General features: G+C 36.7%; 1 protein-coding gene, 1 long non-coding RNA gene, 1 other non-coding gene and 1 pseudogene across 3 annotated transcripts; 2 read left to right on the forward strand and 2 right to left on the reverse strand.

The window, feature by feature from the left end:
- Positions 1–23001: 23001 nt before the first annotated feature.
- On the reverse strand, positions 23002–54148 carry LOC128160033 (uncharacterized). The gene is made up of 7 exons (XR_008240227.1): positions 53703–54148; positions 53042–53076; positions 33500–33571; positions 29823–29963; positions 23618–23703; positions 23307–23410; positions 23002–23088 (listed from the first exon to the last, which is right to left on the reverse strand). It is a non-coding gene; the product is annotated as an uncharacterized LOC128160033 (long non-coding RNA).
- Trnat-ggu (transfer RNA threonine (anticodon GGU)) lies at positions 33697–33769 on the reverse strand. Its single transcript has one exon. It is a non-coding gene; the product is annotated as a tRNA-Thr (tRNA).
- LOC128160032 (uncharacterized metal-dependent hydrolase YcfH-like) lies at positions 48489–50552 on the forward strand (annotated as a pseudogene).
- Positions 54149–64454: 10306 nt separating the features above from the next.
- On the forward strand, positions 64455–68338 carry LOC128160946 (uncharacterized). Its single transcript, XM_052824230.1, has 3 exons — positions 64455–64484; positions 64758–64976; positions 67615–68338. The coding sequence occupies exons 1-3, from the start codon at positions 64455–64457 to the stop codon at positions 67849–67851; spliced, it is 486 nt and encodes a 161-aa protein (XP_052680190.1). The 3' UTR covers positions 67852–68338.
- The last annotated feature ends 3079 nt before the right edge of the window (positions 68339–71417 follow it).

Consider the following 71417-nt stretch of genomic DNA (forward strand, 5'->3'; position numbering starts at 1 on the left):
CTGCGCATGTCTCCAGACTTTTCAGTTTACATTCATCTAACTGCAAAATCGATTGATTTATATCAGTGTCCGCTAGAGGGATTCGAACTCCAAGACATGGCTAAACATAAAGCTAGCGCTCATTATGGAGTCAACAGAAACATCTTCTTGACGTGTTTTTTGTGTCCAACTTCATGCAACGTCTGTTTCTATTTTTATTTTTTTTAGCTTTTTTTTATCGCTATTGAATATATAATGGAATCATATTTGAAATAGTTTGACGGCAACAGTTATCGAGAAAACACCGTCTCTCCTGTGAACAACTTTATTACAAATAACTATCACTCTGGATAAAGCTTAAAGAGACTACTACGGCCCTCACACTTGAATTGAAATTTTCTATAATAAGGTCGACAACATACATTCTTGGAGTAAAAGTGTGTCGAAAATGAAGCCTGATCTAGTTCTTACCTTTGCGCAATTTCATCCTTTATGTGTTGCACGTTTTATTGTAATTGGCGAATTTTCATGAAGGTGTATCCTTTATGTTCTACTTTGTATGAGGTTTGTGTGATTGTGTTATTTCGATAACGAAATAGTGATAACCAAATAAACAGCCTACAAGTCCATGAATGTTTCTACTTCAGATGCCTGAGAAAACAGTGAAAAATAACACTTGATAACATACTATTCAAAAATGTTAAAATCGTATCGAATCAACGTTGCCCGACTCTCAGCTAACATTTTGTTCCCATTGTGTTCACAATGTTTGGTACAAGTACATACTTTTCACGTCTAATCTCGACCAGTAAAAGAGATTTTTAGCGTGTATGAGGTTTCGATTGATTTATATCAGTGTCCGCAAGCGGGATACGAACTCGAAGACATGGCTAAACAAAAAGCTAGTGCTCGTTACTGAGTCAACAGAAACATCTTCTGGACGTGTTTTAGTGTCCAACCTCATGCGCCTTTTGTTTTTTTTTTTTTATCGCTATTGAATATATAATGGAATCATATTTGAAATAGTTTGATGGCAACAGTTATTGTGAAAACACTGTCTTACCTGTTAACAACCTTATTACAAATAACGATCTAGATAAAGCTTAAAGAGACTACTGGGGCCCTCACACTTGAATTGAAATTTTCTAAAATAAGGTCGACAATATACAATCTTGGAGTAATAGTGTGTCGAAAATGAAGCCTGATCTAGTTCTTACCTTTGCGCAATTTCATCCTTTATGTGTTGCACATTTTATTCTAATTGGCGAATTTTCATGAAGGTGTATCCTTTATGTTCTACTGTGTATGAGGTTTGTGTGCTTGTGTTATTTCGATAACAAAATAGTGACAACCAAATAAACAGCCTGCAAGTCCGTGAATGTTTCTACTTCAGATGCCTGCAAAACAGTGAAAAATCACACTTGATAAAATACTATTCAAAAAAGTTAAAATCGTATCGAATCAACGTTGCCCGACTCACAGCTAACATTTTGTTCCCATTGTGTTCACAATTTTTGGTACAATACATACTTTTCACGTCTAATCTCGACCAGTAAAAGAAAGTTTTAGCGACACAAATTAAACAACAGTTTGGGCTACATTAAAACTGCTTATGGCTTCAGACTTTTCAGTTTTCATTCATCGAACGGCAAAATCGATTGATTTATATCAGTGTCTGTTAGAAGGATTCGAACTCCAAGACATGGCTAAAAATTAAGGTAGCACTCGTTATGGAGTCAACAGTAACATCTTCTGGGCGTGTTTTTAGTGTCCAACCTCTTGCACTTTTTGATTTTTTATCGTTATTGAATATATAACGGAATCATATTTGAAATATTTTGATGGCAACAGTTATCGAGTAAACACCGTCTTACATGTGAACAACTTTATTTCAAATAACTATCGCTCTAGATAAAGCTTTAATGTGTTGCAAATTTTTATCTAATTGGATAATTTTTATAAAGGTGTATCCTTTATGATCTACTGTGCATGAGGTTTGTGTGCTTGTGGTATTTTGATAACGAAATAGTGATAACCAAATAAACAGCCTGCAAGTCCGTGAATGTTAATACATGTACTTTAGATGCCTGCAAGACAGTGAAAAATCACACTTGATAACATACTATTCAAAAGTGTTAAAATCGTATCGAATCAACGTTGCCCGACTCTCAGCTAACATTTTGTTCCCATTGTGTTCACAATGTTTGGTACAATACATACTTTTCACGTCTAATCTCGACCAGTAAAAGGAATTTTAGCGACACAAATGTAACAACAGTTTGCGCTACATTGAAACTGCGCATGTCTCCAGACTTTTCAGTTTACATTCATCTAACTGCAAAATCGATTGATTTATATCAGTGTCCGCTAGAGGGATTCGAACTCCAAGACATGGCTAAACATAAAGCTAGCGCTCATTATGGAGTCAACAGAAACATCTTCTTGACGTGTTTTTGGCGTCCAAACTCTTCTTCCTTTTGTTTTTATAGCTATTGAATATATAACGGATTCATTTTTGAAATACTTTGATGGTAAACACCGTCAAACATGTACCTGTTAACAACCTTATTTCAAATAACTATCACTCTGGATAAAGCTTAAGGTGACTCCACTTGCCCTCACACTTAAATTGAAATTAACTATAATAATGTCGACGAATACATTCTTGGAATAATAGATTGTCGAAAATGAAGCCTGATCTATGTCTTACCTTTCCAAAATTTCATGCTTTAAGTGTTGCACTTTTAATTCTAATTGTAGAATTTTCATAAAGGTGTATCCTTTATGTTGTACTGTGTATGAGGTTTGTGTGCTTGTGGTATTTTGATAACAAAATAGTCACAAGAAAGTAAACAGCCTCAAAGTCCGTGAATGTTTCTACTTCAGATGCTTGCAAGACAATGAAAAATCACACTTGATAACATACTATTCAAAAGTGTTAAAATTGTATTGAATCAACGTTGCCCGACTCTCAGCTAACATTTCGTTCCGATTGTGTTAACAGTTTTTAGTACGAGTATACAAGTATAAAAGCCTATTTTCAAACAGAAAAGCTCTTAGCGACACAGTTGAAACAACAATTTGCGACACAATGAAACTGCGCACAGTTTCAAACTATTTAGTTTTCATTTATCTAACTGCAATATCGATTGATTTATATCAGTGTCCGCAACAGGGATCCGAGTCCAACACATGGTAAAACATATAGCTAGCGCTGGTTATTCAGTGAACAGCTATATCTATGGAACGTGTTTTTAGTGTCCAACTTCTTGCGGCTTTTGCTTTTGTTTTTTATCGCTATTGAATATATAACGGAATCATATTCAAAATAATTCGATCAAATTTGAAATATTTTGATGACAACAGTTATTGAGTAAACACCATCTTACCTGTAAACAAGTTAACTATCACCTGAGAACAGGCTTTCACTAACTATCTTTGACCTCAAGGTTAAATTGAAATTAACTATAAGGTCGGCGAATGTCTGTGTGCTTGTGGTATCATAAGTTCCACTGTAGGTAGCTAACACAGTTTCATATAAAATCCAGGGGGGGGGGGGGGGTTCTGGGAAAAAGCAATACTGCTATTTTTATGCGGTATACATGATATTTAATTTTTTTTTCAATTGCATGCTATAGAGGTTTTTCTTTCGAATACCTGTAGAAAAGTATGTAGAAAAATAAAGGGAGAACCCACTCCAAAAACATCCAAATTTAACGAGTGCAGAATTTCATGAATTTTTAGCAGATAATATAGCTCTTTAAAAAGCTGGTAAATGTACACTGAAAATACTATAAACGATGCCTACAGACTTGCTCTTGAAAATGCACAGACAACTAAAATGGCCGATTTATTTCAATTCTGCTGTTAGGGGAGCCTAAAATGAGTGAGTGTACTGCATTTAGAGGCATCCTTTTGACTACTTTCCTCATGCTTTGAGTGCCAAATAAATTCTAGCATTAACTTACATGTTGAAAAAAATTCATAATTTTATCTTTCTATTGATATATACTAGTAGATATATATGTAACATGTTTTACAATCAAATTTTATACGGGTCAGTTTTGCTTGTGTCTCATCTTAAAACGTCCTTATATCGTTACATATAAAACATATAAAACTGTGTATTTGCACTCTTATAAAGAAGTGCAAGGGACAGGCGATTTTGCTTCGTTGTAAGGGTAATTCGTTATATCTCTTGAGTTTACAACATGTTATAAAGTAATGAGGAATGAAAATCAGTTCATGGTAAGTGTCAATTCAGTATAAGCGTGTTCGCTATAACCATGTTTTACTGTATTTTGATAACAAAATAGTCACAACAATTGATAAAATTGAGTAAATAATCATAATTAACAATACAAGGGAGTATATTCTGGTCTAATGATGATGCATGTCCTCTGCTAGTAGTAAACAAACAAAATGGATGAGATTTCAAGCAAGGATACAATTTTGAGCAACACTTGGAAAATAAGGGTCCACCTGAAAATGATAGAGAGATTCTTGAATCTCATTTTGTAGATGAAATGACTGTAGAGGAGGTTACACAGGTAGGTCTGCAAGATGCACGTGTATCTGTCTTCCAGAAAAGCTGATAGATGCAGCAATCTTTTGCAAGAGAAAGGGATGAGAGTTTCTGTGCTCCAAAACTTAAAATGTTTGGATTAGTTTCTGATGAAGAATAAAGGGGAGAAAACATGTTCTACTACAAAGTGGAAAGTGGAGACTTTAATTTGGACTTCATTTTAACAGTTTTGAAAATTATGAAAATGTAAACTAAAAAAGCATCATTTTTTAATGTCTGAAAAAATCAACTCAACATAAATGATAGACCCCAATCAGGAATTGCACCTGAATCCCTCATTCGTAAGTATGAGTGCTTTACTGATTAAGCTATTGAGGTATTCAAACAGAATATCACTATTGATTGTTGAGTTTTCATCCCCCTGAAACCTTTTTCCTAAACTACTGATTTTTTTTTTACAGAATGGTCCCTGGAAACCTATGAGGAAATGCTAGACTTTGATAACATTAATTCTGAGGAACTTGTTCTAAAGCTTGGCAAATTCTATACTGAGGCAACCCCAAATCTTGACCAAAAACGTTTTAAAACACGAAGCGAATGGGCCAAATCGCTCACCTGAGCAAGAATAGACATAACTAGACAACATTGAGATGGCAACCATCTCAAAGGGCCCTGCTTAAATAATGGACTACAGGTGAAAAACATTTCAGAGAAGTTTACTTTGACCTTGTCCTACAACTTAGAAATTTTCCAGCTGGCATAAAACTTTTAATTTAATCTCATTATGCCTTACAAACATACATTTTTTTTTAACCTGAGCAAGATCAAGCTAATGGGAAATAATCTACGGTCTTAAACTGATTATAAAAAGATTCGTTATGACCTTCACATTGACTTTGTTCAAATTATTAAGTCGTTGCACACCATTAACCCAAAAGTCCTGTTAATGTGAAGAAGAAGGCAAATATGGCCAAGTGGAGAGTGTTATTAAAGTATGAGCCAGATCGGACCAAGGGAGAAAAGATATGCTCCAGGCAATGATTTTTCATATCATTCTGCTATGACCTTCATATTTGACCTTAAAATTTGGTTCTTGGCCAGTTGCACACCCTTTACTCAGAAGCTCTGTTGATGTGCAGTATGAGCCAAATAAGGTTAAGTGAATGACCTTGAACCTTGACCTGCAAACTGAACTTAAAGAACTGTTTATACAGTTTATGAATTATAAACATGATAAACCTACATTAAACTTTGAACCCTTTGTGAGGCCCAAGAATTGTCTGAAGGGCCAGAGTCTAAACAATTCTAAAAGAACCAAAAATATGTCAACATGCTTGAATAAAGTAAAACTGAATATAATAACATCTAAGTTTTTGTAAATAATTTAAATTGTTTTCCTTTGTAAAATTGGACCCCCCCCCCCCCCATTGTGGCCCCTTCCTTCCCCTTGGGATCATGATTTGAACAAACTTAAAGGTTCCCTACCTGAGGATGCTTCAACACAAGTTTCAGCTTTTCGGGCTGATCTGTTTCATAGAAGAAGGTTACTGAAAAGATTTTTAAAGATTATTCTCTATATATTCTTATGTAAAAATTTGATTCTCCACTATGGCCCCACCCTATCCCTGGGGATCATGATTTTAATAAACTTGAATCTACTGTAACTGAGGATGCTTTTACATCAGCTTCAGCTTTTCTGGCTGATTGGTTTCTGAGAAGATATTTAAAGATTTTTCTCTATATATTCCTATGTAAAAGTTTGACCCCCCCCCCCCCCATTGTTTTCTTTTGTAAAATTGGACCCCCCCCCCCCCATTGTGGTCCCACCCTACCCCTGGGGATAATGATTTAAACAAATTTGAATCAACCCCACCTGAGAATGCTTTCACACAAGTAACAGCTTTTCTGGCTACTCAGTTTCAGAAAAGAAGATTTTAAAACATTTACTCTATATATTACTATGTAAAAGTTCGACCGACCCCCCCCCCCCCCCCCCAAAAAATTGTGGCTGCACCCTACCCCTGGGGATCATGATTTGAACAAACTTGAATCTACACTACCTACACAGTAGTTGAAATCAGATTGGGAATAAGTGTGTAAAAGGTTATCACCACAGTGTCATCTTAATTTAGCAATGACGTCATGAAAATTGTCTTATTTTGATGAATTGATGTTTTGTAGCAAAATATCATAATGGGTGTTTTCAGATGGTTTTTCGACTGGGAAACATTGAGTGCAGGCTTGCTCAAGTACCACTTTTTAGTATGATGTGTATAGTTATAGGAAGAAAGACATTCGTTAAAATCGTACTTGAGCAGACCTGCGCTCTATACTTCCGAGTGCAAAAAATAAAGAAAAAAAAAACGATAACATTTTCATTTTTTTGCAAAAATGCTGAAATTTGGTCATTTACATGTAGGTGACGTCATAGATAATATCTATATATATATTTGCATATTATGCAACGAATGAGTAACAATGACAAAAATCAAGATAAAAGTGATAGACATCCTCTGTACACTGATTTATGGAGATTTGATTTTTTGCAACACTATTTAAACAAGAATAGAATTCCAGGGTCCCCCGCCGGTCAAGCAGTATACTAGTATACTGTATATTGGAATATTTCAAACATTCAGGGCTGTTCCAGAATTAAATGTGTGGGGAGGTTGGAAGGAACATTTTTTTACCCCCACCACCCATTTTTTTTTCTATTTTTCCTGTCGCAAATATATCCAAAATACTACAATCTAAAAGAACTTGACCAAAGTATTAGCGGTATAAACATTTGGTATAAATTTAATAAAAATCCGTCAAAAATTTATAGGCATGAGAGCGCTTACAAGGTCACAAAGTCCCATACCTCCAACAAAAAGTATCGACCAATGCTAATTTTCGAACTTGACCAAGATAATAGTGGTATAAACATTTGGTATAAATTTAATGAAAATCCGTCAAAATTTGTAGGTATGAGAGCGCTTACAAGGTCAATTTTTTTTATAAAACGGAGTCGTTATTGTGGTCAAAGTCCCATAACTCCAACAAAAAGTATCGACCAATGCTGATTTTCGAACTTGACCAAGGTAATAGTAGTATAAACATTTGGTATAAATTTAATGAAAATCCGTCAAAATTTGTAGGTATGAGAGCGCTTACAAGGTCAAATTTTGGATAAAACAGAGACATTATTGTGATCAAAGTCCTATAACTTCAACAAAAAGTATCGACCAATGCTGATTTTCGAACTTGACCAAAGTATTAGTGGTATAAACATTTGGTATAAATTTAATGAAAATTGGTCAAAATTTGTAGGCATGACAGCGCTTACAAAAAAGTGTGACGGACGGACACCCGGACGCACGGACGGATGCCCTGCATTTCTATGTCCCCGCACCGCGTTGCGGCGGGGGACAAAAATTGTTAAAATTGGGGGCAGATATTAAACCATACCAAATATAGTCCTTTTAAATTTCTTTGTACAAAAAATTATTTTTGTTGCATTTTTCCTAGCTACACCTTTGTCCATATCTGAGCCTTTTTTACAGAAGGAAAAAAAGGAGTATCAGGATAAAATTTCGAACAGAAAAATATAATCAGTTTATAACTTTGTACTCAATATTACTAATCACTTCGACAGCAGGCTTACATTTCTTTCAAATAAAACAAATGAATACTTGCTTTGATATCAGGTGGGATGAGTGTTCTGATGAAGTAAGTTAGGCCAGCATCTTTCTACGTTTAGGTTTACGAACAACAAAATAATAAAATTCCGTAGGAGGAGGAAATAAAATTCACTTATGACCAGAATTTTTTTTTTTTAGGTTTACAAACTACAAAATTGTAAAGTTCTGTGGGAGGAAAAAACATGTTTTTGACATCATCTTTATTGTAATAATATGAATGGCAACTTCATGATAGTGGTGTGTAACTGCATGAAATGTAGCATGGAGTGTAGCATGTAAAAAGTACCATATGTAATCTGTGAAATGTATCACTGAAATAGTGCAATAGAATATATATGACAAACATCTTTGATATCACAAGTAGCAATGTTCGTTTGTCATTTTATAGGGATCGAGTCATTACCATTATTTACCATTACCATTATAAGAAACTTTAGTTACAGTTTTTATCTAGGTACAAAAGTATTTCAATTTAATCTTCGTTTATACCAATGAAACAAAATTTCATATAAAATGGTTGAAATAAGGAATGCTATATATAAATGTATACTGTCAGAAAACCAAGGACATCATCATTAGACAATGTTGCTTTAGGATGTGTTAGCTTTCTTTAAATGAATTAGAATTTTATTCTATTCTGCGTTTTGGATGCTCGAGTGACTGGTTTCTTTCAACTTGCAACACATCAACATGTATTAATTACGTGTCGGTCTGACAAAACAGTTTGATCTTTTTAAGTTGTTGATCTCGGCATTTTCCACCCACGCAAACAAATTTCAAACTAAACCAGGCCATAAACATGAACCTCAGTTCAATGTAAACATGTTCTCGCACCATATTAGACAGGAAGTTGTTGCCTTTGATAGGACACAGACCACAATTATTTTTCCCTCTTATTCCTTTTTAAAACAAAAATTCATATAAAAAATTCCACCACCTAAAATCTATTTAAATTTGGCATAATAATAGACAATCATTAGTCCAACAACATTTCCAAAGTACAGGAAAATCAATCAAGAGGGGGCTGAGATATGGCCCCTACAGTAACCTCTACCCTGCAATATCCACTTTCACTTTGGAATATTTGTAAACATTGGCCTCTTTACACCCTTCCTTTTGCGCCTTAAAAGATCAATTTTCCCAATTATTTTTAGCTAGTATTTTTTTTTCAAACCTTCTTCTTTCCATCCATGCCCTAAAAGGCACAAAATTCGCCCATTTAGCACCCCTGGGAATTTTTGTAAAAAAAACATACATTTTTAGAATAGAACTACTTGTGTGGTCAATGAGCACGGGCAAAAAGTAGTGGTATGTGACCTAATAATTTCACATACCTTTATTGATTTTGATGAAACTTGATAGGTTGGCACCTGTGGGTATTTCCAATGTCTCCCAGAAGTTTTGGTGAAATCCTTCTCCTTACACCAGAGTAATGGGCTCCTGGAAAAAGGTACAAGAACAGCTGAAATTGCATGCCAACACTAGCATCTCACACAAAATTCACTTCACTAAAATAATCATAATGACCTTACTTTATAATCAATTTCCTTCAAATTTTAATATGTCATATTTCAACTCTTTGCCCACACACATCTAACATTTTTTCTCATCAAAATTAATATTATGCAATTTTATTATTGTTTTTGAAATAATACGCCAAATAAGGCTATAAATCCCCAGAAAAGCCCCTGGCCAAAATAAAATATTTAGACACAGATATTTCAGTAGAAAAAAATATGTTAAATTTGAAATTTCTACATTTAATATACTATAGAAATCAGACATGCTAGTAAATAAACAGCCAGTAATCCCTTTGTTGTAAGCATATAATCAAACATGGCCACTGCAATCAACTTGATGAAGTGGCACTTACAGGTCAAAATGGATTAGCTCTGTGTACAGTAGAGATGACATGGATAGGTATAACATGCCATTTGAAGTACTGTCAAACATAGAAGACTATAAATATGATGGAAATAAAGAATCCATCACACCATCTTTGATACAGCAAGCAGGAAGTACTTACAGAAGTTGTCAAAATGTTTCAGAGGAACCAAAGGCCATGAAACAAAGGGAGGAAACTCCATCAAAGTAAGCTGCCCAGCAGCAGGTTTTTTTATCAAGGTAATACTAACAGATCCAAGGCTTCATCAGAGGACCAACAGACAACTCGTAAACGCTCCTTTGTCCAGCTATCTGTTGGGGACCATGCCCTTGTAACACGACCAAGTTTAGACTGCCAATACTACATAACTCCTGACTGAGATGGGGAGAGTGGATCCTCGTGTATTCTTCGGCCACAGTCAGAAAGCTGCAGATACCTACAAAATACCAACAGCAATGAATATGAAGGGGGACAATGTGTACTGGCACTGTACCAGTTATCGGCTAAAATTTAACGTTTTCTTTTCGTAATTCCTTATTTCTAGATATTTTTGGATAAAACTTGACATACTTTAAAAAGTGAACTCCTTATTTATCAATCTGTTAGTTTATATCATTATTTAGAACCCAAAACATCTTGTTTTGTGCTTTTAACCACGCCTCGAATTTGCCGAGTTTTTACGATTAACTGTACCAGTTATCGGCTTCGTGATAATAACATAGTATAAATCCGTGTTCATGTTGATTTTATACTCTGCTAAATGTAGTTTGAATTATGCCCCTTGTGAGGTCAGACTAAAGTATTCAGGGTCATGATACATTATAAACAAAACTCATAAAATAATTCGTTTATTATCATACTGTAAAACACCAAATCGTATACTATTCAATACATAATTGTGCAATCAGGCGTTCAATTGCACTACGAATCTCTGGGAAATTCGTGAATTCCTTTTCTTTATACATGTTAAATGTATTGATTTTATATGTCAAATCAAAGAAGGGATATAATAACGTATCACAAAGAGGTAATATTCTATTTTTAACTTATGAAGTCCCTTCCCCCACTGCCGAAAGTGCAAAAATGTAAAATCAGCGGTAAACAATGATCGTTTAAGCTCATGTATAAAGCATATTCAAGAAAGTTTTCAAGCAAACTTACTTTTCTTTATTCGAAAAAGACGACTGAATTAAAAAATCTTGGATTGTTGCATGCTATAAACCCGAACTCTCATTTTAGCAGATAACTGGTCTTAGCCGATAACTGGTACAGTACCAGTAGTGAGTGAAGAAAAATTGATTGATATGATGACCAGCACAGCCCATCTTCATCAGACTACTTCAAGCACCTGCCCAATGCCAAATTTTGCTGTACTCCAGGCAAGAAAGTTAGGCATCTCCTGGAAGTACAAGATAAAATGCGCAAATTGTCCGTTTACCTTTCCGACATTCAACATGTATCATGAGATTCATCAAGAGGGACCAGGCCATAATCCATCAGCAACCAACATCACTCTCGCATATGCCATTCAAGACACTGCCATCAGGGCCGAGAAGATGATTGAACTCCTCACCTGTCTGGACATACCTGCTCCCAGCAAATTATTCATGGAGACACTCCTGTGCAAAACAAGCAGAAAAATGACAGAACTGAACAAACTGGACATGAATGACAAGATACAAAAAGTCAAAGAGGTTAATGTTACTCGAGGACACCCTGAAAATATCATCAACATTTCAACAGATGCAAGGTACAACAGCAGCGTCATGTTTAGTCGGAAGACCCTAGGCCAGAATGCCAGTCAAGCATTTTCTCTGGCAGTAGAAACAAATACAGATAGAAAGTACATATTTGCCTGTGCTGTACAGAACAAACTCTGCTGGACTGGTGCATGGCTGCGTGGCAAAGGAATGGAAGTGGACTGTCCTGGCGGTCATGCTGAATGTACTGCAAACCTGTCTCCGGCTGCTCTGTTCTCGGAATACGAGATGGCGAAGGATATCGTCATTCAGCTAGGCCTGCAAGATGTTCTAGTTCGGTACGTTACCGAAGACAACGTTGCCCAAGGTGCTAAAGGAGTGGACGATGCGGGCTCTTCATCCCTTGTGGAAGGTAGAGCGCCTAGCAGACGCTGTCCATCTTGGGCAATCACAGTTCCATGCCAGCAACCGAGCAGTATACAGCGATGAAATGTTCCATTCTAAGACAAAAGAAGAAAAGAAAGAGTTACAAATGGTGTTTGGCAATGATTTAAAATCCAGATGTTCCATGATAGTGAAAAAGATATTCACCAAGTATGACAGAGACCTGGAGAAAATGAGCAGTTTCTTACCCAAAGTCCTGGAGGCAACTGTTGCATGTTATGACGGACACTGTTTTATGTGTGCCGTCTATTCCTTGGTCTGTGACAGGGGAGTGGTCTCCAACTGGTGAAACTATAGCCGCAACTTGGCCATCTATAGTATCACCGCCCTGCAAATAAATGACAACGACCTAAGAATTGTGGCAGAAGTTCTGAAAATGAAGTTGAGCCTGGAAGCTATCTCAGCCATGAAACTTCTGACTGACACCAATGCCAAGGAGTCCTACCATAGATCTGCAACTGCTAACATGCCCAAGAATGTGAAATTCTCAAGAACAATGGAAGGCCGTCTGCAATCCATGATTCACAGGAGGAATAACTTACCAGGAACCTCAAACAGACTCAAGTGTGAATCTGCCGGTGTCCAATACTCAGACTACGGCAAGCGACGACTAGCCAGGATTGATCAGCAGTTCCTCTACAGACAAGAATACCATAAAAAGGAAAAGATTAAGACCAGAAGAAACAAACAGCACGGTAGGAAAATGGACGGACACCATCTATATCGTCACGAACATCAAACAAAGTCTGACTACCGGAAGGGACAATTGGATATGAACCTACCTGCAGCACGTGATCATCCCTACCACAGGAGAGGAGCATGCCAATATCATCTGAGGCCTCGCCCAGGATGTGACTGAATGACACTATACCCATTTCATAAATGATACTGACTATTACTAACCTTAAAGCTTGAACTGAATCCATCAGCATGTACCATCAGGCATATACTAAAACCATTACTGTGAGGAGATATGCATGACTCTCCAATGTTTAGCGGTGTAACATTCTAATAAATATGATAAACTTACCTATTCCTTGTTTTCTCAATTCATGTCAATAGTAAGGTCAAGTCTGCACGGCAGGTAGGGAAAGTGACCCAGGCAGGTACCCCTAGCTCGGCAGGTCTGTCGCTGGTTGTTTATACCATGTGGTTAAAGAGTGATGTGCTCCGAAACAACACACAGTGTGTTGTGGCACAAGTGTGATGCAACAATGGATGCAACCAACTCATGATAACCATGATGTACGGTACCCACAACGTTATTCTTTACAATCCAATCCTATCGTATCGTGTATCAACCCTATTGTAATGTGCTTGTATACTGTTCTATCATGCATTAATCCTATCCTATCATGCGTTAATCCTATCAGGATTATCGTTTAATTTTAACAGTTTTTCCGTTTATCCTATCGTGTTAATCGTTTTATGCCTTTTTATAAGCAAGTACTGACATTTATTTCAAAGTTACGAGTCAATCAATGTGCCGTATACAGACATTTATCAAACAAAAAATGTAAATTCCTATCCAGCATTCTATCCTGATACTAAATTCTCAATTCTTTAGATCAAATTAACCAGTAGTACATGTAAATCATATCTGTAAGCAGTGGAAGTGAAAAATGATTGTAAACTATCCAAGTTCTAAGGAACATGGTAACATGTTTACCTGTATATCGAATATATTAAATCATACGCGGACTGTATACATTAACTTGTATGTAATATAATTCGTTTTGCATGCATCATTATTTATAGGAACAACAGTAATTATTATATAATTAATATTTACTTAAAACAAAAGTATTATTTTAATTGAACCCACTATATTTTCTGTGTGATATTTGATCTCGGGCTAAAATGTTCCCGGCGATCGGCTTGGGTGTGCGGTAATAAAAACAATGTCAACAAATCGTACGCGGAATGTGCATCTGTGTTAATATTTTTTAACGTGTGTGCAATATAATTTATTTTAATGATTTTTTTATTTAGAAATAAATGTATTTATGATAGATTTTATATTTATTTAGAGCAAAAGTTGTATTTTCATTGAGTCCGTGTTATTTGCTCTCAGGCTGAAATGTTCGCGGCGATCTGCTGGGTTATTGAAAACAATGTTAACAATACAAATAATTGATCATTTCAGCTCATAATATTTGTTAAGAAAATTTAACTGGTCATTTTAATACATTATAATATTGATGCAGCGATTACAACAACTGGGCATTTGCTAATAACAAGAATTGCATGTATATCTTGATTTGTACGTGTTCTTTCTCAAATTCTGCCATATTCAGGTTTATCGTGAAGATCGTTTAACGCGGTTATACATTTATCATGAAAATCGTTTATCCTTTCCTATCGTGTATCAATCTTATCATATCGTGCGTGTATACTGAGTGTTCTATCGTGCGTGAATCCTATCCTATCATGCATGAATCCTATCCTATCGTTTATCTTGTAAAAATTAACATTGCAGGTACTGTAGCATGACATTGATTCTATGTACATGCACGGTAACCCACTTGTTCTGTACTGGATGCTTGTAGCATACAACACCATATTTGTTGTTGCTGCTTCTAGCACCAGTCCAGATGTACCTGACACTTACCATTCAAACCAGGAGCAGAGCCCGAGCGCACTTTTTTTCTGTATTTTGCATGAAATTCGTCCATAGCCACGAAATATAAGTTGCAGATGACAGAAATAGTGCCAACGCATGATTACATAGAAATACGACTTACCTCATTTGCATATGCGGGTCATACTAATCACCCAACAAAAAAAAATAAATCCACCCCCCACCCCCAATTTTCCTCTATTTTGATGAAATGAAAGTTTCATAATTGAACAAAAAGCCCAATTTCTCCATAAATTACCTTAAACAATTGATATTTATTAAAAAATGGGAGATAGAACCCCAAATAAGCAATTTCACTTTTGACCTGATAGGACACAGACTACAATTATTTTTCCCTCTTATTCCTTTTTAAAACAAAAATTCATATAAAAAATTCCACCAGCTCAAATCTTTTCAAATTTGGCATAATAACAGACAGACATTAGTCCAACAACATTTCTGAAGTACAGGAAAATCAATCAAGAGGGGGCTGAGATATGGCCCCTACAGTAACCTCTACCCTGCAATATCCACTTTCACTTTGGAATATTTGTAAACATTGGCCTCTTTACACCCTTCCTTTTGCGCCTTTAAAGATCAACTTTCCCAATTATTTTTAGCAAGTATTATTTTTCAAACCTTCTTGTTTCCATCCATGCCCTTAAGGCACCAAATTCGCCCATTTAGCACCCCTGGGAATTTTTGTAAAAAAAACATACATTTTTAGAATAGAACTACTTGTGTGGTCAATGAGCACGTGGTAAAAATAGTGGTATGTAACCTAATAATATAGAACCAGATGAAATCTTGATCCCGAACCAAAAATTAGCTATCTGGGAAAAAAAAGATTACCTCTTTCATAATTCAATTTTTTTTTTTACTAAAAACTAAAAAAACCGAGCGGCTGGTTTGTAAACCTAAAAATAAATATGCTGTCCTTATTATCATTTTTAAATTGCGGTTACCAAGCATTTATATATACTGTCTATTGGATTAGATTCTATGACAAATGCAACATGTATCATATCATTCAATTGAATTACTACCTGATTCATTTTCAGATAGATCTGATATTTCACAATTGTCTGTGTCCAAAGACGCTAGATCTACATGTACATTCAAATATCATTAACATACAGTACAGCTCACGAGTATCCCGACAAAAACACCGACCACCGTGTTTGAAAGTCCACGCTGAGCGTGGAAGTGTCGGTACCTTTGATCTATTGTTCTCTGTTACGGCCACGGAACGAGAAAAAACACGGTGCGACACGGTGCATCGCGATGCAACACGGACAGTAACACGGTGTAACACGCGGTATTTACCTGTGAAAAAAGGAGGATTTAGGAATAAAACTTATAAAGAATAAAATATTTATTGATGCACGTAAGAGAATTAAAGAAAAAGACAAAAAAAAATAGAAATAAATAAATAAAATTTTTAGGCACGCAATTTTCAGACGTAAGCGATTGTTACGGTTGATTTTTGTTGATATTAAGAACAAAAAAAATCGATATCGCCCACATAAAGGTTTGATCAATTAAAACACTAACACTTTCTTTTCCATTTTAAAATTCAAATACACGGTTCTATAAGTTTTTGTTTCAGTCCGTTTTTAAACGTAGTAGTAATCGTAGTTACTGTAGTTAGGTAGTTTCAATAGTGCATAGAATCATAACTGTGATCTTCTCTCACTTATACTCTATTCAACGATAACAAATCTAACGGGTTGTTGAAAACAAGTGTACTTTCTCTAAATATATAATTATACAGCTTTATATTTCATATATTTTCAAATTTTCTTTCTTTTAGACATGTGTGATGTACTTGTCCATGTAGTACCGCACATTATATATTCATCGCGCTTAGAGTCCGTGGATCGGTACTTGATAATTTTTTATTTCATCTTTATAAGCAACTTGGGTTTAGAAATTATTTGTGTTCCAAGAAACTACTCAGTATTGCAATAATTACTGTTTGATTGTTTAATGATCGTCTTATGAGAGAGAGAGAGAGAGAGAGAGAGAGAGAGAGAGAGAGAGAGAGAGAATACCGGTGTGAGTTTAATTTTAAGTACATTTTACTTGTAATTCAGTTTAATAAGTTAGATTTATAGTTTCCATTATATTGAATCTTTTTCCCTAAAATTGCGATAGAATCTATGCAGGCAGAGTTCACGTGCTATCCCTGTCAATCAAATAAGCCCGCGAGATAGACCACGTGCTCCTTCCATGATAAGGAAAAAATGTCGTTCTATTGTTTTTTTAAGTCCGCAAAATAGAAAAATGTTTAGCAATGAAGTATTTAGTGTTTGAAATGTTTAGTTTCTTCCTTCTTTTACTGCATGTATGAGGGTTGGAATATTACGTTGTAGAATCTCTCTCTCTCTCTCTCTCTCTCTCTCTCTCTCTCTCTCTCTCTCTCTCTCTCTCTCTCTCTCTCTCTCTCTCTCTCAGTGTGTACTTTTGTGCAGTCATTTTTGAATTATTAGAGTTCTATTTGTATAAATTTAATTCATTTATTTTAGATCCATAATTTTGATAACGATTTTAACACAATGACTAAAAGTTTGTAAAGTACACGATGTAATAAGATTTTTCGTTAACATTTCGACGCTATTTCACATCACACATATTAGATTGGTTATAAAGTAAATAAAGTTGTGTTTGTTTAAAATGCTTGCGAAAAGTTATCTGTATTATCTCATTTATCTTTTTAATCAATCAAGTTTTTTCGTACATACATTTATGTATACCCGGTAAATAATTTCTTATCGCAAGTTAATACTTTGTGAAATTTCCGCATTTATAGAGTTGCTGAATTGTTCTCCGGATCCACGCGCCGATAGTCTTATGTGTAGTTGTTTGTGTACATATCTACAAACAATTTGTTTGTTTGTTAGAGATTAGAAAAAATCATGGAACTAACAAGGTAGAAGTAAGATATATTCAGACCATACACACGACGGGTTGTGATGAGTTACCAAACAGGTGTCCGTGGAAAGGTGTGAATAACGGCATCTCGAGTACACCTGTTCAGACGTCCAAATATACACACAGTTAGTTGTAAATTACAATGACACCTAACAAGACAGACAATAACACCTGTTGTGTATAGAACCCAAGATGAAGGACAATGTTGTGTATCTGATCAGCTTCCGTACAGGTGTACCGCACGAGTGATTTTTCATGTGAAATCACGAGGCCATTACCAGCTAAACGGAAATAAAGTTGAAAGTTATTTTATGAAATGCGGGTATATTTTTAGTACCTGTACAATGCTTGAATATAATTTAACAAGAGTTTGTACAGGTATTTAACTATAAACTATAATATAAAAGTGATTTTTTGTTATTTATTGCTACATAAATAGCTGAAGTCCAAATTATTCGAGTCACCGGTAATATGGGGTTGTTATTTACTACAGCACATCAACGTGTTTTTAAAAAAACATGATCTGAAATGTTTTCATTTTTCATTTTTAATTGGTTTATATTAAGACTGTAAATGAATTAATAAATCAGAAAGTGTTTTCACAGAACAGAAAATAAGACGTTTAAGCTCCCGACATTTTAATCGAATCGTCAGTTACAACATCACGTGTGTTTAGAAAAAAAACACGATTAAATTGATTTGAATTTTGATTATATATCAACTGATTATTAAATATATTTGGTGAATTTATTTCAATTTATTTAAGAACAAATGAATTAAAAGGCACCCTTTTACGTCGAGTTTTCAGATCACAAAAAATTAACTTCACGTTGACAGCCCCGACAATTTTCTAGGTCCATGCAACTTAAGTCGATATATTTTTTTTACATATGAAAAGGATCTATATGTTTCAAACCTTGTTTAGCCATAATTTATTTATTTCTAAACATACGCTATTTCTATCAAAGTCTCAGGTAACGATATCCACGGAGTAACTCAGTGGCCACGGAGTTACACGGTGCGACACGGTGCTTTTTCTTGAATTTTCCAATACACATACACGGTGTCACACCGTGTACACGGTGCGACACAGACCGTTTTCCACCGTGTTTTTTACACGGTGGGTGTCGGGATACTCGTGAGCTGTACTGTACAATCCTTAAAGCGCCTTTCACAATTGGCGCATGTGCAGAAGCGACTGAATATTCGTTCGACTGATAAAATTAGATATGAATCAAAAACTGTTGCCGAAATAATCGCATTTGAAAACATAGGTAATCACAGATTACAAAGCTCACCGAGACGAGACATCACCCTTATGAGACTTCACCTTTATGAGACCACCTTTATCATATAAAATGAAAATCATACTTTATGATCTTGGATATTCATGGATTCTGTTTTGACACAATATCGTATATCATCTGTTAAAAAATTGTATAATAATCATGTGTTCATCTGTTAATCAATACAATAATATAAAATTAAATATTGCATCCTATCATATTTACAACATATATCATATAATACAATAAAATACCATCATAAACAATAATGAGATATGATAATGTAACGTATGGTATGACATTGTATTGTGTTTTAAGTTATTGTATCTGATCACATAATACAAAATTATATAAATAGTGCCTGTTTGGGAGGGTAACAGTTGAAATTGACACCCCGAGAAAACCATTGTCAACCGACGCAAAGCGGAGGTTGACAATGGTTTTCGAGGGGTGTCAATTTCAACTGTTATCCTCCCAAACAGGCACTATTTATTTTGTTATACTGAATGTCTTAATTTTTAAGAAAATTTTACTGCTTTTATATAGGAATAACGTGAATTCTACAGCGAACCGTACGCGCATAATTTTCGCGCATGTAACATTTTTTAATGTTACCCGTTGCTAAGTGCGTTGCTAACGCTGAGGGTAATAGAAAATATTATTAACTGCGTCTTAACCAATCAGATTTAAGTATCTAACATGAAAGTATAACAATATAAAATTTTACAGTATCATATTTATAATGGGAAAAGTTTACATCTTTTCTCCATTCGGAAGTACTCGGGATAACTCGCGCAATTTTTCAACATTATCATGCCGGCTTCTTAATGGCTGAAACAATGCAAAATTCTAATAGACTTTCAAATTTTGGATGTGTATTGAAACCTAAAGCGGTAGAGGGGGCGTTTCAAAACAGATAATTTGGACATTTTTCATATTAGTGGATGAAAGTAGTTTGAGCACAAAGGTATTTATGATTATCCAAATATCAAGCAAAAAGTGCTGGAAGCAAAAACTCGGGACAGAGTATAGCTGTTGAATTGTGGTCTGAAACAGAGATGCTTATACAGGGTATAAATACTAGTGGCAAAGCATGGCATATTACTGATAAGTCGAGCAATGATAGTAAAACGTTGCAAGATAACATGAGACATGCTAAGCAACAGACTCATGGTCACACAATACGCGCATTAACAACTGCGATTCATCTTACGATGGTTACCAAGTGATTACCAAGTTTGGTTGAAATCGGCCCAGTGATTCTGGAGAAAAAGATGAAAATGTGAAAAGTCTTCAATGACGACGCCAACAGACAAATTTTAAGCAGAAAATCTCACTTGAGCTTTCAGCTCAGGTGAGCTAAAAACTAATATTTTTAGAACGAAATGAGAATTGTTACATACCTGAATTCAGCCATTCACATAATGCCTACCCATTCATTTCTTATTACAATGTTTCTCTTCAAGTCTTGGTGTCTGGAATCAATAAAATAGTCTGTTTACTACTTGTTTCTGAGTATTAGTATCATGTAAATGATAATGAGTCAAAAATTATATTGATTTCCTTATAAGGGTAGATTCTACCCGGGTTTTAAGAAAACCTCCTAAAATTGATGAAATACTAGTAAATTAATTAAAATATACATGCTTTGTACTGACAAATTTGTAAAAAATGTTCATGTCATAAACATTTATTCATTATTGATTCTGATAAGCCAAACAAGATATCTGTGAGCCAATGCTCAAAAATCTGTTTACAATACTTAAAAAATTTGCTCCACACACAACATCATATTCTTAGAAAATGTCTACAAGTGTACAGTTCAATATAAATCATGGCAAAGAAAGGACCAAATGGCTAATTCGACATCTACAAAAAAGGAAACATTCCTCACAACAAGGGCCAGAAGAGTACAGGGACCACCAGTCCAGTCAAGTGTCTATGTCTTATCAGTAGGCTGAGTAAAGAAGAGTTCAGGACATTGTACAGAAGCAGAAGGATGGAATATTTCATACAGTTAGCGATGCTGATCACAGAAACAGTCAATTAAATGAAGATTTTGCGACCCGGGTCAAGTGAAGTGAAGTCGGGAGACTCGTACATGGATGCAGAGTCACCGAACCCCAATGCCAAACTTTACAAAGTACTCCATCATGAAACAAGAGAAAAGCTGTCAATGTGACAGCAAACCAGGTTTTCTTTTGTGTGAACATTACATGTATCTATAATCCATTTGTCAACCCTGAATTGATGAACATTACCTATCCAGGGAAATGGGGTGCTCTATATGCATAATTTTGTTTCAACAGCTCATACTGTTTTCATAAATTGTCAGAAATCAAAATCCTAGCAAAATGCACACCTCTGATATATATGTCCAATTGATCTGACTAAGTTCAACAGCTGGTATTTTTTCATAAATAATCAAAAATCAAAACACTCAAAATATGCACACCTCTAATATATGTCCAATTGATCTGCAAAAGAACAAATTCCTATCTTGAAAACTATAGGAGGAGTTAACTGTACAATAGGGGTACCCTACATGCAATGTTTTGCCGAAAAATGACCAAGTTTAACAGCTTGTATTTTTTTCATAAATTATCATAAATCAAAATCCTAGCAATATGCACACCTCTGATATATGTCCAAATAATCTGCAAAAGAACAATTTCCTATCTTGAAAACTGTAGGAGGAATTTTCTGTACAATAAGGGTAACCTTTTGGCAACTGCCCGCCTGTCATTATCACCATATCAATAACCAGATTTTTCCTTTAGAAAACCCAGTTAAAAACTGCAAGCTATGGAACAATCCTTTTAAAGAGCACTCACAGAAATTCCTGAACTGTGACGAATCAATGGACTGGAACCAGCATGGGGAGGAAAAGCAATGTCTGGCATGGATCCTTTCCATTTGATGTAAGAAGTGCCATTACACCAGTCACCATGAAAAGCTTTACGAGGAAGTCAGTCAATCAGGAAAGGGACGGAGAGCCGCACAGCTTAATGTTGCCATGGCTGTTGGCCACTTGGCTACCAGCCTTACAACAAAGGATATGCATGGTATACTTCTAGGCACAAACATTGACCCAGCATCAGCCACCAACATTCATCAGACCTGCAACACAGTAGGCCAAATCATCACTGATTTGAACAAAAACAGCATAAAGAAAATAAATCAGGACATTTAAGAGCTTAATGAGATATGTGGATTTGCCAATACACCTATAAGAGCGGATGAAGATGCCTCGTTTTACAATGCCACCTTCAGTGCGATCGGGAAACTGCCACACAAGTGACATACACTTTAAGGTCAGACAACATGTTCCTCGAGAATCTTTTTTGTATCTCCTCGTTATAAAGAGTTCCAATAAAAAATATTAATTTTATAATTACTTTAAAAATGATCACAATTTACTTAGATGTGGTTATATGTCTAGATGGTCGAGTGGTTAGAACCGTGGCAGCTCACTGTCAGAAGCGTTTATAGGTTATAGAGGTCGTGAGTTCAAAGCCCCGCCCCGGCAGAGATGTAGTTCTAATATAGTGAATATCGCTGTGGTGTAGATGAATTTATTTTTATATCAGCAATTCAAGTGTATTTTCAAGAAGATTATATAGGAAATTGCATACTCTAGTATTTTGAAGAAATGCTTGGGAAGGTACCCTAATTTTTTGCAAGAAGGCTTGTCAAAGTAGTAGTAAACCATTAACAATTTCCTGGAAAAAGTTATCTAAAATTGAGGAACGTGTCGTCTGACCTTAAGTGAAAATGTTACCAAGAAGAATGGTGTGGCTGTGTTTTGTGGCAATAAACTATGCAAGAAAGGCACCTATTTTAGAACCAAGGAAAAGGAAGTTACATGCCTAGGACATGAAGACTGCATTGCAACCATTCCTCCTGAGAACACCATAGAAGATGAAAAGAGATGGGCTGCAGAATGCATCGTTGAGCTGCAAAGTGATGACCGTCCACTTGTCATTTCCCATTTCACCAGTGATGGAGATAGTGCTGCTGCTTCTGGTGCATCTGAAAAGCAAGGGCATATGATTGAAAAACTCAAAGACCTGCGCCACTTCTTTGACTCTCAAAGAAAACAGACTGCTAAGTCTCCATTCAGGAGTGACATGTTTCCTGGAAGAACAAAAGCTATGAGAGAATCCATGCAGAGAAGTTTTGTTCTGGACCTAAAGCTTAGATGCAGGACGGAGTATGAAAACTCTAAAATCACTACTCCGGAGACTTACCTTTGAAGAAACAGGCCATGTCAACTGCTGTCAGTTCCATCATCAGCTGCTACCAAAGACAGTGCGGAAATTCCTGCCAACTTTATTCCTTTTCCTGTCGCGGACTGAAAAACAACAAGTGGTACCCTTCAGTGTTGCCTCATGACTTTGAATTGAGCATGACAGAAGAAGACAGATGCTTGTTAAATATCACACTTGCACACAAAAATCAGAATCTCTAAACAGGGCATACGTATAATTAAAATCAAATCCAAAATGTATTCCTAGTAGTAGAAATTTTGAAAGTAGAATACATAAAGTTGTGCACTCACTCAACCAGGGTCATGGACATTCAACATTGGAACTTTGTGAATCTGTAGGGGCACCTGTTGTCAAAAGAAGTAGAGTGGTCCATCATCTAAAACAACAGAAAATTGGGCAAAATTACTTTAAATGAAACAAAACTATAATTAAAATATAAATTCTACAGATCTAAAAGATATCAGCTCTACAACAAGAGGCCCAGGGGCCACATCGCTCACCTGAGCAACAATTGCCTTAATTCTGATCAAATTAGCATTACAGTATCAAAATATCTTGACAACTAAGTACAGTAGATCTTGCTAAAAAAAAAATAGAAAATCTGCCAATTTTTATCCACCTCTTTTTTGGGGTAAATACCAAGCCCCTTTTGTTGTTGTACCTGTAAGAAGATTTTTCTCTATTCCAATTTACCCCCCCCCCCCCCCATTTCGTGGCCCCCCTTTTCTCTAGGGAATCATGGTTTCATCAAACTTAAATCTGCATAACCTGTGCTTTCACACTAAGTACTGAGTTTTGGACCGAAAACTTTCCCAGAATATTTTTTAAGATTTTTCTCTATATATTCCTATGTAAAAATTCAAACCACCATCACGGCCCAGCCCCATCACTAGGGACTGTGATTTTGCAAACTTGAATTTACACTATCTGAGGATGCCTCTACACAAGTTTAGGCTTTTCTGGCCAAATAGTCTTTAAAAAGAAGATATTAAAGATTTTCTCTATATATTCCTATGTAAAAAGTCATCCCCCATTGTGGTCTCACCATACCCCATGACTATTATTTAAACAAACTTGAATCTTTACGATCTTGGGGTGCTTCCACTTAAATTTGGGCTTTCCTGGCCTTATAGTTTTGAGAAGAAGATTTTTAAAGATTTTTTCTATATATAAAAATTTATCCCCCATTGTGGCCCCGCCCTACCCCCAGGGACCATGATTTGAACAAACTTGAATCTACATTATCTGAGGATGGTTACAATTTGAGCTTTCTTGGCCATAAAGTTTTGAAAAGAAATTTTTTTAAAGATTTTCTCTATATATTCCTGTATAAAAATTTATCCCCTAATTGTGGCCCCACCCTGGCCTGATAGTTTTTAGAAGAAGATTTTTAAAGATTTTGTCTATATATTTCTATGTAAAACTTGATCCCCTAATTGTGGCCCCACCCTACTCCTGGGGACCATGATTTGAACAAACTTGAATCTACACTATCTGAGGATGCTTCCACTCAAATTTAAGCTTTTCTGACCTTATAGTTTTTGAGAAGATTTTTAAAAAAAAATTCTGTATATTCCTATGTAAAACATGACCCCCCTCTTGTGGCCCCACCCTACCCCCGGGGACCATAATTTGAACAAACTTGAATCTACACTACCTGAGAATGCTTCCATTTTAATTTGAGCTTTTCTGGCCTGATAGTTTTTTAGAAGAAGATTTTTAAAGATTTTGTCTATATATTTCTATGTAAAACTTGATCCCCTAATTGTGGCCCCACCCTAGCCCCAGAGACCATGATTTGAACAAACTTGAATCTACACTACCTGAGGAAGCTTCCACTTTTATTTGAGCTTTTCTGGCCTAATGATTTTTTTGAAGAAGATTTTTAAAGATTTTCTCTATATATTCCTATTTAAAACTTGATCCCCCCGTTGTGGCCCCACCCTACCCCTGGGGACCATGATTTGAACAAACTTGAATCTACACTACCTGAGGAAGCTTCCACTTTGATTTGAGCTTCTCTGGCCTAATAATTTTTTAGAAGAAGATTTTTAAAGATTTTCTCTATATATTCCTATGTAAAACTTGATCCCCCCATTGTGGCCCCACCCTACCCCCGGGGACCATGATTTGAACAAACTTGAATCTACACTATCTGAGGAGGCTCCCACTTTAATTTGAGCTTTTCTGGCCTGATAGTTTTTTAGAAGAAGATTTTTAAAGATTTTCTCTATATATTCCTATTTAAAACTTGATCCCCCCGTTGTGGCCCCACCCTACCCCTGGGGACCATGATTTGAACAAACTTGAATCTACACTACCTGAGGAAGCTTCCACTTTGATTTGAGCTTCTCTGGCCTAATAATTTTTTAGAAGAAGATTTTTAAAGATTTTCTCTATATATTCCTATGTAAAACTTGATCCCCCCATTGTGGCCCCACCCTACCCCCGGGGACCATGATTTGAACAAACTTGAATCTACACTATCTGAGGAGGCTCCCACTTTAATTTGAGCTTTTCTGGCCTGATAGTTTTTTAGAAGAAGATTTTTAAGGATTTTGTCTATATATTTCTATGTAAAACTTGATTCCCCCATTGTGGCCCCTTACTACCCCTGAGGACCATGATTTGAACAAACTTGAATCTACACTACCTGAGGATGCCTCCACACAAGTTTGAGCTTTTCAGGCCGAATAGTTTTTGAGAAGAAGATTTTTGAAAAATACCAACAAATTTTCAATAATTCTCAATTATCTCCCCTTTAAAGAGGGCGTGGCCCTTCATTTGAACAAACTTGAATCCCCTTCACCTAGTGGTGCTTTGTGCCAAATTTGGTTGAAATCTGCCCAGTAGTTCTTGAGAAGAAGATGAAAATGTGAAAAGTTTACAACGCCAACGCCGACAACGACAACGACAACGACGACAGACAACGGACAAATTGTGATCAGAAAAGCTCACTTGAACCTTTGGCTCAGGTGAGCTAATAAAAAGTCTAAAGACACTTAACGTAAATCCCCAACAGATCCAAAATTAAACAGGAAGTAGCAAAGTGTGGAAAGGGGGGGAAGATCATCATGGGTAGGTGGGTAGGGGGTGTATGTACAAGGGTTTTTCGGAAATTATTGAGACAGCTGGAATATTTCCCCTTCTAAATGATGAATTTTGGTGAAAATTGGCATAAACATTGAAGAACCCTCAACAAGTAATATTAAAAGAATATTTAATAGTTTGTTTAGTTAAACAAGTCAGTGGTCGGGGTATCCGGCGCAGTATGAACTTGGAGATTAAAAAAACCTGAACATCTTCTTTCTAAGTTTCCGCAGACTTACAGCTAATGATAAAAGAAGTCAAATTAAATAAGTTCATTTTGCTATTTTCTGCAACTATTTTTTGATCGTTTCACTTAATATGTTTGGGTTGAAATACAGATATACAGTGGGGCCTCAGATATCCGGATGCCAGATAACCGGACGCTTCAGTTTACGGACGATTTTATTTGGGAACAGATTTTTTATATGTTATTTTGTCTCATTTATCCAGAATTCCGCGTTCTGGATCCGGTGGTCTGTTTTTACCACAAAACACTGATTTACTACTAATCTTGCTTCATTTAACCGGACGGTAAAATTTGATGATACCATACTCAGTACAAAAGATTTCCCCTGTCAATTAAGTTTCACACCTTTTTTACGTGCAAGACCCTCATGAGTAGCTTGTATAAACACACTGACTTCCCAAATCACTTTCAAAATTTGGAAAATTGCGAACAACAGTGTATCTTACACATATCACACTTGGACACAAATAATTTAGCTAGATTCGGTTATCATTAATGTCCGGTTAATATTTCATGACAAAATAATAAAATAAAGCAGAGTTCTTTATATCTATAAAAACGTTCATATCAACAGACAACTCTAGCATGTGTTGCTATATGGTATGAAAGGCAAAAAAAACTAGTATCAACACTGGGAGCCATTGTACATACAAATACATTATCATTCAAGACAACAATAGACACATTTCAGATATCCGGACGCTTCACTTATCTGGACGATTGGACTTGAGAACGAAAGTGTCCGGATAACTGAGGCTCCGTTGTATTACAAATAATTTAGAGAACAATAGAAATTTAACAACGACTTTACCTTAAATTTTGACGTCAAAACGACGCAGCGAATATACATCAAACTCGTGGAAATCTCAGAAGAAGACCTTTTAAGGCCACGTAATTGCTCAGACAAAAACTAAACAATGACAAGAGATGAAGAGCTTCAGTTCAACATAATATTTTCACTGATTGCCTGTCTAGAATTAAGAAAAAGGAACTATATATTATCAAAACAACTTTGGTTGGATTTTTCTATAGCGTCACAATCATTTCTGTCAGCAATGTCATGCATGAATAATTATAGACGCCGCCGTTGTGAAAACTTTATGATTGGTCAATTCCTTTTCTAAGGCGGAGTTATCAGTACATGCTTATGCAATGCCATTGCTGAAGGATTTCTCAGAACAGTTCATTTTCCCCCAATATGGAGTCATTATCGACTATCCCCTATGTTTAAATTCTGTGCAAAACTCTCTCTCTCTGTAAACGGGCCTTAAACCATAGCCTCAAGCTACAGTCCAGAGTACGGCGTTATTTTTTATAATATTTAAAAATTGCATGTGCTAAGCGTTCATTTCATGTAAATACCATTAATGTATAATGCACATGTATTACCTACTAACTTGCCAGTCGAAGTGAAGTGATAGATCGATTCCTACACTTTTCGATCGGCAATCGACAGTCAATAAAAGAATTGAACGATGGTGTGACAGAACAAGAAGGAAGTGGAGAGTGCAAGGGGGTTTGTATATGTGCGTCTTCATAAGGCAAGTGTCCGATTCGTTTCTCTTCTGTTGCCCTATCACTTTCGGTGTAAATATATATACTAAAATATCCCCAAACAATTTACTACAGATTTCTTTATTTTACCTGTCTTTGAACCACCGGTCACCAGCTCCATACATGTACACTGGTTTGTTTACTTACATAAAAAATAAAGCTCTTGATCCGCTTTCCAAGTTAAAGGTTGTTTAATCATTAATGGGAGAAAGTTTGGGCCAAGTAAAGTTACAATTATTAACAGTTGTAAACTAAATGATTTAAATGGATTATTTGCACAAAATGTGGTATGGTATGATGTAAATCTTTTTTTAAAAAGCGTATTTTTTATGCTCAGTAAATTGCCGTAAAGTTTTTTGTACATGTAAGTATTGTATGCACTATAGCTTTATATTTACTAACCCAAAATTTTTACACAGAGCTACAGCTATATATGTATGTACCGTATGTATGTTTTATCACAAGTGTACACATACAAAAAATAGCCCAATTTCGACAGTCACGAGTACCCATGTAAATTTTTCATTCTCTGATATGTTGTTGTTCTGTCCGTGCATAATTTAGTCTGAGTTAACCAGCAACCAATCAGCGGTAAGCTGAATCCACCAATTAAAAAAATTGTTTATGTATGATGTAGTTGATAGAATTAAACATGACGCATCGGAAAAGTCCAACCAAATCGGTTATAGTAATGACAAGTACTTTTTACACACTAACTGTTGTGATCAGTTCTAATATACTTCCAAACTGACTACAGTAGACATTCCCAGTAAATTGACTTTCGGGTAGAAATAACTCAAATTTTTTTCCACAAAAAATCAAGAATTAGAGAAAATGTATATTAATGTAAATGACAACATTTTAAAATTAAAACAAAAGATGAGAAATAAAGAATTCTTATTTCTGTTTGTTTGTAATGCTTTTAAACACAAGAGCAATGAGAAGCGTTAAAATGATGTTGCCAAGAGTTTGCGATTGCGCCAAGTCACAGGACTAGGGCATGTTGATCCACTTACCAGGAATGATCTAATTATGCCATGAACAAGAAACTTTTCACATTGATATACCAGGGATGCGTTTTACAAAAGAACTTACAACTTATGACCAACTAAATAAATGATAATTAATCACGAACTAATCAATATTTTATTCTAATGGCTGTAAAATATGATTAAAATCAAAATAGTTGTAAATAAATGGTTTTATATAAAAATTTTTCATTAAATTGAATCCATGAAACTGAAAATATTTACGACTTTGTCATTAGTTGTTTTGTAAAATGCATTCCTGATTAACGTTTTGATGAAGTTTCAAGGATTTTTTGTTTTCCCCAAAAGAATAAGAGAAAATGTCTCAATAATTTCTAAACAAACCTCGTAGTTAACATGTATGAAATGTTCGTTATACCTATCATGTGAATTTTGTATTACATTTAATGATTGCTATGTTTTAATAATGTGCACTGAATGTATGGTAATGTGTGAATGATGAGTGTGTGTAAAATGTGACATGTCCTTTCATGAGGTACTCTCACATGTAAATGTTATATTTTTTATTGTTCATCTTATTAAAATGATTTCAAACAATTATCTTGATTTTCTTACCTGTCTGATGTACACAACAAAGAAGACTGAGACAATTGGTAGAAATACGGGTATACAGGTGTCAAATTTCACTGTTGTTGACAAGACAGCATCCCACATTGTTTATCCGCCATTGTTGAACTTTATCAAGGGAGACTTCTCCTGAAATTAGAAACATAGGTAATCACAGATTACAAAGCTCACCGCGACGAGACATCACCCTTATGAGACATCACCTTTATGAGACCACCTTTATCATATTAAATGAAAATCATACTTTATGATCTTGGATATTCATGGATTCTGTTTTGACACAAAATCATATATCATCTGTTAAAAAATTATATGATAATCATATGTTCATATGTTAGTCAATATAAGAATATAAAATTAAATATTGCATCCTATCATACAATATATATCATATAATACTATACAAATATAGCCCTTTCATGAGGTAGATCCATAGATATATCGACTTCACAGAAAAGCATATCGACCGAGCACGAAGTGCGAGGTCGATATGCTTTTCTGTGAATGCGATATATCTATGGATCGACCGAGCGAAAGGGCTACATTCGTTATATTATTTTCGAAGTCTTTTTTTACATATCTCCATCCTTCGTTCTAGCGTCCATGTAAAATTTAGCTAGCTTTTCGCACTCGAAATTTACGAAGTCTCGGCTCTCGCCTTTCGACTCGAGATATTCCCGAAAAAGCTTAACAGCTGTTGCAGTTACCCTGTATTAGTGTTCCTGGCATAAACATTTTCCATTATAACTTTCATTTCCGCGTCATTAATTTTCGCAAAACGACCTTTCACTTTAACGTCTGCAACTTCCATCTTTGTTGTTTGTTAACGCAGAGAGAATTTTGATTGGTTGGGGTGAATCACGCCAGCCAATCAAAGTCATTTTAACATTAGAGCAAAATTTCCCTTATCTATATTTAGAAAGTACAGGTCAATCCGAGTTTTTAAAGCTTTTTTTTAGAATGTACAGGTCAATCCGCATTTTTATACTTCGAGACGTGATATCAAAATAACCAATGATAAAATTCGTTATAATGCATGAATATAATATAATAAAATACTGTAATAAACAAAGATGATATTGTAAGTATGAAATGACGTTGTATTGTGTTAAACCTTATTGTATTTGATCACATAATACAACATCATTATATAAAATACAATATTGGACTATAAGATACAATATCATATTACATAATACATCATAACATTGAAACATATGGTATTATATTGTATAATATAGTATGATATTGTATTGTATGATATTGTATAATATTTGATACATAATATGATATTGTATCATATGAAACAATATAATTTGATACAACATTGTATCTTGTTATACTTTTATGTTAAATACTGAAATCTGATTGGCTAAGACGCAGTTCATAATCCGTTCTATTACCCTCAGTGTTAGCAACGCACTAAGCAACGGGCAACATTAAAAAATGTTACATGCGCGAAAATTTTGCGCGTACAGTTCGCTGTAGAATTCACGTTATTCCTATATAAAAGCAGTAAAATTTTCTTAAAAATTTAGACATTCAGTTCGCGTCGGTTGACAATGGTTTTCTCGGGGTGTCAATTTCAACTGTTACCCTCCCAAACAGGCACTATTTATATAATATCAAATTATACAATCATGTGATAATTTAAAAGTAAAATATTATATAATACAATATTATATTATACATATTGTATCATATGATACAATACTATACAGAACAATATCATGATACAATATCATATCATAAAATATCAAAAAAATTGATACAATATTTTATCGTATCATATAACTTTTTACAATATAACATATGATATTATATTGTATCATATTAAACAATAGTGTTTTATATCATACAATACTTTATCATAGGAATAATGTTATATCATTTAACAACCACATCTATCTATCAAGCAGGTTTAAGTGAGGTAGGAGATTTCTGTAGCAGCCTTGATAATGGAGACCAGGCTCTGCATCTGAAGCAACCTTTGCGTTTCATTTATAATATAGTTAAATCAACTTTGTAAGCTATCACCTATAAAACATGTGACCTTTTTCAAAAAACTAAACCTCATACAGCATCCATAACCTATGGCTCAGATTCAGCATTCAAGCCTGTCAGGTGCATCAGTATCATAAGACGCATCACCCATGCAAGTTTAGTGAAGTTAGGATCAGTAATAACTAAGATATCATCATCAGAGGGCACCACCAATTAAAACCTTAACCACCTCCAGCATCCGCAACCTATGGCTCAGATTCAGCATCCATGCCTATCTTGTGCATCTGTATCATAAGACACACCATCCATTCAAGTTTGGTGAAGTTAGGACCTGTATTAACTAAGATATATTTTTTAGCATCCTTGATAATGGAGATCAAGCTCTGCATCTGAAGCTACCTTTGCGATTCAAATATATTACAGTTTAATCAACTATGCAAGTTTGAAATAGTACAATTATCTATGTAACATGTGACCTGTTAAAAAAAACTTAACCTTATCTAGCATCCGAAACCTATGGCTCAGACTCAGCATTCAAGCCTGTCAGGTGCATCAATATCATAAACGCACCATCTGGTGAAGTTAGGACAGGTAATAACTAAGATATCATCATCAGAGGGCATCTGTTTCAAAAACTTTATCCAGTTCTTTAAACCTTAACCTCCTCCAGCATCCGAAACCTATGGCTCAGATTCAGCATTCAAGCTGTTCAGGTGCATCAGTATAATAAGACACACCATCCACACATGTTTGATGAAGTTTGGACCAGGAGTAGCTAAGATATAATCATTAGAGGGCACCTGCTCAAAAAACTTAAACCAGCTCCAAAAACCTTAACCTCCTCCAGCATCCGAAACCTATGGCTCAGATTCAGCATTCAAGCCTGTCAGGTGCATCAGTATCATAAGGCGCAACAACCATACAAGTTTGGTGAAGTAGGGACGAGTAGTAAATAAGATATTATCATCAGAGGGCACCTGCAACAAAAACTTTAACCAGCACTTAAAACCTTAACCACCTCCAGCATCCGAAACATATAGCTCAGATTCAGCATTCAAGCCTGTCTGGTGCATCAGTATCATAAGACACACCGTCCATGCAAGTTTGGTGAAGTACTGACCAGCAGTAACTTAGATATTGCTATCAAAGGGCACCTGCAACAAATACTTTAACCTGCTCCAAATACCTTAACCTCCTTCAGCATCTGAAATTTAGGACCCAGATTCAGCATCCAAGTCTTTCAAGTCCACAAGTAGGTCCAGATGCATCATCCATGCACGTTTGGTGAATATAGGACAAGTATTAGCTTAGATACAGGACCTGCAACAAAAGCTTTAACCAGGTCCGGACGCCAACGCCGAGGGTATAGCATAAGCTCCCCCCGACTTCGTCTCGGTGAGGTAAAAAATGCAGTTTAAATAAAAGTTACATGTTTTTTTCATCAATCATATTGAAACAAAAATGTTTTAAGGTCTCACACAAGGAATTAATTTCACTTTATGTTACTATATAGCTTTAATTAAGTTAATTGATTAACTATACTATCAGCATATAATTCATGAAAGAGAAATTATAGTTAAATGCTTCAAGAAAAATTTTAGATAAAAAAAAAATACCTTATGTGGCTTCTAAGAGAGATAATTGATAGTAAACATACCTACCCTCAAGTACACATGGGTTCCACATGTTGACAAACAGGTTCAGCACCATTCAGGAAGTAGCATCATGTGCATCTAAAAAATAGTTCCATTGAAATTGGTGTAACAACTCCACCAAAGTAATAATTCTCCTAGCCACCGAGTCCAAAATCAAAATTCAACATTTCCTTAACATATATGTCACAGGTGGTGAAAAGTCTAGTCTCAACCGGGACTCGAACCCAGGGCCTCTGGCGTACCCTGCCAGTGCTCTAACCACTGAGCTATTGAGACCCGATATATTGACTGACAGTCACACACCTGTGAACCAGGTGACATATACATATTACAGTCAAACTTGTATTAAGCAGTCACCTGCGGGAGGCACCCAAAGTGACCTCTTAACAGAGGTAACCTTTGAATAGAGACTTGTGAATTTGCCAACATCAAATTCCTTTTTAGAACAATTATTCAATTTTATTTTAATCATATAATTGATATTTAGCATAATGTATCAAAATGATAGATAAAGTAATTGATTTGATGATTTTATAGTATCTATTATATTTACAAATAAGTAGAAATACATTACAATGCATTGTGCATGCAATTTTTATATTTCTTTAAATTATTGATACTAATACTCTGTACTATTTTCATGGGTACCGTATATATAGAAAACAAAACTTTTCATACAAATCAACAATTACGTTTTTAACCTACCGTATCTGAACTCAAAATCATATTACTAAATCAAGCAATTTTCTCTTGCATCGCCGCGGACATTTTTGACACCTGTACTTCATTCATGTTTATAAAACAAACATATTGTTATACTTGTTTAAACAATTCACTTGATTCCCATTCGTATCTGATCTGCCAATTATGTATTATAAATACATCGATTAATTTGGTTTCTCTCGCCTCAAGCGTATAATAATTGCTTACATTTATTACCCGACATTCAGAAGCCATGTTTAAAATCCCCAGGTGTAAATCATGTGACCGGCCAAAATGGCCGCCTAATGCATGTGGACTGTACAGTTTCGGATCAAAATACGATGACCGCTGACCACGTTAGACAGGTGACCGCTCTTTTGAGGGCAATTATATAGGATTTTTCATCAGGAGGAAATAAAATGACCGCATACGAAAGGTGACTGCTTAATAGGGGTGACCGCTACGGCAGTTTTGACTGTACATTTAAAAAAGTCTTGCTGGTTACTTCAAGATTCTAAGACAATAGCAATAAAATTGCTACAGTTTTAAAAATTTTGTAAACATTTTGTCCTCTAAACAGAAGCAGATTAACGTACAATTGAATAAAACCAGGACAAAACTCACTTTTTTTCCAAATTTTGTGTAAGCGATTTCTCAATAAACTACTTGACTCAGATTTATTCATATATTTCAATCTCAAAACCACTTGATACTGGTATAAAGAGACTATAAAATACATTAACATTTAAGATTTTCTAATTCAATAACAAAAACATACATGAAAATACATGTATAAAGAAAAGTAGCCTCGTGTTTTAATAAATGTGAAGTACAGCAACTACTGGGGGAGCATATTTGTTATTTTCTAATAAATGAACATGATTTTTTTTAAAAACAGTTCTTAAAAAGATATATATTGTGGTGGTTCTGGCGATAGCGGGTAGAAATTGCCTGGCTACCGCCTGAACTTGCTGACACGACGATGATGTAATTACCCTTTGCCTGTCTTCCAAGAGACAAGACGTGCTTAATTGCTCTGTGTATTGTACCATTCGTTTACTTTTCTCTATGTGTTAGTAATCACCAAATAAAGATCATATTACATACCCATAGTGTCTTCTCTCTGTGGCATCACCAGCGACCTAAAGTAACGGTTAGGGAGATACGCTATATTGGTGCTGCTAGCTGAGGATATTTTGCCTCGCAGGCACATGGAGACGCCATTTTAGATTTTTATAAAATTATATATATATGTTCGAAAATATAACTTTTAAGGTTAGCTTTTCTTGTTTTCTTGCGTGTGCTGCTGTGAATTTGATCCATCGTGTGGTGGATTACGCGCTACATGTCAGTTGTGAGTATATATAGTTGGGAGAAAATGGTCTGAGGGACCAGGAATGAAATTCAAATTTGGACGAGCCAGTTCTGGGAATCCACAGCCTGGTAGAGTTAGTTTTACTATAGGTGTTTGTGGTACACCTATGTTGGGAGAGTGCCCGGTATAATGTCACTTGGAGTGGGGAGGAGGAGATTTCACTGACTCAGGGAGCTTTAAGGGACCAGCCGAATGATGCACCATGGTTTGAGCAATTCTATGCCCTGATCCGGGAGAGAAAAGGTCAGGACGTTGGGGTTCTGCAGGAAGATATAAGCACACTTGAGTCTAGTGTAACCTTCCAGCTAAGCTCCATTGACAGAAATATGGGTACTATTATTTTTATTATTTATTACCCAAATGTTAGCAGGCATGTTGGGTGTGATAAGCCTCAGCCTGTTGTTACTCAGCCGCCAGAAGTCGGGGTAACTGGTAATCAGCCAGCGGTGGTCGGGAGCCAGTGCGGAACCTTGGTCTCCCTGGGGATTGACCGGTGTCTCAAAATAGTTTCCATTCCTCATCAGTCGGTTTAAATGCCTCAAGGACAGTCTCAGCTGTAATCGCTTATATACAGAGGTACCACCTAGTACTATTTGCTCAGACTCTATTTGGTCCGGCAGAAGTACAGTTTATCTCAAAGCAACGGGCCGAGGCTTGGGAATTCCATCATTCAATGTCAGCAGCATTGAGACTGTCGTGCTGTCACCGAAACTGCTAAGGTCCATTGTCAGCAGCATTGACACCTTGCTAGTCCCTATAGCCTTCGGGTCTGCACCTAGTGCAGAAGGCAGCCAGGATTCCGGCTGTCATCATTATGGTGTATTTGTGAGTCAAGCTGCAGCATCTGTTGGAGGACAGTCATCAATCTTTAGTGGAGGTGGAATGCCTATGTCTCAGAAGCTGATGTCGACCACTGCATATAGGTCACAGCTGCCAAGTTTGATTCCTCCTGGCAGCAGAAGCAGTGTTAGATTATCCCTGCTGAAGTCAAGGTTGCAGGCCTCTCACACTCATTTTTGGTACGAAGGTACCAAAAAGGTACAAAGGTAAGGGAGGCTACCTCCACTGTTGACTGTTATGCAGCAGTTGGGGGAGAGGACAACTACAGTACCGATCAGACCCAACCTAACACCAGAGTAAACCCCAACTAGAACTGTCCTAATGGGACTAATACCCCCGCTAAGCTAATTTCAGATGGGACAAATAATTGAATTGAATAATAAAGGTTTGGAACACATACAAAAAAAAATTTCTAGAATTGTAAAAAAAAAAAAAAATTAGTTAACAAAGAAAAATTAAAATCAAAATTGTCAGAATTTCACTGTAAATACATATCTTTAACAGTAATACATTTACAAATGTATGTATTTGATGATATATTTTTTTAATTTAATTGATTTAAAGAAAAACCAACAAAATGACAATAACCCCTCCCTTAGCAGTGAATAGAAATACCGGTAGCCAAGCAATGCTCTTCTGTTGATAAAACTTTCACTATCTTTCTAATAAGAGTCTTGACAGATGCAATTAGTTATTTCAAATTTTCCTCACTTTCTCCTATGGCACAATGGAACTCCATATCAGAAAATTGATCCCATAGGACTATGATTTTCTTTGATGAACTTGTTAAATTTAATAAACTCCCAAAATATTACCATAATTACATTACTATGTAAAAATATGAAAAAAAGAAAATTTAATATTACAAACAATTTTAAAACAATCATATCAGTAATTTTGAATTTCTTTTAAATTAATGCCCAGTAGGGTCACTTCATCAATTTACTTGACAAATAAATTTAAACAACCTCTAAAAATAGTTTAACTTCTTTATTAATAATTATATTATTTATTTCCTTATAATGATAGACCTTTTGGTTTACATGAAACAGTTTTAAAATAGCCCCAAAACCATCACCCACTTTACAGATTATCAATTTCCCCTAAACACATGCTCCATCTGAACCATGGCTCAGATAATGGCTCCCTTGGGACAAATGAATTCAGCCACACTTGTCTTTGATGTTCTTATTAGCTCCTAAGAATTTATCATTGACAAACAAAAACTTTGCATTGTCAGTTGATAGAATACTTATAAAAAATAATTTTTTTTATTAATTAAGACATAAAGACAAAAAACTCCATCTGGATGTATTTATATAAATATATTTTAGAGTGTTTTCTATTAATTAATTAATAAAATCTGTAAGGATTACCTCCCTTACTTTTCAACATTAGTGTACAATATATAGAATAAGGAAAATGAAAACTGTCATAAAATCATTAAATCTTGTCTGATCTTAAAAAAAATTGCAGGTGCACATCTTCAGATGGTGTTCAACATATGTACAAATTTTCAAACTGTTCCATGCAGTAATAAAAAATTCTATAGGGGGGACAAAGTTGCGTCTACAGACAGACGGACAGACGGACAGACGGACAGACAGACAGACGGACAGACGGACAGACGGACAGGGTGAAACCAATATACCCCCCTAAACTTCGTTTGCGGGGGTATAACTAAACCCCGGGTTTACTTTCTGGGTTTACTTGGAGTTTACTCTGGGTTTACTTTTTGAAAAATTGGGTTTACTTTGGGTTTACATGGGGTTTACTTTGGGTTTACTTTGAAATTGCTTTTAAGGTCATCTGTATGCACTGAAGTGTGAAGCAGACTAGTATTTTATCTTACCATCCTACTTCCTGTTATTCCTACCCTTTGTATATTCCGAATACACAGTTAGCTTCTGCTTTCAGGAGTATACTTCTGACTGGGTTTACTCTCTGGGTCCACTCTAGTAAACCCGAAGTATACCCAAAGTAAACCCGGAAAGTAAACCCAGGGTTTAGTTGGGGTTTACTTTCTGTTAGGTTGGGTCTGATCGGTACTGTATGACTATATATCCAAACTCCTAGAAGATCTTCAAATAAATGCACCAGCGGAGGTGAGGGATAGAGCGGTAAGCTTGGTAAAGAAGTATGCTGATATATGTTTGCAGTGAGTTATCTAGATTTTGGGAATTTTACCAAGATTGAGCATTGCATAGACACTGGAGATGCTCGACCCATTAAACAGTGGATGCGCCGTATGCACGGTGTTTTCAAGGGGAAGGAGGAAGGTCATTTAGAAAAAGGCTCAAAGCCAACGTTAATCAACCATCATTCTCTGATTGGGCGTCTGCACCGGTACTGGTCAGAAAGAAGGATAGGAGTGTTCGGTGGTGTGTCGACTACTGGGCATTGAATAAGGTCAATGTCAAGGACACAAACGCATTGCCTCTTATCGAGGAGTGTATGGACACACTAGGCGGTAACCGCTGGTTCTCCAAGCTGGATGCCAATGCTGCATACTGGTAGATCAAGATACACACAGATGACAAAAAGAAAACTGAGTTTATCACCAAACATGGCCTGTTTGAGTTTACCAGGATGGGGTTCGGTCTTCGTAAGGCCCCTGCAACCTTCGCTAGGGCAATAAATTTGATATTGCACAGACTGAACTGGACAATAACACTTGCATTTCTAGATGATGTCTTAGTGCTTGGGGCTTGAGCAGAAGCTGACTTGGACAATTTGAGACAGGTGTTTGAGCATGTGGTGATTTTTCCTACTATTATAAGTGTGGGGGTGAATTCATCGGGCATCGCATGAATTCGCCCATGTGCAGAGAGATATAAAGATAAATCAACTGCAAACATTCGAGATCGATGTAATTGTTCAAGAAGTATATATAAAGATATTTAACGCCTACCTGGTAAGTTGTTGATCATTCCTATCGGTTTCCCCGATTATCTCGCCATCTTAGCAGTGGGAAACACGATAAACAGCGCTGCGAGCAGGGTCAATTTTGATGTAAGTGGGCAAGATTGAAAATTCAATGCCATGCCGAGACAACATGGTAGGCGCCATTTTGAAAAATATATTTTGTATGTCATAGTTTTGTATTTGCAGCAAGCCGCCAAGTGTTCATTTGTTGAAATATTGGTTTGTTTTATTTATGATTTATTGATTTAGTGTACTTTGAATGAATTAATGGCTCAGAAGATGCAAACAGCAGGTGTTGGTAGGGGGGCCCGGAAAATTCTGAATGGCCGCTACATTCAGTCTGAGGGAAATGACCAGGATGGCATGTTAAGTACCTCAGGGAATAGCGTCAGGGATGGGCTTTTATCTACAGGTAGGGTACATCAAACGACGGGTGGATCCAAGAGTCATGGGGAGAAGTAAACGGAGGATGATCTCGAGAAGAGGCAGTTTACAAGGTATGGTAGATGGTTTGGATATAGACTTCGAATGTCTGATGAGTGAAGTCGATTCTATCAGGACAGGTATTGGGTCGCTCGAGACGTCCAGTATGACGGAACAAGTATGGCGCAGCAATGTTAAGGTGTCCCTATGCTAAAATACGGCTGAAAAATGATATTATTTTAATCATCGCAAAAATACTTTGACTGGAAGTATTTCTTAAAATCTATGTTACATTTATTGCCACCGATGTTAAACTTTATATTTGATGCATTTTTGTGACGTCATATGTACTCTGTAAGCACGTGACGGGCGATTCCTAATATTGCAAATGATCTATATAAATCACATCGGCGCAGGTGATTAACGACATCAAATTATACATATTTTTAAGAAAAATCTTTTCTTAAGTCATATATACTTTTAAGTTCTTGCTTGGGAAAGAAATAGATATTTCGTTTATGGAAGATATTGTTGAAACTTTCCACAAAATCAACAAAATAATGCACATTTTTACTATTCAAAAGCGATTTAGAAAATATTGGGGTAAATCCGTAGGTTTCCCAAGCACGATCCACATTGGTACTTATATTCTCTACCAATTTTACGTAAATTATTCTAAAATTGTGTTGATCTTTCACCTGCGCTAAGCTGGTTTTTCATGCATTAAAATTTCTTCATTCAGTTGTTTACACGTAGCAAGGAGTCTCCAAATATAAATAGTCTTTTACTTAAAACGAAGCTTTAAAACTGCCGATTATTTGATACTGGTTTTCAATATGAAAAACTTCTGTACGTCTAGCATTAATGGCAGCATCTATGTAAAGGAAACATGCGGTATTATACTGGTTTGATATAATTCACTTTTAAGGTTAAGATACATATTCCCTGAGAACTATCGACAGGAATGCAGATAGTGACGTCAAACTTAATTATGACGTCATATCGTATGAAGTACAGACAAGTGACTTTCTACATATCGCTGTAAAATCCATCGGGAAGCCTTAACATGCCCCCGGGGGTGTTAGTTCACAGATTAGGGAAATGTTTCAAATGTCAGGTTTGTCGAGTGGAAATAAATCTCCGGAAATTCAAGGTAATGCTGCCAGCTTCGGGCCAAGTCAGTCACAAATTTCCAGTAGCCAGGGGGGTCCTTGGGTTCCTGGAAAGGCTGTACAAACAACTTCAGCAGATGGGGGGAATGCTACATTCTCTGGGGGTCCAAGGGTTGTGTTGAGCTCGGTAAGTTCTGTTTCCGCAGGGGGGCAGGCAATTCCTAGCTTTCCCCGTGTCATTGCAGAAGTCCCTAAGGCAGATGTAAGCTTCATGCCATGGCCAATGCCTGGTGACAGAAGCATTAACGCAAGACTCACAGGTATAGTACCCAACCAGTCTAGGGAAATGTCATCAGGAGTCATAACCCAGGGTAGTGTAGCTAATGTCAGTAGCAGTCAAAGCCCTGGGGTTGGGGGTCAAGTTGGGGGAGCCCCTATGCAAATGCCAATGACCCAGTCCTGTCCAACACAAACTTGGCATTTATGTCAAATTATCAGGGAACTCCGTCTGGACAACCAAAAACAGGTATACCTGAGAGTAGGCAGCCAGTCATGTCAAATGTATGGCAGTCAGGGATGACCCCTAGTCCTATATTGTCTAGCATTCATAGGTCTCAGTTACCCAGTCTTATACCGCCAGGTAGTAGAAGTGGAATAAGTCGGAGTATTCCCACTGAGGTAAAGGGTGTCAAGTATAATGGGGATGTAGAGTGGGGTCCATTCTACTCAAAGTTTTCAACCATTGCAGAATATAATGGCTGGTGTGATGCATATTGTTTGTTTGCACTTAGTTTGACACTAGAGGGGGTGGCTTTGAAGTATTTTGACATTTTGCGCCGCAGGGGTACTACACTTACTTTTCAAGAGGTAATACTTCGCATGGAGGAGAGGTTTGGTCAGCTTCCCAGTTAGAGTTGAATTCAATTACTCAGAAACCTGAAGAGCCAATAGACCACTGGGGTGATAGAGTAATGGACTTTTGGGAGTGGGACCTTGCCTGAAATTTTTCAGGAACAGTTGATAATGAGATTTGCTTTAGGATACTTAGACTGTGAGGCGGATCAGCAATTAATTGACTGACCGCCAGATACCCTAGAGGAGGCTATTAAGAGGGTTAAGACATTCCAGTTTAGTCGTTGTGCAATTGCTCATCACCAAAGGGCTGTAAGGTCAGTCCCAAATGAAGTTAGGTACCGAAGGTCAGTATCACCTGTAGAAAATCGTTCACCTGAGTATGTGTCAAGGGGGCATCTAGTAGATAGGTCTGGCGATGCTGTAGATAAACAAAACGCAGGCCAACACCACAGCCCAGTGCCATCTCTATGTTACTAGTTTGAATCGTCAGGGGAATAGAAGGCCAAAAATTTGTTATGGTTGTAAGCAGCCAGGTCACATGAAGCGAAACTGTCTGCAACGATCACATAACAATTATGCAGGTCCCCCAATCCCAACTATCAAAAATACAGAGCACAATGAGCCAAATGTTTCTGTTTCACCACAGACCATGAGGGGTTGGGTTACATTTGCAGAAAATCCCTCAGTTAGTGCTGCACATGTTTTACCTAATGTTCAGTCTGGTAATCGGGGTGAAGGTTCAGGGGCATGGCATGTGTTGGTTGGAATTGCGGGTATGGAGGTGAATGTTATAGTTGACACAGCCGCAGATATTACAATACATGTAGTATCACAAAAGGTTTGTCTCTATGCAACCCAAGCCGCACATTGTTGAGGAGTCAAATATAAGACTTGCGGGTGAGGTGACTGGTATGTGTGCTAAATTTTTGGGTAAAGTTGAGATTACAGTTGGTGGATATAGGTTTGTTCATCCAATTTATGTTGGTCCATTGCAGGATAAAATGTTGTTTGGAATTGATTTCCTTAAGTCACATGGTGCACAAATTTCCTGTGAGACAGGAGCTCTGAGAGTCAAAGGGGTACCAGGCATGATTGAAATGTCTAGTGGTGTGGATAAGTTGGTGCTAATTGCTGTATCATCTCGGCGGGTGCAGATTCCATCGCATACTGCTCAAGTGATAGAATATGATTTGGCTAATGAGATGTCAGATTTTATCATTGAACCAGCCAATGTCTTTCCATTGGGTATTGTTGCTTCCAGGACTTACAATAATTCTGGGAATAAGGGCAAGTTGTGTGTCATAAATATGACTGACCGCGGTCATTTTGTTAAAACAGGAAGTGTTGTTGGTATAGTGACAGCAGCTTGTGCAGTCAAAAACAGCGAGGCGTCAGTGCGTCGGGTGTCAACAGAAGGGCAAAAGGATTGTGAGCATGTCAGCTCGCTTATCAGAGATCTGAAGGAAAACGCTCTGACCGCCAGGAAGCAGTCAGTCTTGTAACTAAGTTTGCAGATATTTTCGCAGTCAGTGATTTAGATTTGGGCAATTTTGTAGAGATTGAGCATTGTATTGACACTGGCGATGCGCACCCCATAAAGCAGCGGATGTGCAGCACACCTGCAGTTTTTAAGGAGAGGAGTAATCCAGTCCTCTACCTAAGACTGGGCCGCTGCTCCAGTGCTTGTTCGTAAAAAGGACGGAAGCGTGAGATGGTGCGTTGACTATCGTGCACTGAACAAGGTCACAATCAAAGACAGTTTTCCTTTGCCACTAATAGAGGAATGTATGAATACCCTATCAAGAAACAAATGGTTTTCAAAGCTTGATGATAATGCAGCTTACTGGCAAATGAAGATACACCCAGATGATATGAAGAAAACTGCCTTCATCACGAAGTTTGAACATTTTGAAATATCGCAGATGAGATTTGGTTTATGTAATGCCCCTGCAACATTTGCCAGAGCTATCAATTTAGTGCTGCACCGCCTTAACTGGAAAATTGTTCTTGCATTCTTAGATGATGTGCTAGTGTTGGGCAAAACTGAACAAGAGCATTTAGACAATTTGCGCCAAGTTTTTGAGGGTTTCCGCAGTTTTGGGTTAGAGTTCAAACCTCGCAAATGTGAGCTTTTTTGCCCTTAAGTAGAATTTTTGGGGCGCACAGTAAGCAAAGATGGTGTAGAGATGGGGAGATCAGTATTTAGAGGCAGTACGGGAATGGCCCATGCCAAAAGATGTCAAAGCAGTTGAGAGGTTTCTCGCAAACTATCACATTATAATATAACGTTCTGCATTTCTCTAAAATTGTATTATACACACATGTTCCAAGTTTTAAAAATAATTTTTAAAAAAATTAACCTTTAAAAAATCCTATCAATATACCCTAGTTTTTGTTTTGGGGACTGTACATTAAGCAAGGAAAAAAATTCCCAATTTCTATCAAAACGTTGCATTTTTCCCAATCCATTGGCCCTGGCCCCAGTACCAAAAATGGGTGTGAGAGGCCTGGGAGACGACAAGTCGGTGAGTAAGCTTGGAAAGGCAATGCTCAGCAAGAATCCGGAGGAGGGTTCTGATCATGCAGCTGGGGAAGGGATATCTCTGTCTTCATATTCTGTAGAAGACATGGTTAAGCTGCAGAGTGCAGATAAGGTATTGACTTTCCTTCACGCATACTTAGAGTCTGGGGTTTTGCCAAGTGAGAGTGAGTTGATGACCTCTAGTCCTGAAGAGAAATGTTATTTTTGTTTCATGTTAGATGATAGGGGGGTAGTTTGGTATAAATCTGCTGAGGATAAAGATGCCCTGCAACTTCTTGTGCCTAAAACTATGCGTGAAGAAGTGATGTATTAGTGCCATGACATTCTTTCATCAGGACACCAAGGTATTCAGCGTTCTAAAGTGAATTTTAAGTCGAGTTTTTATAGTTGGCAGATGGTCGCTGACATGAAGAACTATGTTCTCACATGTGATGTCTGTTATAAAAAAGTGGGGTCCATTACCAAATTGTTCTGCTTTGAAGAGTTATCAAGCAGGTAGTCCAATGGAAAAATTCATCTTGATTTCCTACGACCATTACCTCACACAGAGAACGGAAATGAATACATACTCATGATGGTGGAAAGCTTTACAAAGTGGGTGGAGTGTGTCCCACTACCATCACAGACAGCGGAAGTGACTGCAAGAGCTGCCATCAATGAATTTTTATCAAGGTTTGGGTACCCGTATGAAGTGTTTACAGATCAGGGAAGGAACTTTGAGAGCGAGCTATTCCGAAAAATGTGCGAGATCTTGTGGATCCATAAAACGCGGACTACACCGTACAGACAATCAGGGAATGGCCAAGTTGAACGTTACAACCGCACCCTTATGGTGTTACATTGATGGCTGTCCTAAGAGCTGGTATCAGTACTTGGGCCAATCAGCAGGTGCTTTGAGGTCTGCTATCAATAGGCACACTGGGTACACAGCAAACAAATTGATGTTAGGGAGAGAAGTCAAAGTGCCCGCAACTATCCTGTATCGACCAATGATTTTCAAAATGGGAAGGAAGGAGAAGTAGATAAATATGTGTGTGATTTGCAAGAATATTTGCAAAAGTCACATGAGACTGCCAGGGATAAGTTAAAAGCCACACAAAAAAATGAAGCAGGATTTTGATATAAGAGCCAGAGAACACCAATTTAAATTAGGTGAAGCTGTGTACTGGCACCAGAACGCAGGAAAGAAGGTAGAGTCAATGTGGATAGGCCCAGGTGTCATAGTTGAAGCAAAGTCCGACACAGTTTTTGCTGTGAAGTCATGTCGGGAGGTCAAGATCATGCATCATGAAAAACTTAAGGTAGCTCGTGGGTTTACTGCTTGTGAGAAAACATATCCTGAAAATTTGTCCACGTGATCTATAGGTTTTAGAGTTTTATTTCTAAAATTTATTTGAAATTCGTCTGCGCGGTAACAATGTTATTGTGTTTTAAACACACTGTCGCTGATAAAATTAAGCAACACCATTTCAATGAAATATATACTGTAAAACGAGAAAATTTGGCGCATACTGTGGAATCATTAATTTTCGTGGGGGTCAATTTTCGTGGATTGCTAGAATTTTACAGACTCGTGGGGACGTAATTTCGTGTATTCTCTTATATCTACAAAAGGAAACATGACTTTATTACTTCAATTTATTAATTCGTGGAGGATGTAAATTCGTGGATAAGAGGTACCCACGAATTCCACGAAAATTGAGCCACCACGAAATCTAATGATTCCACAGTACGTATTTTAGCGCAAACGCAAGTGCCAGTACAATAGGGCAATCATATTTTAGCGCATGCATCTTTTCTTTAAAAAAGAATACAAAAAATGTTGTAGTTTGATAAACGATCACGCCCAAAATTTAGTTCTGTGTTCACTCAAGCACGTGAACACAACAACTTTAATTTCTATCTCGCATGCAAGGTAAACTGTCTTTGAGAACAATACACTTACTTTTGTGTAAATCGTCAGTAGATAGATATGAAAACTTCATTTATTGGCGATGATGTGTAATTTTTGTTGGTAAACAAATTTGAGTTATCGGACTTTGAATTTAACGTGTCGACTTGGATAACACTAGAAGAGTCCCGAAACTAAAAGTGAAATCGAATGCTACATTTACCATGAGTTTTGATCACCATGAGAGAATCTTTTTCACAGTAATTTTACATTAAAAAACCCACAAAAAATAGGTATTGTCTTGTTATCTTTATATCCACTAATCAGAGATCAAAAAAATTATGATCAATCATGTATTGTCAGCATTAATGATCGCCACACTTAATCACATTTTCACCTTGAGGGGCTAAATGGAAGTGGCATGGGGAGAAGCTTAATTTTGAAGGTGCTAATGAGAGATGTTAAAAAGCAATTAAAACTAAATTAATTAATCCATGTTTAGGCACTTATAGCCGATAACCCATACCGTTTACCTGTGTAATTGTTTAAACAAACAGAACCGAGAGCATCTGATATTTAAATGAACACTTCTATATAGCCTTAAAAATGGACTGACGTTATTGTTTTGCAACTTGAAGAAATTTAATTCATATGGAAAACCTTTGGCGCACTATTAATTTTAGCGCTCAGAGGCAGTTGCGCCAAAGGTGCTAAAATTTGTAGTGCGCCATATTTTCTCGTTTTACAGTAGTAAAATGCACATCTTTGTCGAGAAATGCATTTCAAAACTATGCTCCAAATATCAAAACGATTTAGACGAAATTAGATGTACTTAGTAAAATACCAGAGGAGATATTTTCTAATCAATTGATAAAAAATAATCAATATGTGTTCTCGGCCAATTTTTTGCAAAACAACTTCAAAGATTTAAAAGATTTCACAAAACCTTATATTTTCATTATGACGCTAGCCCAACATCATCATTTTCTTACGTCTGAGAACCCAAAAATGATAATGCGTTTATTGACAAGACTAGCTGATTAACACAAATTTGAACATGTAAATACTAATTACATATTATTATCGACTGCACAAATGCAATGTGCAGTCGATAACATATAATGTAATGTGAAGAGGAGAAAAATGGCTAATTCTCTTTTCATGGAGTTCCAACACATAAACATATCTTATAGAACAAAATGTGACAAAGTAAGTCACGTTTTTATTAATAAAATTTTAGCACTTGATTATTATAAATGTTTGTAGAAACTACATTTAAGCCTTTTGACATATTTCCTTTTATGTTTCTAACAATCATTTGTCATTTTAAAAAAAATGTATAAGTTTGCTATGACGGTCAACTCTTTACGTCGAATCCTATTGTGACGTCAGCAAACCCGCGAGCTACTTTAAGAAATGTGATGCACGAAAACTGTCAAAGTGGTTGGTAGATTACATGAGATCACGATGATGAGGTAAGTGCTGGCGGATCAAGCAATACAGATAGTGCTTCCGCCAAAGACCCTGAGGAGAGACTTAGGAAACAGCCTGATGGACCATTCAGGGGTACAAGGTCTCATTCAAAGGGTATTACTAAGCATGATGAAACTATTGTTGCAAAACCGCCAAAGAAAAAGGTACGGAAGTCATAATGTGTGTAAAAACAAAATCCAAAAGGGTTAATGGTGCAATGTGATTCCTGCAGAGACTGGTTTCATCTGGAATGTGTGGGTATGACTGCTGAAATTGCAGAAAGCATACCTCTTGCCCTGAGTGTTCTCTTATAGATGGGCAGTAGGAAAAATGTATAAAAGTTTTTGGTAGTTTTATTAGCATTTATTAAACACCCAGAGCTTTTAAGGTATATAACTGGTTTCAAAGTGTCCTCAGATATAATTTACTTGCTAATATATTTTAATTTTAGATTCAGCGATGGAGGAGCAATTCCAATTGTATGTGTTTGATGAGGAGGATGGTATGTTCGAGGAGGAGAATGCTGGTGGGCTGCAGGAGCCGCTTGGACAAGAGGCCAGTATGACTGTTATTGATCTGAGCCAAAGCAGTGGCTCAGATCAGGAAGTTAACATGCGTCCTTGTCAGGAAAGAACACACACAAAGGAAAGGGGAGTAAGAAAGTGCGCTGTACACAGTTGCAGGGAGACATTTTCAGGAGCTACACCGATGCTTTACAACATTAGGAGGGACCATGCTGGAGGGGCACAGAATCCTGAGGAGTTTGTGTCTTTCCTAGCGGATATATCTGCTGAGGTTTTTCAAACACACCAGAGAGAGCCTGTATTACATTCCCTGAAGAGGTTAAGGGCGTGGGCTGAGAGACAACTTGGGAGAGTTGACTAGACGTTCTCCAGGCCTGTGCAGGAGGTGGTGAACAGGGTCTCACACTTTTTGGGACTTGACAGCCAAAGTAGTGGGCTGATTACCGGGATAAGTCAATATCTCTGTGTTGAAAGGGGATTCAGCAGCCTGAAGAGGTGGGTCACCGTGTGCCAGTGAAAGCGGAGCTACCCACTAGTGATCCCCCTGCTAGTGATCCCCATGAGTTGCCTGGTAGTGGACTGTCATTGGCACCCTGGATGGATGCCAGCTCCATTTACAGGAGCAATGAATGCCACAGCCCTAGACAGCCGACCCTCCTAAGTGTCAGTCACCATTTCCAGAGGGTGCTTGGTTTATGGTATGAAGGAGGCCCGCATCCCAATGAGGTTAGAGAGTGGGTTGGTGATTGTGAAGGGGATCCACCCAAAGGAGGTGATAGAGCAACAAGGCTGATGTCGCGGCCACCATGAGTTTGTGCAATAGCAAGGGCTGGGCTGTTGGGGAGATAGGCTTGGACTACTCTGACAAAGAACATCACCCCCAGCAAAAGTTCATCCTTGCAGGATTTTCTGCAGAGTTGATCCATCCTCCAATATGGTGTTGCATCTGAAGGGTGCAGACAAGGACAGCTGCAGTTGAGTTCCCACCCAAGACTGCATAACCCTTTTAGATCGGTTGGGCGTGTCTATCCAGGCACCCATCTACCTGCACTGCTTTGTAGGGGGCCCAGCGCAGATCAAACTCTGGGTAGATACCGGGAGGCCGGTGTACTTTGGAGTGAGCGAAAGTGTCCATAGCATGTTGGATACCCAACAGGAAGGTGTTAGAGCTATTCCACAGGATCGAATACTAGTGAAGACCAACAGTCCATACCTGCCATGTGGGGTTGGCTGACCAATGACGCCGAAACATATTGGAAAGGTCTACCAATTGGTTGCGACAGTAAGTGGAAAATCCGTGGAACACCTTGAAGAGGCGGTTGCAAAGAACTTCCGCACCTTCTTCGCTAAGCAGTTGGGCCACCGATACTGATTGTCTGTCCTTTTATATGCAGTGTATTCTCCCAGGATATTTTTACATTCTTTTAAGTTTGTTTCCAGCGAAGGGATCCCTATGGAAGAGAGAGCATGGACCGTCAGAAGAGACGAGAGGGCCTTGAATCATCGTGCTCCTATTCCGGACACCCATTGCCTGTGATTGATTGACAGTGACTTTTTATTTGGTCATGATTTATGAACTGTTAATATCTGTTTTTATAAGTAATGGTAAATCACAATGTTTTAGTTAATTACATTAGCACTGTCAATCATAGGGGTTTAAATTGTATTAATGTATATGTCATTACTTTTGTAATATCTGGGGTCAGGTTTTTGAAATCAGGGGGAGTGTGGTGATTTTGCCCACTATGATAAGTGCGGGGGCGAATTCATCAGGCACCGGATAAATTCGCCCATGCGCAGAGAGAAATAGAGAGAAATCCTGAAAATATTCCAGATAGATGTAATTGTTCAAAATATTGGATGTCTACCTGGTAAGTTGTTGATCATTCCTATCGGTTTCCCCGATTATCTCGCCATCAAAGTGGTGGGAAACACCATAAGCGTTTCCGAGAATATGGTCTGAAATTTAAGCCTCAGAAGTAAGAGCTATTCAAAACTAAGATTGACTTTTTTGGCAGAACCATCAGTGAGAGTGGAATAGAGATGGGAGACCAGTATATAGAGTCAGTATGGGACTGGCCCTCCAGGCCTTGAAAAGTTTTTAGGTTTTGCTAATTACCATCACAGTTTTATACCCCATTTCTCTTGCATTGCTGCCCGCTGTATGCAGTCACTAGGAAATGTGGTTTCCGTTGGAAGACAGAACAACAAAGTGCTTTTGAGAGTTTTAGAGCATTGATGACAGAACCCCCTGTGTTGACTATACCTAATAATCATGGTCAATGTATCAGACACTGATGCTTCGGACTACACAGTTGTAGGAGAGCTGAGTCAAATTCAGAACGGGAAAGAAAGAACTATAGACTATGGCAGTGCAGTGCTATCATCCGAGCAGCGCAGATATTGTACGATGCAGAAAGAGCTGTTGGCAGTTATCAAGTTAACTCGCCAGCAGCAACAGTTCTACTGGTGGCGAATGGTAAAGGACATAAAGCTGTATGTAAAGACATGTGCTCTCTGTGCGAAAAACAAGAGAGCTTCATTGCCAAATAGATCAGATATGAATCGTTATCAAGCTGGAAGCCCGATATAAAGAGTACATTTAGACTTTCTTGGACTTTCCCTAGCATGGAGCAGAGCGATGAGTATATTCTCATGATGGTAGACAACTTTACTAAGTAGGTTGAGGGTGTGCCAATTCCTTCACAAACCTTGGAAGTAACTGCGAGGGCAGCTATCAACGACTTTTTCTCAAGGTTCGGGGATCCCTTCCAGATCTTTACTGATCAAGGCCGTAACTTTAAGAGTGAGCTCTTTTGTAAGGTTTGTGAGATGCTGGGATTCCACAAGTCTAGAACAACTTCCTATAGGCCTTCTGGCGTAATAATTAAGTAGAGTGCTATAATTGCACTTTGATGGACGCAGTTTGCTGTTATAAAGACAGTCAACCTAAAACTTGGGATAAGTATCTTGGTCCACTCGCAGTGGCATTGCAGTCAGCCATAAACCGTCACACAGGGTATACACCAAATAGACTTATGCTGGAAAGAGAGGTGAATGTACCAGCAACCTTGATGTACGGGCACCCTCTGAAGTCTTTTCAAAATGGGGAGGAGGGTGAGATAAACATGTATGTGCAGAAGTTAGAGCAGACCGTGCAAAAAGCACACGATGCCACCAAGCAGAAGTTGAAGTCTGCGCATAAATTTATGAAAACCGCACAAGACATCAGACTGTGTACATGTCCATTCAGGGTTGGCGATTTTGTATATTGGCGCCGCAATGCAGGGAAGAAAGTGGAGTCTAGCAGGGAAGAAAGTGGAGTCTATCTAGAAGGCTCCAGGTATAATTGTAAAGGCCAAGTCAGATACTGTGTTCATAGTAAAGTAATGCAGAGAAGTTCGGACCATGCATCATGATAAATTGAGAAATGCGATGCTACAGAAATACCTCAGTGGCTCTATAACTATCAGAAGCAGGTCATTGATGAAGAGTCAAGCAGTGAGTCAGAGCATAACACACATGTACCAGTGCCGAAAAGTGTCAAGACATTGAAGTCTGTTTTGAAAAAGGCAGAATACACTGCAGTCTCACAGACTACTTCAAGTCAAACTATTGACTGAGGGCCTTACATTGGGACAAGGAGTAGAGCTAGAAATCACCAAGCAGTTACCAGTGAGTCTGTGAAGTTGCAAGATAGCAAGGGCACTAACAAGTTTAAGTATCAGAAAAGGAAAACTTACTGTTTGTGTAACCAGGGTAATCCCAAAGTTTGATGTTATTGTGTGAAGAGGGCAAGGACTGGTCTCATTCCAGGTTTGTTTGAATTTCTGATGACAAGGCCAGGACAAAGCTTAAATATTTGTTTGCCCTGAGTTTTTACCTGGTCCGTGAGATAGTAGGTTTCTCAAGTTGAGTGTTATGTTTTATGATGTGGAAAGGTACTCCACGGTGATGCAGGGTACTGTGTACTGTTTTGTTTGTCTTAGCATTGGTAGAGTGTACCAGATGCTTGTATGTACCTTGGGCTGCATTTGCAGATGAGTGTTTAGATATCCAGTGTACCAAGATGTACAAGGAGTCCATGTACCCATTAGCTGGTTAAAAATGTTAAGGAACATGGATCTTACTTGTTGCTACTCTGGTACATTGTAGTCCCTACCTTACTTGCAGTGCCGGAGTCTTGGACACTATGTCAAAAATTTGCAAAGTGCCTTCATCTTGGAAAAATGTCTGGTGTCTAGATACGGAGTGATGTATGTCATACAGAGTGGTGGATGTCATCGTTAAAAATTGTACCTCATAGTTAATGTCATCGTTGAATCTCTTGGTGGATGTCATCGTTGGACTTCGTTGTAGATGTCATCTTTGGACTTCGTGCTAAGGGAATACTATGTGGACTACCTGATGTGTTGGGGAAAATGGGGGAACTAGACAAGTCGGAGGGGCCAGGAAAAGCAGGAGGTTGGACCAAGACAAATTAGATGCTAGAATCTGACTGTGAAGTTTGTGAACTGTGATGTTGACTGTGAAATCTGTGTTAGTATTTTTTAAAGACAAAAAAAAACATGTAAAATGTTTTATTTTGTATGTTTTAGGTCCTAAGCTATTAGGATTTAGATATTGTATGTTTATTATAGTTTGCCCTATTGTTCGGGCTGGGATGCCCTCTTTTAAAATGGGGAGGAGTGTGGTGGTCCTGGTGATAGTTGGTACAAATTGCCTGGTTACCGCCTGAACTTGCTTACACGCAAGATGACATATACATTGCCCTTCCTTTGCCTGTCTTGGAAGACACAAGACATGCTTTATTGCTCTGTGAATTGTACTATTCGTTTACTATTCTATATGTGGCGGTAATTGCTAATAAAGATCATATTACATACCCATAGTGTTTTCTTTCTGCGGCATCACCAGTGACCTGAAGAAACGGTTAGGGATAAACACTATAATATCATCAAAATGCCTTCAGCATTTATACCAAAATCTGCTGTTCACTTCTTAAAATCAAAGTTTTACAGCTCAGAGTTTGATTTTTTAAAATTTTATTTATGCATTTTGTGTTACAAATTTAAATTTTTGCTTGTTGTCAGGAAAATAAGAAGACTGTATTTTTTTCACTTCATTGAGACATGTTGATTTACAATTTTTTAAATCAAGCTAACCCACCGACATAGATTTAAAAAAAAAATTCTTTCAAAAATAATAAATAAAAAAAGATTAAAATAAAATTTTGAAAAGGTAACCAAATCTATAAAATGTGGAATTAATATATTTCATTTCAAAGATAAAATATTTGCAATATCTTAATATAAGCAAATTTCGGTGTAATATGTTACTGACATCTTGTGTATTTACGGGTATTAGTGATGCAGAAGATCTGTTTACAAAGTCCAAATGATTTCTGATAATCTGGTTCTGCAGAGAAGGTCAAAATTGTACAGATGGACGCTAGACAAAAGTTCTCAGAAAAGCTCACAAAAGCTTTCAGTTAAGGTGAACTAAAAAGAGCTAAATTATAGCATCATGCATTGAGAGAGAACTCACAGAATTTCCCAGACTGTGACAGTTTACTGGACTGGAACCAGCATGGGAAGGAAAAGTGAATCCTGGCATGGATCCATTCCATTTGATGTAAGATGAGCCACTACAACAGACACCGCAAAAGGTTGTATGAGGAAGTGAACAGATCCTAAGGGGACAGGACATAGAGCCACACATGTAGCTATAGCTGTTGGTCACTTTCATATACTACCTAGGAAGTTTATTTTTGCAAATGTAACATTGCAAAGAGTTCAGTAACAAGAGGCCCATGGGCCACATTGCTTACCTGAGTAACGACAGCCATTAAAAATCAGTTTAAATTATGGAGTCAAACAAACTTTCTGAACAAGGTAGTAAAATAGACTTGAATCAGCACTACCTAAGGGTTATCCACACAAGATTCAGCTTGTCTGGTTGATTAGTTTTTGAGAAAAAGATTTTTTTTAAAGTTCAAACACAACACCCCCCCCCCCCCCAGCAATCCTACCCCACCTTTCCTACCAAGGATTATGATTTGAACAAACTTGAACCTACCTAAGGATGTTTCCTCACAAGTTACAAATTGTCTTGCCAGTTGGTTTTCGAAAAGATTTTTAAAGACTTTTTTCTATATAGATTCATATGTAAAAATTCAATCCCCCATTGTGATTCCTGACTCCACCCTTCCTGCAGAGATCATGATATGAACAACCTGAAAAAACACTTCCTAGGGATGCTTCCACACAAATTACAGCTTTTTTGGCCAATTGTTTATCTTTTATAATTTCTTTTTCAAAAACCCGCAAATTTTTAATGATCTATTTTTGATGATTTTAAATCTTTGATGATTCTAAATGATCTCCCCTTTAAAAGGGACCTGGCTCTTCATTTGAACAAAATTTAAAATTTGATGCTTTAAGCCAAGTTTGGTTGAAATAGGCTCAGTGGTTCTAAGATTAGATAAAAATTAAAAGTGAAATATTTAAGCAACAACACCAACAGTGACAATGACAACGATGGACAAATTTTGATCTGAAAAGCTCGGCTCAGGTGAGGTAAGAATCACTTAAACTCTGACCCCAATCAGATAATAGACAATCGCAAGCAAGAATTTCCTCAGTCATGAATATGCACAATACTTTTAAATTTTGGTCATAAAATCAAATTAAAAAAGTCACATATTTGCAACTTTATTAGGGAAAAGAGTATCAATTCATTTCCCATATAACTCAATGTAACTAAACACCCCTGGCTAGTTAAGTATTTTACTTAAAGATGTATGTCTTTGGCCACATCTGAAAGTTCACTATCAAAAAACAAGAGGCCCATGGGGCCACATCGCTCACCTGAGCAACAATGGCGTTCAAAAGATATTGTTTCGTATGGTCCCTCGGATGTGAAGAAGAAAATTGTACCTCAATGTGCTCAATTCCTCAAATTAAAAACATTCAAAAATTTTATTTGTCTTCTCCATTATAATTAAATGACTGTTATTTACTTCGAGTACAAACCAGGATAATTTTCCGCTGTAATATTTTCTTAGGAATAGCGATAATTACTTTATCCCCGCAACAGAAATGTGTCAGAACTATGGAAACTGTTTCAAAGATGTCGTTTTTATTAACCCGTGTCTGAAAAACTATCAAAATTGATGTAGATTTCACATTATTTATTGTATAAAGAGGGGGCCCCAGAGAGTAGGTTTATACAGAATATCATTCTTTATTTTGTTTGTACAAGTATTTAACATACTCTAATTCGACATATAGAATTTCCAATGTTCAACCAAAATTTCAGCGTCAATCGTAGAATTATAAGCAAGATGCATAGCTCACAGTTCGCCTAGGTTTGAGTCATATTTTTTCCACATGAGTTTATTACATTCAGCTTAAGATTTTTAACTTGGTATTTCCTATCCAGCATTTAAAATGGAAAAAAAGAATGGCCTAAGATTTTCAATTCTTTTATTCACTCAAGACCGGTTCAATGGTATTTGAGGTTCAAAATCAGTTTATACAAATGTACACAAACACAGTCAAGGATCACATGTACAGTAGGAGTAATAAAGACGAAATCAGCAATCGTCAATTCCAAATACGCATTATTTTGCAGCAATATTTACAGCAAATACAAATATACTGGTCCATCAAATATCCTGAAATTTTAATGAGATTGGCAGATTAATAACTGCCAATCTTTTGTTTTGCCCAGGCCAAGTCTTGTCTACCCATTTACCGGATGCCGAGCCCGATTGAAACACGCCTTTCCTTTATTATTATTTTCGCAATAACCCAGATTTGAAACAGAATTAGACCTTAATTTTTGCAATTTATATTTTCCTTCCCATAAGGATAATTTATGCTAAGCTACGTTGAATTGGAATCAGTAGTTCTTGAAAAGAAGATTTTCAAAAATGCACCCCCCTTTTTCTACAGTTTCAAGATTTTCTCAGCTTTGAATATAGATCGGACTTTTATTTCTGCAATCTATATTCACCCTCCCATAAGGATGCTTTGTGCTAAATTTGGTTGAAATTGGATAAGCGGTTTTAGAGAAGAAGTTCAAAATGTAAAAAGTTTAAAGAAGGACGGACAGACGGATGGACGGACAGACGGACGACGGACAAAAGGTGATCAGAAAAGCTCACTTGAGCTTTCAGCTCAGGTGAGCTAATTACTAGCAATATATAGGGTCACATGGCATTCATATGTCAAAATTGAGCTTGTTTACAACTTATCAAATTTAAACAGTGATAAATTTACTTTAAAATAAAAATTATTTCATTTATATATTTAGCACATCACCTAGCCCTATCTGTTTCTGCTCAGCTCAGTCTTGTACAGTGGAGCCTCAGTTATCCGGACGCTTTCGTTCCCAAGTCCAATCGTCCGGATAGGTGAAGCGTCCGGATATCTGAAATGTGTCTATCGTTGTCATGAATGATAATGTATTTGTATACAATGGCTCCCAGTGTTGATACTAGGTTTTTTGCCTTTCATACCATATAGCAACATATGCTAGAGTTGTCTGTTGATATGAATGTTTTTAGATGTAAAGAACTTTATTTTATTATTTTGTCATGAAATATTAACCGGACAATAATGATAACCATATCTAGCTAAATTCTTTGTGTCTCAGTGTGGTATGTGTGTGATACACTGTTGTTCGCAATTTTCCAATTTTTGAAAGTGATTTGGGATGTCAGTGTGTTTATACAAGCTACTCATGAGGGTCTTGCACGTAAAAAAGGTGTGAAACTTAATTGACAGGGGAAATCTTTTGTACTGAGTATGGTATCATGAAATTTTACTGTCCGGTTAAATGAAGCAAGATTAGTAGTAAAACGATGTTTTGTGGTAAAAACAGACCGTCCAGATCCGGAACACAGAATTCCGGATAAATGAGAGAAAATAACGTATAAAAAAATCTGTTCCCAAATAAAATCGTCCGTAAACTGAAGCGTCCGGTTATCTGGCGTCCGGATATCTGAGGCCCCACTGTATTAACAATTCTAAGGTGTCAACATCCAAGTGCATTAGTACCCTCATTCTAATACTAATCATTTTACTCACCTCAGAATTTGTCAAATTTGACTTTTTCATTAACCTTATAAATACCTTATACATCATTGTGCATGAAACACAAGTCCGGGATTTTGATTTATATCTACGCTGTGCTCATCCGAGTATGAGACTCTCTCTCTCTCTCTCAGCAAGTACTGAAATGAATGTGGAATTACAGTGAGATCAAATGAATTGACTGCTTCTTATTAACTTTAACAAATCAAATACATGGACAATTTGAATAAATGTGTCTGTTATTATGTACTTAAGGTCAGACGACACGTTCCTCGAGAATCTTTTTTGTATCTCCTCGTAATAAAGAGTTCCAACAAAATTTTTTAATTTTATAATTACTTAAAAAATGATCAAAATATACTTGTATTTGGTTAGATGCCTAGATGGTCGAGTGGTTAGAACCGTGGCCGCTCTCTGCCAGAAGCGTAGAGGTTCTAGAGGTCGTGAGTTCAAAGCCCCGCCCCGCCCGAGATACAGTTCTATTTTAGAGAATTTAGCTGTGGTGTAAATGTATTTATTTTCATATCAGCAATTCAAGTGTATTTTCAAGAAGATTATATAGGAAATTGCATATTCTGGTATTTCGCAAAAATGCCTGGTAAGGTACCCTAATTTTTTGCAAGAAAGCTTGTCAAAGTAGTTGTAAACCATTAACAAATTCCTGGAAAAAGTTATCTAAAATTGAGGAACGTGTCGTCTGACCTTAAGGATGAAAAATTTTTCAATAAGAATGGATTCCATTCAGAATTTAAAACAAGAGGCCCATGGGCCACATCGCTCACCTGAGGAACAATAGGTATGATAAAATCAGCTTAATGGAGTCATAATACAAACTATCTGGACAATGTACAACAATACATGTAGATCCTGTAAAAATATAATCTATTTTTCCCCTGCATATTCTTATGTATATAATCATTAGTCCCTTTTCTAACAGGATGATTTTATAGTCATATCACATGTTGAGTATTGCAGTTCTCAAAAACATCCTTAACAATTGTTTATATATGGGATATAAACCTACATCAAACTCTGAACCTTCTTGTGAGCCGAAGAATTGTCCTGGGGCCAAAGTCTTAACATTTATATAGAATCATCTGGCTGATTAGTGTTTGAGAAGAAGATTTATAAAGATTTACTCTACATATTCCTATGTAAAACTTTGCCCCCCCCCCCATTGTGGCCCAACCCTACTCCCGGGGGTGTCATTATTTTCCCAACTTTGAAACTACACTACTTGAGGATACTTCCACACAAGTTTCAGCTTTCCTGGCTGATTAGTTTCTGAGAAGAAGATTTTTATAGATTTACTTTACATATTCCTATGTTAAAATTTGACCCCCATTTAAGGCCCCACCCTACACCCGGTAATCATGATTTTCACAACTTTGAATCTACACTACCTGAGGATGTTTCACACAAGTTTCAGCTTTCCTGGCTGATTAGTTTCTGAGAAGAAGATTTTTAAAGATTTACTCTATATATTACTTTGTGAATTTTCGACCTCCAATTGTGGCCCCACCCTACACCCAGGGGTCATGATTTTCCCAACTTTGAATCTACATTACCTGATGATGCTTCCACATAAGTTTCAGCTTTCCTTGCTGATTAGTTTCTGAGAAGAATAGTTTTAAAGATTTACTCTATATATTCCTATGTAAAACTTTGACCCCCCCCCCCCATGTGGCCCAACCCTACCCCAGGGGATCATGACTTTCACAACTTTGAATCTACACTACCTAAGGATGTTTCCACACAAGTTTTAGCTTTCCCAGTTGATCAGTTTCTGAGAAGAATATTTTAAAAGATTTACTCTATATATCCCTATGTTAAACTATGACCCCCCCATTGTGGCCCCACCCTACCCCTGGGGTCATGATTTTCCCAACTTTGAATCTACACTACCTGAGGATGCTTCCACACAAGTTTCAGCTTTCCTGGCTTAATGGTTCTTTAGAAGAAGATTTTTGAAAATTTCTCAAAATTCTCATTAATTTCTGATTATCTCCCCTTTTAACTGGTATTACAGTAGTTTTGTAAAAGAAAGGTTCCACAATTTTGACATTTTATTACAGTTTAGTCATTGCAGTAATAAACAGAGCTGATAAACTGTAAAATTATTAGAAGGTAAAGAGAAGAACTAGGTACGGTCTCCTTAAGAATTGGCACGTTTTTTTATGGGAAAAAATATATTGCGATTCCGATATGTTGTCCGCATATAATATAAAGAGGAGGTCATAATAACTTGTAATACCATGTTAGAATTGGCCCATTCATGCGCATGCATAGGAAATGATCCATCAAAGTAATGGCGATATGCCATTTTATGGCCTTTTTACTGGTCAATCTGATGTACCGTATTTTTCGGGGCATATGCCGATGTGGGGCATAGGCCGAATTGCTAATTTTTAGACAGAATTCAAGAAAAATCCTTAGACTAGCCTAATTGGGGGATAAGCCGATTTTCAATCGATGATTACTATAGTGAAAGTATGACCGCTGATTAAGAAAGTCACCGTATTAAGTATATACTTTCAGAATATCGATGTAGAAAGTCAAAAGAGTAATTAAAGTTATTAAATTTGCTTAACATATATATTTCAAGCAATTTTTAAAAATTAATCTGTGTTTTGTAGCCGTTTGGTCTCTTCCGTATTCGTCGGTGTATCGTTGTGTATCGTAATTTTACATAATGTAAATTTAATTGCAACACCAACCTCCGTGGTTCTGTCTGGTAGAACTAAGTATAATATTTTACTAAACCTTTTATATTTTATTAATACCTTATTGCTAAATCTCATTTAATCAAGTTGTACTTTGAAAGCTACTTGTAAATACGGGGTATGGCGTCCATTAGCTCAACACGTGGTTTCATATCCAAATAGAGTTATCCCCCGTAATCGCTATGAATGAGAAAACGAAATACCAAACATAAAATATTTAATTTGTGTTCTTTCCATTAATTAATTAAATAGTGACTGCCGTTATGCAGAGAAGTTGTATTGTTAAAAACACAGTTAACGCAATGAAGTGTAACGGTGTACACTACGTGCCCCCCGGCTGCCGTTATGCAGAGAAGTTGTATTGTTAAAAACACAGTTAACGCAATGAAGTGTAACGGTGTACACTACGTGCCCCCAGGCTGTGTTTTAGTCATGGGTTTCATACCTTTGTATATACACACGACACCAGAATACCGTTATTTCATCCAACAGAAAATTAATTGTAAAAACACATAGCATTTGATTTATTCTACACCCAAGACCAGTGATTCCTACGAACGCAGACATGAAGAATTCACCAAAATTCCGTCATATTACATTCTACCCGGTTTCGTTTTCTTTTTTACGACGCAATAATAGTTTCCAGTGTTCATACACGAACGTGGGAAAAAATTTCTTTTGATTGGAATTGTAATGAAATATCTTGTACAGTACTGTACATTTTATTACTCACGATGTCATTACAAAAATTATCAACGGGACAACTATCGAACAATAGTTCAAACGGATGAAAAAAAACCAACCCTCATAATAAATTGCTACAACAGTACAACGGATAAAAACAGTGGATTTTATATTTTACTGTTAAATTTTTTTAACTTTGAGTCTAAGAATAGCCGATCCCGGGGGATAGGCCGGGGCTCGCTCATCGGAGGAAAAAAATACCGGCCTATGCCCCGAAAAATACGGTAAATGAGTTAAATTGATCACCTCGACCTCGTCGCCCGGGATGATTTTCTGTACAAGAAGAGTTAATTGCAACGTGTACATGTACTTATCCTGAAAGTTTCGTCCTGGGCGACGTTGTCAGAAGGGTTCAAATATCAATTTTAGTTTTAGATAGTCGCTAATCGTAATGCAATTTGGAGTAACCACTTCTCGTATTTCGTCTATTGAAGCAAAAATGAGATCAAATTTCGGTCAATAATCACAAATATCCATTTTTTTTTGTGTAAGAGCATTTTTATCTGTTAATTAACACAATAATAAAAACACAATCCAGATAAAACCGAGCCATTCCGACGGAGGGGATGCCATTTTGGTTGTTATGGATGCTGTAAACAATGTTAATCACAAAAATGTTGAATGTCTTTTATGAACGGGGGAGGGGGGGTGTACTAGAAAATAGAGCTGATGGGCATTATTAAACTTAAATATTTAAGCATACGATTCATTTTACTGATAAAAAAAAAAAATGATTATAAACGAATAATTGAATATATCAATATATATAAGTATTCAGGGTCTTCAGCATACCCTAGGTACATGTATAAGTTCTGCATACCAGCCCATTTTTTTTAAGTAACTTAAAGATATGGATTTTCAGCATGGGTTTAACTTAAAAATGACCCCCCTCCCCTCCAAAAAAAAAATTCAGCTTTTTTAAATTTTACTTATTCTTTGTGAAAATAAAAGTCAGGGCAGAATTCAAACTCATGACCTGCAGGTTGGTAGATGGAAGCCATGTTGTGATGTACTTAAGCTGTCATAAAAATCATTCACAGGGTGTTGAGGATCCTTAGTTAAATCATATCTAATATCTCTTCATGTATATTTGAAAAAAAATCAGAAATCAAATGTGTGTGATTAATACTAAGCTTATTAATATCACCTTTTGTTTTTTAAGGATGGATGAGAAACAATCTAGATGTGTGCTTTGAAATAGAAAGGCCCCTCCTGATGAAAGACGCCCAGCTAGTACATTTCTGTTAATATTATGCAAACATTTTTCCTGAAATGTTAAGTTCAAACAGATGTTCTCTGTAACAAGTGTCGTCATAAGTGTCGGAAAGTCAAAGATTCAGTGACAAGGGAATCTATGTTCCCGAGAATAGCTCCCCAAGAGGAAACAGAGGATCCAACATTTGCGTCACCCAAGCAGAAGCGTCCAAAACATGCATTCCCAAGTCCCCCATCTGTACCCTTGCCTTTTCCATCATCACCACAGAGCCATGGTTACTGCTTTGTTTGCAAGAAACCAGGACCAAAGCTTGTGACTGTTTCCCATCATGTTCGGCTGTTAGTGTTTATAAGGAGAGAAATCATCATTCCATCTGGAGCAAGATGCTGTATGCAACATCGGGAAAATGGTTGATGCCGCTATGCAGCAGATCAGGACCAATGAAAGCACAACGCTCAACAAAACATTCATCCTCAGTCTCATAAAGGTATCAACAATTTGCATGAAATCAAGATACATAATAATGTAAAACTAAAGTAATGATTAATGTTGATGAAGAGGAGAATTGTGATAGTGTTGATGACAACAATGATGATGTAGCATGTAAACGATGATAATAATTTCATTTTTTAGGACTTGCGAGAGAAGGCATTCCAACAGTCAAGGCTTGACTTTGATGATGAAAGCTGTATGAATGACGATGAGTATAGAGTGCTGACAGGATTTTCTCGACAGGAATTTCACGACATTGTATTGTCAGTTACCAGCATCAACTCAACTAGAAATCGGAGCAAGAGGACATGTATTGCCATCCTCCTGATGAAACTTAGATCAGCTCTTTCTAACAAATTGCTTGCTGTTTTGTTTCATAGGACTAAATTTCAAGTAAGAATTTTATAATTGATCAATATGAAAATAAAAAAATTTTAACATATTTTTACTTATGTTTTTTTTTATTATCTGATAAAGGAGATTTTCATTAATTAAATATGATGTATTCCAGGTTCGCCGAGCTATAGTTTCTGCATGAACATCACTTATGAGAGACTTTGTGCCACACAATCTTGGATTTAACCACATAACACGTGAGGAGGTGATCCAGAACCACACCCGACAACTGGCCAGAAATCTCATGACTAAAGACGTTACATCAAATCCAGCAATTTTGGTTCTCGATTGAACATATGTGTACATACAGAAAAGTTCAAATTTTGCTTTTGCTCATAGATCATATAGCATTCACAAACATAGGCCTCTTGTGAAACCCATGATTGTGGTGACAGCGACTGGGTACATTGTGTCAGTTCTTGGCCCCTATCTAGCAGACAGTAAGAACAATGACGCCAGCATACTGAGGCACATGATTTACCATAATGCTGAGGAACTCAGGAACTGGCTTCAAGAGGAGGATGTGTTTGTAGTGGACCGTGGCTTCAGAGATGCCCAAGATGTTCTGGAAGATGTTGGGATAAAGTTAGAGATGCCAGCATTTATGAAACTGGGATAGAAGCTGCTCTCAACTCTTGATTCTAACTTATCAAGAGTAGTGACAAAGGTAACTTGTAATACCGTAATGTCGCATGTATAACACACACTTTTTTTCAGCCAAAATTTGATCAAAAGTTGGGGTGCATGTTGTACATAGGACTAAAATTTTACCCCATTTTTCAAGCCGTGATTCTTGATACCACAGGAGTAGTGACTGACGATATAGTGTGTAATGCAAGTTGTATGGATGTATACTAAATTTACTGCATCAGAAATACCTTATTCTTAGTTTTATTTCCATGTATTAAAATATTTATACTCTCTCAACACTATTTCTAGCATCAAAAATATTGAAATATCGCCAGTGCATTCGCCATTACGTAAACAGTCACCTGTTGACTCGGCGCGTGGTCAATGTTTGTTAAACAATTTCCGGTGTCAGAAGCATGCACCTGTCTTGTGTCGAACTTCACAGGGTGTTTTCAAGTGCATGAAGATTAGCGATTATTCTGATTTTGTTAAACTTGATTACTTCGTGTCCAGTTATGCAGTTAAACGTTATTACTTTACATAGACACTGTTAAAAATACATCGATCATGTGTATGACTTGATAACGACGATATACGACATATATACGTTTCTTCAGAATGATTATTTAACAACAATCAATGAAACAGTTTGACTATAATTAATCAATTAAATCATTTCTTTTGATGTTGTTTTGGTTTATATCTGCAAACATTATTACTTTTAAGCACTAAGCTCAGTTGCTGGTATTCTCTACGTAATATGATGATCTTCAACTTCTCCACTCTCTTTACGAAGAGTCTAATGGTATTTGATACCGCCCATGTAAATCATGCCATCCTTTTTAAGTAAAATATAGTAACTTTGACTATAATGTCGCTTGGACCATGTTCCGATCACGAAATTACAATAATTGCTATGCTATGTCACGATCACAAAATTAAAGAGATTGCGCATGGATTATAAAATTATCATGAAACAATGACAGTTTGGGGGGAAATGGCGGCCGTTGATTTTGCCATTTTTTGGGTGCGTGTTATACATAGGACCTGGTGTTTTTTCGCCAATTTTTCGTCAATTTTGGGGGGTGCATATTATACATGAGTGCTTATTATACACGATACATTACGGTAGTACTTATTATTTTTTAGAAATAATATACCTATGTAATTATACTATTGAGTTAATTTCAAAATATTTATTAATCTTCATGAACACAGGTAATTCAAACTGAATTGTGAATGTACATCTGATTGTTGAATATTTGAAGATTATTTTATACATGTATTTCTCACTCTTCAGGTGCGATGGGTAGTTGAAGCATGTAATGGACGCCTGAAACAGTGGCAGTATTTGTCCAAGACCTTGCCAAACTCCCAGATTCCATTCATTGGTGAATATGTTATAATAGTTGCAGCGCTCTGTAACAAGTATAGGCCTCCAATTAGTAGATCATCAGAAGAGGATGAACAAGCTGCTGCCAAAATGCTCCATCTTTCACAGAGAGCAAATACACTACAGGTACTTTTTATGTTTGTTAAATATATATATATATATATTTACATTTGCCAGTGTCTTTGCCTGGGATAACTCTACGCATCGATTTTATACTATATAACCCACAACTTCAAATGACACCAAATTGAGGCGCTAGCCAGGTTTGCTTATTTATATTTAAATATTTGATCGTATAATGGTTTAAAATTATATAAATATAAGTAACAAGATATCTGTGAGCCAATGCTCACTAGTGACACCCCCGTTCTGATGTGAATATGCAAAATAAGCAAAGTCAACATTTAACAGAAAGCTGGCATCCGATTGGTACAGAAATATATCCCACAATATGGAATGCCTAAACAAATAGTGTGTTATAAAAATAAAAAAATAAACAAAGTCATTATTTAACAGGAAGTTGACGTCCGATTGATACATAGAGGATATCTATATTGTGTGATTTTATATTTGCTTTATCCAACGAGTTGAAATTGTGTATATATTCGTGAGGCTTGCCGAGCGAATATAACCATTTCAACGAGTTGGATAAAGCAAATATAAAATCACACAATCATAGATATTCTATTTATCTCATACAATTTAATTTATATCATTAAGCTTTTGAGACAGTCCCCTATATATGACCCGAATTGAATTTTCAAAGATTAAAAGCGATGATGCAATGTCGTGTTATCAATTATTGTTACCTTGCGCAATACAATTTAGTACGTCATATCTGAGATAAATTCTAACTCTTTTAATGTAAAGTTTCACTGAAATAAGCCTTGAAATAATTTTTTAGCTCTGAATAATTTTTCTTAGAGCTTATTCACTTGATTAAATGGAAATACTGATCAGTCAGAAGACTTGAATATTGTTGACATACACGAAGTTGCGAATGCTCGTTAGTTTGAATTGACTCGAACGAGGAACCTTTGTTGAGGCTTTATAAAACAAACACTAGCCTTATTATTAGAAATTGACAAAAGTGAATAAGTCCTTTGAAACATTATTTCGGTAAGTTCTTGATAAACACAACCAGAGCGCTCTGTTTTTATCGCGTCTTTAGGATGGACACTTTGATAGATAACGTGATTTGCAGTTTTATAAACTTCCCAAAGCAAATTGAAAGTTGGAAGGGGGCTAAACTTATCAAAAATCTTGAAAAGCACAGAAAAAAGGGTCTTGTAGTAAAGATTATTTGTAACTTTGCAAAAAAAGTGGGGGGTAACCCCCCCCACACAATATCCCCCCGTTTCCGACGCCTATGCTACACAATTATCAGATTATGTGTTTTCCTTCATATTTTTAAGTTAAATCTTTCACAAAATCCATTTTAAATCAATTTTTGTTATATATATGCTGTAGTTATGTTGAAAGTACTAGCAACTCTCCGAAAATAGGTCACTGAAGCGTTGAAGCGAGGGGTAGTGTCAAAAATAGTTCGGACTGGAAGTATTTGATATAGCATCACCCGTGTGATATAGCAAAGGTTTATCACACGGGTAATATACACCACACGTATGAGATAAAAAAAATATATCCCACAATATGGCATGCCAAAACATATCGTGTGTTAAAATTTCAAGCATCTGCGATAAATAGTTGCTGAGAAATCTCTGACGGAAATTTGTTTGAAAATTTTGGCTAAAAATAAACAAAGTCTTCATTTAACAAGAAGTTGACACCCGATTGGTACAAAAATACATCCCACAATAAAGCATGCCTATACAAATACTGTGTAAAAATTTAAAGCACTTGCAATAAACAGTTGCTGAGAAATCTTTGACAAAAATTTGCTTGAAAATTTTGGTTAAAAAATAAGCTAAGTCGTCATTTAACAGGAAGTTGACGTCCGATTGATACAAAAATATATTCCACAAAATGGCATGCCAAAACATATCGTGTGTTAAAATTCTAAGCATCTGCGATAAATAGTTACTGAGAAATTTTGACGGAAATTTGTTTGAAAATTTTGGCTAAAAATAAACGAAGTACTCATTAAACAGGAAGTTGACGTCTGATTGGTACAAAAATACATCCCATGATTAAGCATGCCTATACAAATACTGTGTAAAAATTTCAAGCATCTGCAATAAACAGTTGCTGAGAAATCTTTGACAAAAATTTGTTTGAAAATTTTGGATAAAAAATAAGCAAAGTCGTCATTTAACAGGAAGTTGACGTCCGATTAGTACAAAAATATATCCCACGATATGGCATGCCTTAACAAACACTGTGTAAAAATTTCAAGCATCTGCGATAAATAGTTGCTGAGATAAATGCGACAGAATTTTTTGTTACGGATGGACAGACAGACAGACAGACGGACGGACGGACGGACAGACAGACGGACGGACGGACGGACACACAAGGGTAAAACAGTATACCCCCTCTCCTTCGGAGCGGGGGTATAATAAGGGATCATTCTTTGAATATTATGAGGTGATAATTTGGTCAGGGCATGATCAAATCTATCATAAAGCCCTTCGGGCCTAATTGGATTTGATCATGCCCAGACCGAAATTATCACCTCATAATACTCAAAGAATGATTCCTTAATATTCCTTGAATAATTTCGTCCATTTAATGACATGCTTAAATCTAGATGTAGGACAAATTCTGACTTTTGTCATATATATAATTATGTTTTTTTTTACAGGAACGTGTTGAAGGTGAGGGACTGGATAGAAGAGGAATGCGTTGGTCAAAAGTGGATGTGGAGAATGTAGCTCCAGATTTTCCATGCTATGATGAAAGTGAACTGCGCCAACTTACGCTCGGGGTATATCAGCTGCGCATGGCCCTCTCCTATGCTCAGGAACACACTGACGCAGAAGGTGGATTTGAAATCCTCATCAATGACAAGATTCCTGGATTGTTATGCGCCAAATTTTAAAGCAGACATATATCCGAAAAACAGTACAGATGCTGGGTCAGTTTCTGTGATGGAGTGGTTGATGGATGGTTTTGCAAATGTAAAGCTGGCACCAGAGTTGTTGGGATGTGTGGCCATGTTACCAATGTTATCTGGTATCTCTCTTTTGGACGATATCAGAATTCACTAAAGGGGGTTCGAAACTGGACTGCATCACTGGAAGACGCCTCTAACATCCCTGCCATCATTCATGAATCGGACAGTGATGAAGATGAGAATTGTGTTGAAGAGTGAGAGAAGAAAGAGGAAAGTAAGAAAGAAGTTGTTTTGTGTACGAGAGCAGAGAGAGAGAGAGAGAGAGAGAGAGAGAGAGAGAGAGAATACATGGTTGGAATTGGTGTGCCTTTGATTTGAACTTTTGTTACCAGGGTAGTTGTCATTATTTGTGAATTTAAGTGCTACATGTATAATGTATTTGTTATTTAATTTCCTTGTTCAATAAACTTGTTTTCTTCATTTTAGTGTCTTTCTTTGATTTTTTTTATTTTGATAGAAAATAAAATCTCATCATTTTTTAATATTAGTATTTATAACAATGAAAAAAATCTTGAAAGAAAAAAATCAAGCCCAAAAAGGTCATATGCAATAAACGTATTAAGCCTAGTTAGTGGTTTTATGTTTTAGTTCAAATATACTTTTTTATAATCAAATATCCATACCATAAAATATGAAATAAGATATTATTTTTACTGTAAATGACTTTAAATTCTAGCTTAATGTGCTTTGTCAGGCAAAAATCTGCATTCCTGCGATATGACAAAGGCAACTTAACATGCAATTTTCAAGTGTTCTTTGTAATTCATGGAATTCAAATCTATATTCTATAAAGTAGAGATGTCCATTAAACATCTGATGCATTTTCATCAAATTTCATAACTGTTTTGGATTTCAACCAAAACATTACCTAGTTCTTCCTTGACAAAGTCACAAACCTAGAAAGGTAATTATTCTGGTTTGAGACAACAAATATGCCTCACAGTAAAATGACAAAGAATAATATTGTAATAATTTTACCTGCATCATAATGAAAAATGCCTATCATGATGGATCAGATGGTTAGGGACTCTCTGTCAGCATCATAAAGGGACAAAATGACCTCATTGCCCTGGTGCCTCCACCTCCCAAGACAAAGGCAGAAAACAAATGAAAATCCTCCTAAGTGCACAAATGAGAGAAATTCAGTGTAACAACTCATGCATTATCGATACATCAATTTGGTATAGTACACAAATGCATTTTCAATTAAGGCAGTAACGTTAGCATTCGGCTTCATAGCTCCGGGCCTACGGCCCTAATTTTGTTCAGCAATGAGGGACCTCTTGAATAAAAGCTCATCAAATTGTTTCTCTCCCATTAAAATCTCATGATTTAAAGTCAGATTCGTTTTCCATCAAAATGGGTCTATATTGCAAAACTCCTATAATAAAAGTAAACGTAATAATTTTTACAGTTTTGGAAAGGGTGTATATCAAACAATTCCAATTCTTTCCTTCAAATAACTTTGAATCTACACTTCCACACAAGTTTTAGCTTTCCTAGCTAATTAGCTTCCGAGAAGAAGATTTTTAAAGACATACTCTATATATTCCTATGTTAAAATTCAACCCCCCTACCCCTGGGGATCATGATTTTCACATCTTTGAATCTGCATTACCTGAAGATGCTTCCACACAAGTTTCAGCTTTCCTGAGTACTTAGTTTCTGAGAAGAAGATTTTTAAAGATTTAAAGGTTAACTCTATTATATTCGTATGTAAAATTGGAACCCCCACCCCCCCCCCCCATTGTGGCCCTACTCTTGCCCCCAGGGATCATGATTTTCACAAGTTTGAATCAACACTACCTGAGGATGCTTCCAAACAAGTTTCAGCTTTCCTGCCTTATTAGTTTCTGGGAAGAAGATTTTTAAAGATTTACTCTATATATTCCTATGTAAAATTCAACCCCCATTGTGGCCCCACCCTACCCCTAGGGGTCAAAATTTTCACAACTTCAAATCTACATTACCAGAGAATGCTTCCACATAAGTTTCAACTCTCCTAGCCAATTAGTTTCTGAGAAGATTTTTAAAGATTTACTCTATATATTCCTCTGTAAAAAATGACCCCCCACTGTGGCCCCATCCTTCCCCTGAGGGTCATGATTTTCATAACTTTGAATCTACTCTACCTGAGGATACTTCCACACAAGTTTAAATTTTCCTGGCGAAATGGTTCTTGAGAAGAAGATTTTTAAAAATTTTAAACAATTTTCAAATTTTTTTAATTAACCCCCCTTGAAAAATGGTGTGGTCCCTAATTTTCACAACTTTGCATATCCTTTGCCTAAGGATGCTTTCTGCCAAGTTTGTCAAAAATGCAAAAAGTTTAAGGACAGACAGACGACAGACAAAATGTGATCAGAGGAGCTCACTTGAGCTTTGAGCTCAGGTGAGCTGATAACAAAAACTAATAGTCATATTTTGACTATACACACAATGGTAAGAGAAGAGATGGTGGGTTAGGTGTGACCTGTGGATACATCTTTCATTGAAATTTCTGAGCAGATAAAATAAAACAAGTGAAAAGCTGTCAATGTGACAGCAAACCAGGTTTTCCTTTATGTGAACTGTATCCATAATCCATGTCAACCCTGTATTGATAAACATTACCTACCGTATCCAGTGAAATGGAGTACCCAATTATGCAATATTTTGCCAAAAAATGACTAAGTTCAAAAGCTGGTATTTTTTTCATAAATTATCAGAAATCAAAACCTAGCAATATGCACACCCTCTGATATATGTTCAATTGATCTGCAAATCTTGAAAACTGTAGGAGGAGTTATCCGTACAATGAGGGTACCACTTTTGCAGCCGCCCGCCCGTCAGCCCACCCACTCACCTGCATGCTATTTTCACTATTTTGATAATCAGATTTTTCCGTTGGAAAACCAAGTTAACAAATACATACCTTCCCCCCCCCCCCCCCCCCTTTCCCAGCCAAAACTCTTGCCTTACATGCAGAGGACAAGAAATATTAAATATTAAAGATGACATGAAATTTTTTTCCTAAGCATGCAGTTACAGACCCTGAAACGTGCTAATTCGTGCTAACCAGTTGCACGGTTCGGTTCGTTATGCTTTTTGAACGGTACGGTTCGCTTTGTGAACAGTATGGTTCATTTTGTGAACGGTACGGTACGCTTTGTGAACAGAACAGTTCGCTTCTTGCACTGTACACTTTGTTAAAAATAGCTGCACGCTTTGTGAACAGTTTGTGCGCTTTATTTATGAGGTAGGCGTGGCCTAAACACTTTGATTTTTCTTGATAAAATTTTGCTTAGTTTTTGCTCGATCTACTTCAGCAAGGTGGTAATTATGACATATGATAATGATTTTTTTTGTTTATTATGTGATATATTACAAATGTATTTCAATCTTAGACTATTTAAAATCAGAACTTCCATCCGTTCCCCTGTTTTTGATACGTTTCGGGAAACATATACTCGGTGACAACCGAGAAGCAAAAGTAATTTCTATTTTTGATT

Source organism: Crassostrea angulata, chromosome 8 (assembly GCF_025612915.1).
Source record: "Crassostrea angulata isolate pt1a10 chromosome 8, ASM2561291v2, whole genome shotgun sequence".
NCBI lineage: Eukaryota > Metazoa > Mollusca > Bivalvia > Ostreida > Ostreidae > Magallana > Magallana angulata.

Bases quoted from the DNA above. Each gene is read 5' to 3' on its own strand.
- LOC128160946 (XM_052824230.1), top strand. From the start codon at position 64,455: ATGGCGGCCGTTGATTTTGCCATTTTTTGG. The intron at 64,485-64,757 runs GTGCGTGTTATA...CTCACTCTTCAG, and splicing joins TTGATTTTGCCATTTTTTGG to GTGCGATGGGTAGTTGAAGC. The intron at 64,977-67,614 runs GTACTTTTTATG...TTTTTTTTACAG, and splicing joins AGAGAGCAAATACACTACAG to GAACGTGTTGAAGGTGAGGG.